Source organism: Euleptes europaea, chromosome 15 (genome assembly GCF_029931775.1).
Source record: "Euleptes europaea isolate rEulEur1 chromosome 15, rEulEur1.hap1, whole genome shotgun sequence".
Taxonomy (NCBI): Eukaryota; Metazoa; Chordata; class Lepidosauria; order Squamata; family Sphaerodactylidae; genus Euleptes; species Euleptes europaea.
In genome coordinates this window covers 37,555,720-37,627,808 of record NC_079326.1, presented here as the reverse complement: position 1 = coordinate 37,627,808, position 72,089 = coordinate 37,555,720, and the positions used below count along the sequence as shown (strand labels likewise).

Sequence of the window (72,089 nt, the reverse complement as noted above, 5' to 3'; positions counted from 1 at the left end):
CCACATTGAAGACATTCGATGGTGGGCAGGGGCAATGGGAGAATTAGGAGAGCCACCACATGTCAAAAGTGACCACTAGCATGCCAAAAGGTCATAGATGGATAATCCGTGGCAGGTAGGGTTGGCAGGAGACAGCATGTCACAGTGGCTGGTGAACTTGGGAACCGATGGAAAGTGAATTCTTAGTAATTGTTATGAAAACCCTGGGTCCCACCTAGAATACTTCGTTGTCTCACAGGTGGTACATGTACAATTGGTTGAGAGCCACCAGTGCAGGAGACTTTCTGCTTAGCAGGTATGTTATGCGGCAGTTGTTTTATGTGAAGGTTTGGGTCCTTTGCTCTGCAAGCAGAACTGCGCTGCATTGACAATGACTGCTTTTTTAAAAAAATAGATAAAATAACAAGAATACAAAAGGAAAACACGCCCCCCAGCAACCTCAGCAGAGAAAGGCAGCAACAACCATCCACTAACCCAATCCTGTCTCCAGTTTATAATCAGTGAGGTAGGGTGAAGGAGAAGGGTCTTATCACAACAATCTCTGAGAAGAAAAACCAGAATGAATAAGTCATACTGAGGTCTGTGTTTAGTTCTCCTCATTAAAAATATATACACAGCTACAGGGGAGGAGATCGGATGGAAGCCATAGCATGTGGAGAGGGGGAGAATCAAACTTTCCCCCACAAACCATTTCCCACCTCAAATCAACCCCCAAATTTGCCCCATGAATGTAAACATACAGGTATCCCGAACAGCTACTTTTAACTAAAAAAGAAAACAAAGGCCAAAACAAACTGCTGGGAGAACGGATGATGGATCTCAACTAGGTTCTTCCTATGCAGAGGGAGTCCAGGTCACCACAGCATCAAGTCTGAGGCCATACAATGCAATATAATGAGAACTGCTAAGCAAAACTATTCACACAACGAGTGACTATACTCATTAGAAAGAACAGGATTCCTGATTTATGTAACCTCCCTCCAATGTCTTCAAAGTTCTTTACACACATTATCTCATTAATATTTACAACAGTCTGGCATGGGAGACAGATGTTATTGTTCCCATATTACAGATGATAAAGGAGAGGCAGTGACTTTGTTAAGGCCACCTCGTGGACTCTGGGTAAAGGGACTGCCAGGACGCCTCTTTCACTCTTATCAGCTACGCTACACCAGTTTCGCGCTTAGCAAAGTATCAACTGGGTGGGTACTTACTTAGCCAGTGAAAGACAGAGAGATGCCAAGTTGTGCTTTAGACGACAGCTGCTGGTGTATGCCTAGTCAGAGAAGTTTGTTGGGAAGTCTTTCTTCATGCTTCCTTGGAAACGTCAAAAGATCACTTCTGCATATGGCAACCTTTTGACTCTCTAAATTGTTATCACGGTAAGTAAATTCTGACTCAAGGTATACATTACTTCTCATTTATGAGTCATACCGTTGATCACATCGATGATTACATAAATTAGGTGTATTAATTTTAGCTGCGAGTCAAACCTGTGTTTCCTGCTCTAGACAACACGTTCCAAAGGCGAAGGAAAAATTAAGTCTTGACAAAAATGAACGCTACTTCTGTGTCCTTCAGTTAGAATTAGGCAATGATTTTGAATGACATGTACCCACTTTTCAAATAATATGTTGGATCCAACCAGCGATTCTACTGGTGAAATGGGAGAAGGGAGTCCCTTTTTACTATCCAAAAGGTTAAGCTGGGGATCATGGGACCTGCATGGACAAAAGCCTGGCTTAGGGTTGCCAGGTCCCTCTTCACCACTGGCAGCAGGTTTTTGGGGAGAAGCCTGAGGAGGGCGGGGTTTGGGGTGGGGAGGGACTTCAATGCCATAAACTCCAATTGCCAAAGCAGCCATTTTTTCCAAGTGAACTGATCTCTATCAGATATAATAGCAGGAGATCTCCAGCTAGTACCTGGAGGTTGGCAACCCTACAGGGGCTGTATTGGGGGGACACCGGGTGAGATTGTGTAAAAAAGGATGGGATGCAACCCAATAAGAAAATTGCCATTAATTGAAACCCTTAGAATTTAGATTTCCTTTGGGCTGACCTTCCTGCACCTTTCATATTCATTTCCCATACATTCCAGGAATAGTCACAAAAACTGAATTTTGTGACTATCCAGGAAATGATATTAATTAGAAAAGTGTTAGGAGCCCCGTGGTGCAGAGTGTTAAGCTGCAGTACTGCAGTCAAAAGCTCAGCTCACGACCTGAGTTCGAGCCCAACGGAAGTTGGTTTCAGGTAGCCGGCTCAAGGTTGACTCAGCCTTCCATCCTTCCGAGGTCGGTGAAATGAGTACCCAGCTTGCTGGGGGTAAAGGGAAGATGACTGGGGAAGGCACTGGCAAACCACCCCGCAAACAAAGTCTGCCTAGAAAACGTCGGGATGTGACGTCACCCCATGGGTCAGGAATGACCCGGTGCTTGCACAGGGGACCTTTACCTTACCTTTACCTAGAAAAGTGTTAGTTTGTAATACTACTACATTGGTCTGTGGGTGGGGTGAAATAATTCTGTTCACGTTGTGCAGATTCGTCCCAGCAATGGTTTTATGTTCCCCCTCTTGCTTCAGAAGGCTTTTTGTACTGGGGAAAAGCGTTGCGGTTAGAAGAACAGATATGTGGGATCCAACCCAATGTTATCCATACAGTATCCCAAGAATTAGAATCACGGCTTGTTTACAGCAAGGCCCTGAGCTTTTCACAGCAGTGTAAAAAGCTGAGACTTAGCAGGTAACTTTCTTTCTTTCCATGATTTCATCTCTGCAATGGGGAAAGCTCTACCTGCTAAATGTCTACCTGTTGTCCAGCTGTTGAAACTGCAGAAATCCTGTCCTCAGAAGGTGGTAATTCTACATTCTGGGTCAAATTCTAGGAGGGTAGCTGTGTAAGCTGTTGTGGCAAAACAGAAAACAGAATACAGAGGCTCCTTAAAGACACACTATAAATAGACATTTAAGCACCACCTTATACCAGAAACTCCCTGACTGGGACATATATCTACACATCACCAGTTACCACCCAAAGCATACCACATGACCCACTAACTATAGCCAAACCCTATGACACAACTGCATTTCTTTCCCATAGTTGGATGGCAATTGACACCACACCTGAAGGATTCACATCAGGCTCTCTTTAAACTGTTGCACCCACCCAATGAAATGAAGTGATTCAGTGTAGCATATTTTTATCCCACGCTTCCTCCAAAGGAGCTCAGGGTGGCATACACTGTTATCCTTTGCTTCGATTTATCTTTACCACAACCACCCTGTGAGGTAGGTAAGGCTGAGAGAGTGTGATTGGCCCAAGGTCAACCAGCTAACTTAATGGCAAAGCAGGTATTCAGACATGGGCCCTCCTTTGGGAAAGTGGAATGGGGGAGTGTCGGAAGGAAGGGGAGTCAACCCAAGTGCTGAAACGCACAAGCAAGCACTCGCAATTGCAGAGATTATTTATTTAAAATCGGGACAAAACTGGGGTTGGAAAACCAGGGGAAGTTTCACAACGGAAGTGGGTTGGTCCCACAGGCAGTAGATGACCATGTGTTTAGACCAGGGGTGGGGAATGTCAGGCCCGGGGGCCGTTTAATGCTCGCAAAATCATTTGGTCTGGCCCTTCGTGGGTCCAGACAGATCTCTAGCTCAGAAGGATCTAAGACTGGTGATCCGCCCCCTCCCGTGGACAGGAATAGCCTCTATTCAAGGCGGATGTGAGTTTGTTTTGCCGAGAAAAGGAACCTTTTTTCCCCTTGCAGAAGAGTTGTTAGCCAAGGAGCTTCTAGGACTGCCCATAGTAGGCTGATTTTTAAGTTGATAATTTTGTACGGCCCGCAAATGATATTATAAATATCCAAATGGCCCTTGGCAGAAAAAAGGTTCCCCACCCCTGGTTTAGACAATGAAGATTTGCTACATTTGTGGGAGAATCGCAAGACAAAACAGCCAGGCGTTAACACTCTTTGTTTTCCAGCTGAGACTCCACGTCATGTTCCTGATCAAGCAGCTTCTAGACCATAAAAGCTTATGCTACAATCTGTTAGTCTTTCAGATGTTTGCACTCTGGGTTAGGCCCCTTTTTTGTGCATGTGGACATGTGACTGCAGTTTTTCCTAGAAAAATATGATGTAATTGTGCAATCAGCTGTGCTCAGATGTAATCTCTTGGTAAAAAATAGTGACAGAATAATCATCACCTGACATAACATTCCAGAGAACTGACAAAAGGGCGCACACTCTGATAGTAATTAATCATTATCTCTGCTTAATAATCATTCCCTTTCATTCTAACCAAATAGTGCCCCTTTTCCAAGGTTTTCACTTCCAGTCCAAAAAAATCACAGCCACTATGGCCAGCCCAGTTCTATTAGATGAGTCATCTAATAGAACTGGGCTGGCCATAGCAGCTGTGATTTTTTTGCCAACTACCAGTAGTACAGCACAAGTCCTTTTTTTCTTAACCTCCAGTTGGTGGCTGGAGATCTCCCGCTATTACAAACGATCTCCAGGCAATGGAGATAAGTTCACTTGGAGAAAATGGCCACTTGGGAAGGCGAACTCTATGGCATTATACCCCATTGAAGTCGCTCCCCTCCCCCAAACCCCACCCCACCCTCAGGCTCCACCCCCAAAATCTCCAGGTATTTCCCAACTCCAGTGGTGGTGTTGGGAGAGGGGAAGGACTTCAATGCCATAGAGTCCAATGGCCAAAACGGCCATTTTCTCTGGGGGAACTGATCTCTGTCGCCCGGAGATCAGTTGTAATAGCAGGAGATCTCCAGCCACCACCTGGAGGTTGGCAACCCTAGTAGGTTGGCAGGTGTGTAGGAAAGAGAAGGAGGCAGAAAAAAGGGAAGAGGCTATTGGGGCTCAGCCAGGGAGGGGGAAATGAGATGCTGCTCCCTCACATGTCCTTACAGGTTCCCACTTGTGAGGATATATAATCTTTGTCAATGAAACCAAGAGCAGAACCTGATTTACCACTTTTCCAAGAAGACCATTCAGGCCTCTATTTCTAGATGCTGACCATCTGGCAAAGAAAAGTAAGACACTTACATGTAGAGCTGGCAGATTGTGTCTCCCAGAACTGTTGAACTGCTCTTTGGATGGTATGATGCTGTGGGAGTAGATTGTTCATATCCTGTTTTGGAACCTAAGGGGTTCACTGGGCAACCTTAACGCTTCGAAAAAGGAAGTATGACAGAGAAATGCAATCTGCCAACTGTACATGCAAGCAGCTTATTTTTCCTTGCCTTATGGTCGACAGAGCAGCTCATACAAAATTACAATTGACAGAATATTAAAAACAACTAATAAAGCGAATATATCACAATGGCACAATTAACTGAAACACTACAGAAAGAAACTCAAAAACAAAATAGAGATAAATGGAAATCCTTCTACGAATATATTAAAACCAAAAAATGATAACAAAACCTTATAAGACACAGCAGATTCATAATGGAGATCGAATATAACCTATCAACAAGTTAATGTATTATTACAACCTATCAGGGGACGGTATTAGATATACCAACGTTGTATAACATTAATACACATATTTATCTTCTTTCTATATATATCTCTTTTCTTTTTTTAAATTTTATTCCCCGGCCCCTTTTTCCTTCTGTATCCCATTTTCTATTAAAAACCAATAAAAATATTTATTAAAAAAAAAACACAACTAATAAAAATGTACTCAGTGGCAATTAATAGGGTTGCCAACCTCCTGGTGGTGGCTGGAGAACTCCTGCTATTACAACTGATCTCCAGCCGATAGAGATCAGTTCCCCTGGAGAAAATGGCCGCTTTGGCAATTGGACTCTATGGCACTGAAGTCCCTCCCCTAAATACCTCCCACCGGTGGTGAAGAGGGGCCTGGCAACCCTCGCAATTAAGCAGCACATGGAGCTAAAAAGCCTGTTCAGTCAAAAAAGAGATTCAGTATATTAGTCCCACTTAACAACAAGCAGTCAGGGTTTTCAGCTGGTACCTAGGGTTGCCAACCTCCAGGTGAGGTCCAGCAATCTCACAGATATACAACTGATCTCCAGTCCCCTTGAAGCAAATAGCTTCTTTTAAGGGTGGATTTTATGGCATCATACCCCACAGAGGTCCCTCCCCTCCCCAAACCCTGCCTTCCCCAGGCTCTTCCCCCAAACCTCCAGAAATTTCCCATCCCAGAGTCGCCAGTCCTTCTGGTACCTCTGGGGGAATTGTCAGTCCACAACAAAGCACTCATGGCTTCTCCTGTTCTAGGTAAAGACAAGGTAGTCCCCTGTTCAAGCACCGGGTCATTACTGACCCATGGGTTGACGTCACATCACGATGTTTACTAGGTAGACTATGTTTGCAACCCAGCTCTACCCTCCATCTGTTCTCCTGTGGCTTTAGGCCTTCATAACAACTTGGGTAAAATGGCTAGGTATTTGGATAATCTAGAGGTACCTTCTCAACGCCGCATTTTTTTTATTAGCTAGGATTAACGCATTCCCATCTAGGATGCTCTCAGACCGATATCTTCAGATCCCCAGGCATGAACGATTATGCCCATGTGGCTTAAATTTGCTTGATATAATTAATCACATCCTCTTAGATTGCCCTCTTTATGTGACTCTGCGGGATAAACTGTTATTTACTTTGCTCCAGCCCATGAGATACAGGAATAATGAAGTTAAATGTAAATTTTTATTGAGTGATCAGGATCCTAAAATTATGGCTACTGTGGCTGAATTTCTTACAGGAGTTCTTAAAGAACAAGAAAAGTTTTATTAACCCGAATTGTGAATTATATGTATTGTCCTTTGGAGGTATATTGTTGTTTTATTTTTGTTCTCTGGCATGCCAATAAAGGTTAATGATGATGATGACTATGTTTGCAGGGTGGTTTGCCATTGCCTTCCCCAGTCGTCTAAACTTTATCACTAGCAAGTTGGGTACTCATTTTACTGACCTCGGAAGGCTGAGTCAACCTTGAGCCGGCTACCTGAAACCGACTTCGGTCGGGATTGAACTCAGGTCGTGAGCAGAGCTTTTGGTCGTTTATGCATGGGCACTTTCACTCACATTTGCCCCTGGTCTGTCTCAGTTGTTCCTTGGAGTTATGCATGAGTTTTCCCTCCATTAGAAATGACCTCGCTGCCAGGCCTTACAAATCCTGAGACTTCCCATTCTTCTGTTAACTCAATTCTTCCCTCTCCCCTGAACTCAGCCCGGGTGAAATCCCCATGCATAAGGCAAAGCACACACAAGCTTGGTTTGTGGCCCCAGCACCATGGGGGGGGGGGGGCGCCTGCCACCCTAAGGGGAAATCCCATACTCCGGTGAATGACCTGCAAGGTCCTATCCAAGAACGACTAGTACACCAAGCTGGAGTGAAAAAGGCCACAACTTTATTGATTACAGCGTTAGGCATTGGCAAGCATGAAGGGCAGGTTCCAGGGATCAGCCGACCCGTCTATCGGCTGATAGCACCCTGCGCCCAACCCACCTGCTGGGCGCAGCCTGAGATGGCAGTATGCCTGGCCCCACATGGACGGAAGCCAACTGTGTGGTCTACTGCCACTTGGGAGGAGGCCAAACCGCAGCCCCCGAGGCAGGCTTAACAAATCCTGGCCTCCCCCCCCCCCAAACTCCTTATTAGGGTCCCCAGAGTGGGAAGTGGGGCACACAGGCCGTCTTTCCCCCAAACTGGATCCGGCCCCATGCCCAAACCGCCAACCATCAGTTGTGACAGATAACCCAACCATACCCAGAAACCAAGGGGAGGGTGGGCGGGACAAGAGGTGTGGAGCGGAAGAATGGCCGAGACCAGGGGCGGGGCCACATTTTATCCCCCCCCGGCATGCTGGCTGGCACCGATCCCATTGGCGCCGGGCAGACCCCGTGACAGCCCGACAGGGCCCGCCAAGCCCGCCTGGGGGGCGGGGAGATGGCCGCGGGGGGTAGATGGGAGCAGGCAGCTGCCATTGTTCTTTCTGGCTGCTACACGTAGGGCCCTGGCCCGCCCCCCCCGAGGGGGCCAACCAGGACCCAGGGCCGCCCGAGCCACCGCCCCGCTGCTCCCAGAACTGCCGAGGCAGCCGCTAAGCCGGGACCCCCAGTCTCCTGCCCCCCTCCCCGTCCCCCCCCCAGCGGGTCCACAAACCCGGATCCCCTCCAGCTGGATCCGATGCTTCTCTCACAGCCAATTACAAAGCAGTGTGTAACGAGATGGGGATTCAAATGCTTCCTTGGAGCTCTTTCTGAGCAGAAGAAAGGCTTTTTAAAACCAAAGCTCGGATTTCTCCCCCCTTTCAGATTGCTCTGTTTTTTTGTTCTTAAAATGCTTTTTTATGCTGCAGTTGGGGTTGGGGGGGATTTTCTCTCACAGTAAGCTCTACAAAGTAAGTCCATTACAAAGCAGCATTTAAAGGAGTGGGGACTTGATTTGAGTTTGGAGACTGCTGCTGGTGCATAGATTCCCAACAGGGAAGTCTGGGTCCAGCGAGCAATGAACCTCAAGCAACCTTCGACTGCAGTACTGCAGCTTACCAGTCTACACCACAGGGCTCCTTTCTCCCATTGTAGTCCTGGGCATTTTTAAGGAAAATGCAACATCTCTTGGCTGCAGTTTGGCAACACTGCACGTTAACGTTGGGCTGGTATATATTGTCGTGAACCTAAAACTGCAATCCTAAGCAGGTTTTCTTGGATGTAAGACCCATTGGAACCTGAGTGTGTGACACACAACAAATGCTGTATTTCACCATTTGCTGCCCTCTGCTTAAAATACTGAATTTGGTTACTTACTGTACCTTTGAGCCAGTGTGATGTTGCGGTTAGTGGGACTAGGTGGGAAACCCAGATTCAAATCCCCATTTAGTTTACAAAGACCACTGGCTGACCTTGGGCCACACACACACACACACACAGCTTAACCCACCTCACAGGGACGTTGTGATGATAATTTGACGGAGGAGAGAATGGTGAACCATCAGTGCCCTGTTTTAAAATTGCTTCTGTTCTGGATTTGGGGGCTTGATAGTGTATTGAGTTTTTTGGGGGGGGGGGTATTTTTATTTGATATAAGCTGCCCAAAGAACATTTGGGCTGAGGGATCGGATAGAATTTGTTTAAAACAACCAACATGTAAATAAACATTTAAAGCATTTCAAAGTAACAATTAAGCCAGGGGGGGGGGGAAACTAAAAAATCCCTGCAATATCCTAATATTATCTTTGATAAATTGTACCTGAGGTTATTATTTCCTGAGGTTAATGAATTTATATTTGTTAATTATACACACAGTTTAGCCACAGATGTCTGTTTTTCTCCCCCAGACTTCTCAGCTGTGTTTTCCTCTCTTCACCCAACTGTCATTAACTGTCCCACCGGCTCTGGAACTCTGCTCTCCAATCATTTCATTTCATTTCATTTCATTAACCTTTATTGGCATGCCAAAAGACAGAGATAAAAAACAACAACAATATACCTCCAAAGGGCAATACATATAAGTTACAAGTCAGGTTAATAAAACTTTTCTTGTTCTTTAAGAACTCCTGTAAGAAATTCAGCCACGGTAGCCGTAATTTTAGGATCATGATCACTCAAAAGAAATTTGCATTTCACTTCATTACTCCTGTAACTCTGGTACTGGAGCAAAGTAAATAGCAGTTTATCCCGCAAAGTCACATAGAAGGGGCAATCTAAAAGGATGCGGTCAATTATATCCAACAAATTTAAACCGCACGTGCCTAGGCGTTCGTGTCTAGGGATCTGAAGGTATCGGCCTAAGAGCATCCTAGATGGGTATGCGTTAACCCTAGCTAATAGAAAAGCGCGGCGATGAGAAGGTATCTCTAGGTTATCTAGATACCTAGCCATTTTACCCGATCCATTATTAAGCCTAGGGCCGCCGGAGAACAGATGGGGGGAAGAGCTAGATTAAAATTCTGCAATTCTACATCAAGGAGACGTTGCTTGATTCTTTTAAAGATGTAAGATTCATTGGCCAGAGCAAGATTATCTAAATCAATTCCAATTTGGGCTCTCCAATCACGCTTTTAGTCTCACAAAGCCACAGGCTGTGGCTCAGTGGCAGAGCATGTGCTTTGCATGCAGATGGTCCCCTGTTCAATCCCAAGGGTTGCCAACCTCCAGGCGGTTTGACGTAATCTACACAAACCAAAACTTATGCTGTAAGGAACTAAGTTTAAACAACAATAGCAGCACACAGGCTCATAAGTATATCAACGTTTTGCTAACAATGGTTTAAACTGTACTATAAAGGAAACATGCAAAAGGTATGAGTACAATTTGCTCAGTTTCAAAAATACAAGTAGAAATAATAACGAGGAAGTGATGAGCTTCCTTTCAATTTCTATCATGAAGACATCCCCAGGTTACTTCACCAGGATTCCAAGGCAGAAGTTTCCTTGCACAGTCCAATTGTAATAGTAGAAAAGGGCAAGAGTCCAGAAGCACCTTAAAGACTAACAAAAATATTTTCTGGTAGGGTATGAGCTTTCGTGAGCCACAGCTCACTTCTTCAGATACCTACTGGACTCTTGCCCTTTTCTACTACTGCAGACAGACTAACACGGCTACCCACTGTGAATAGTCCAATTGTATGTAAGAAATAATGTCCAGTCATAAACAAAACGGCACCTCCAGATTGGTGTTCGTTTCGCAATAAAGCTTTCTTCATCAGTTGATCTTGTGTCTTGAGGTCCATTTGAGGTCCATTGATCGTAGGCATGGTAAGCTTACAACATGTAATTGCTGTACCAAATTATATTATGTATTATATAAGGCTAGAATATTTATGTTATTTTGCAGAGGTTTACATACCCATGAATGAATATTTATATTGCTGCATTTCGCAAAAAAAGACACAAGATCAACTGATGAAGCAAGCTTTATTGCGAAACGAACACCAATCTGTAGGTGCCGTTTTGTTTATGATTGGACATTATTTCTTACTTACAATTGGACTGTGCAAGGAAACTTCTGCCTTGGAATCCTGGTGAAGTAACCTGGGGATGTCTTCATGATAGAAATCGAAAGGAAGCTCATCACTTCCTTGTTATTATTTCTACTTGTATTTTTGAAACTGAGCAAATTGTACTCATACCTTTTGCATGTTTCCTTTATAGTACGGTTTAAACCATTGTTAGTAAAACGTTGATATACTTATGAGCCTGTGTGCTGCTATTGTTGTTTAAACCTCCAGGTGGTGGCTGGAGATCTCTTGCTATTACCACTGATCTGCAGGTGACAGAGATCAGTTCTCTTGGAGAAAATGGCCGCTTTAGAAGTTGGACTCTATGGCATTTTACCCTATTGAAGTCCCTTCCCTCCCCAAAACACACCCTCCTCAGGCTCCACCCCTAAAATCTCCAGGTATTTCCCAACCTGGAGCTGGCAACCCTAGCAATCTCTGGCATGTCCAATTAAAAGGATCAGGCAGTAAGAGATGGCATCTACTTGAGACCTTGGGAAGCCACTGCCAGAGTAGGCAGTAGGCTGATCTAGTAGAGTTGCCAGCTCTGGTTTGAGAAATACTTGGAAGTTTTGGGGGTGGAGCCTGAGGGTGTGAAATTTAGGGAGGGGAGGGACTTGAATGGGGAATAATGCCATAGAGTCCGCTTTCCAAAGCGGCCATTTTCTCCAGGTGAACTGATCTCTATCGCCTGGAGATCTGATGTAATAGCAGGAGATCTCCATCCACAGCCTGGAGATTGGCAACCCTATGATCTACGATTGCCAGCTCCAGATTGGGAAATACCTGGAGATTTTGGAGGCAGAGCCTTAGGAGGGCAGGGTTTGGAGAGGGGAGAGACTTCAATACCATAGAGTCCAATGGCCAAAGTGGCCATTTTCTTCAGGGGAACATCATGATCTCTGTCGCCTGGAGATCAGTTGTAATAGCAGGAGATCTGCAGCCACCACCTGGAGGTTGGCAACCCTAGGCTGATCTAAGCTAAGAGCAAGGAAGGAGGCTTTGCTGGATCAACTGGTTTGCAAGGCCTCAGCCCTTGCGTGCCAGACCTGGATCCAAATCTTATTTGCTCCTGTACTCCAAGTGATAGCCTGCACTGTAGGTTCCACTCTTAAGGAGACCAGTAGATAAGGAAACCTGAGACAAGAACAGGGAGCAAGATGGCACTGCATGACGCTCTAGGAATAAATAAAGATAACCACTTTACATTTTTGTGCAATTAAAAAAAATCAAAGCATATTTTTCACATACAATAAGGCATGAGTTGGAGGTTCAAATCCCTACTCATCCATGACTAGGTGACTTTAGGCCACCTATTCCCTTACACTCAATTTACATTACAGGGTGGTTGTGAGAAAGGAATGAGATGAGGAGACCTGTGGGCATGCCACCCTAACCTTTTTGGAGGAAGGGTCAAATGAAAATATTATAGGTATATAAGAATGGCATCAGAAGTAACTTGGAGGTGCAATTTGCCAACAAAAGAATGATCAGTTTGGGGTTTATGTTGATGGTTGAGACTGGGGGGCATAGTAGTATCTAGCCCTTTCCTACCCCAATTTATATTTGCCTTTATTCACTATAGTTCCATATCATACTGTTGTTTTACTGACACTGCTGCAGATGTGTCTGTCTTTCTTCTGTGTCTTTGGAGTCATGTCTCAGCCATACTTTTACCAGGCTCCTCTTCGCCACCAGCGGGAGGTTTTTGGGGCAGAGCCTGAGGAGGGCGGGGTTTAGGGAGGGGAAGGACTTCAATGCCATAGAGTCCAATTGCCAAAGCGGCTATTTTCTCCAGGGGAACTGATCCTTATCGGCTGGAGATCAGTTGTAATAGCAGGAGATCTCCAACTAGTACCTGGAGGTTGGCAACCCTGCTTAGCCAGGGTAAGGTTCTCCCAGCTTCTGCTGTGCAGTTGTACGAATATTTTAGTCAGGTTAAAATTCTACATCAAGTGTCAGTGAACTCTAGATAGAATCACCAGAAGGTTACTGACCTGTATGTCAATAGCCTAAGCCTACTTAGCTTAAATCCTGATAAAGGGGTTAATATGTTAAAAACGGCCAAATGTGGAAAATGGATGTACAAACTATTGGATAATTTCACTACACGGAATCCTTGCTGCTGTTTCTCCCATTTGTACTTCAGCTGGTGAGTAAAAAGAAATAATGACAAAAATTCTGCAGTTCAGCACTTTTTTTTTAAAGAATCGCAGATTTCAAAGTATATTGTGATTAGGTCTGAATGTTCTTCAGTACGACAGCCTACATTATGAATAGTATTAACCTGATCTTTCTAAGCCACCTGCTAGGTGAAGATCTGTTTTTATGGACTAAGGACTGCCACAGGGAACAAGTAATATTAGAAGTGGCACTTGAAAAATACCTGGTTGAAAGTGAATTTTATTCTAGATCTGCTGGTATTTATTTTTAGAGTATCCTTTCCTTTCCTTTTATTTCAAGCTCATCCAACCAAGGATCTTGAGCGCAACATACATAAGACAAAAACAAAATTTACAACATCAGAGTGATAAAATATTATAAACAATTTGGCTTTAAAATCTTGGAATTCATAAATTATTTTAAAATTACAAATATAAGAATAGATAAATAGCTTTATAGGGATAGCAATATAAACAGTACATTGATAATATTTCTGTTTAGCACATGATTTAACTTTATCTTTAAAGACAGGACTATTGCCAAATATTTGGTGACACCTCTAGTTGTTTCTGGGTCCGTGTCTCCCATCAGTAATGAAACCACCCAGGGGTCAAGAGGAAGATGATGCCTTGATACGATAGGAGCAATCCAGAGGGCCCTGGGTGCAGACCATTGATTACAAAGTAATAGAAGGTGATCTATCGTCTCGATTGCTCCTGATGCACAAGCACATGGCCTATCTGAGAATGGAGTTTTATCAAATCAGCCTCTTAGTTCAGCTGTCGGCAGAACATTCAATCGGCGAGCATAAAAGTTCACCTATGACTAGGAATTGTGAGAAACCTCATGTATTTTTAAAGTATCATAGTTGCTCTTTTGGGATTTAAAAAATGATACAACTTAGATGCAGTCTTGTGATTTAATTATTATTATTTAAATATTAGTGATTTCCTCTCTCAGAGACTTAAAAAACATGCTAAAGAGCAAAGGATATTTCTGTAAATTTCCCCCCAAGAGTGTATGTATGTATGTATGTATTAGGCTTGTATGCCACCCTTTTCCGACTTTCAGTACGGCTCAGAGCTGTTTATATCATACTAGTAAAATTAAAAACCCAACAATTTATAATTTAAAACCACAGTTTCTCTATTCACTTTATACAAAACAGTGGGAGCAAGATTCTTATGGACTCGTCAATACCAAGCTCATGTTGTAAGATTCCATCATTCCTGATTTTGCAGGAGAGCATAGGAAGCTACGAGCTGCTTGTGAAACTTTTTCAACAGAGTAGCAAAGAATATTTGCCACCGGGGTTACCACTCGGGCTAAATCCCGAGATGGCTCTTCTACCTGTAAGAGTTATACAGAAGGTAAAATTTCACCAGGTCTAGCTTCTCCCACCTTTACTGACATGAGTAAAACCTGCAATTCACCTCTGCAAGGTTTACTCTGAAGAAAGTCTCACTGATTTTGATGTTTTTTTCTCCCTTTTCCCTTCTAAGTGTGCCTGCAATTGCTTGCCTTTGCGGCTCCAAACTCATCTCAGGGACTGGATGTAGTGATTCATGATAACTCATTATACATTCTTTGATCGAGCCTAGGTCTCAGATGCTTCTACATGTTAAAGGGATAGACATATCATGACAGGCTCATCTAAGAGTCTGTGCCTACTTTTCTCACCTCTTTCAGAGTAAATAATAGTGTGTGGCCACTACAATTCTCAGAGTTCTAAAATCAGTTTTAAAAGTTGGCTGACTGTCCCTCTAGGACAGGGGTCCTCAAACTAAGGCCCGAGGGCCAGATCCAGCCCCCGGAGGGCTTTTGTCCGGCCCGGGGACCAAGGAAGCCAGTCCCCCCTTGCCCCCCTCCCCAGAGCTTTTCTGGGCTTCCTGGCTGTGTACGCACAACTGGAAGCCTCCCTCCCGCCCCAGTCGCCCCCTTCCCTGCTCCCTCTCCAGCCCAAAACCCCTTTCCTGGGCACACAAGGCATCTTGCTGCTTTGCGTGCCGCCCGGTCGCCCCCTTCCCCCTCTCCCTCCCAGGCCCAAAACCTCCTTTCCTGGGTGCGCGAGGCGTCTTGCTGCCTCGCACGCCGCCCAGTCGCCCCCTTCCTGTCCTGGCGTTCCTGTTTTGGCCACAGTTGGCAGCGTTCTCACGGCTCGGGGCTCTCTCTCCTCCTGGGGGTATCCTTGTGGCCTGGAGGTAATTGTAGGGGGCCCTTGGGGGGGGGGCTGGGCATATCTCCAGGGAGAAGAAAAAGACTTGTGGCCCTTTATGCACAGGAGGTTTTGCCTTGGATTTGCCACTCTCCAGATGCACATTTTCCCCATCCGAATTCTCAGAACTCAAAAGTAAATTCCCCCCCCCCACCCCAGGGGAGAGTTTGGAGAATTCGGATGGGGAAAATGTGCATCTGGAGAGCGGCAAATCCAAGGCAAACCCTTCCATGAATAAATGGCCTTGGTTATTACATGCCAACTTTCTCTACCACTAAAGGGAGACTCAAATTGCCTTACAATCCCCTTCCCATACCCTCCCTCAACAGACTCCCTGTGAGGCAGGTGGGGCTGAGAGAGCGCTAACAGAGCTGTAACTTGCCCAAGGTCAGCCAGCTGGCTTCGTGAGTAGGGGTGGGGAAACCAACCAGGTTCACCAGATTAGCCTCCGCTTCTCACGTGGAGGAGTGGGGAATCAAACCCGGTTCTCTAGAGTCCCCGCTCCCAACCACCACTCTTAACCACTACAGGGGGAATGACCGGGCTTGTAAGGAGGATGATTTTCCGGAGAGCCCCCTCGTGCCGCCGCCTCCTCCCCTGAAACAGTCCGGCCCACAACAGTGTTTGAGGGACAGTGAACTGGCCCCCTGTTTAAAAAGTTTGAGGACCCCTGCTCTAGGAGAAAGCCTGGGTAATTCCTTGAGGATCAGGAAACAAGGGGTAATTTGTACATATATTTCTTGCTTTCCTACCCAGCATGGCAGCCAAACAGGGCTCCCAGTGGAGCTGAAATTGAGGGCCAAGCTATTCATGATACGGCCGTCATCATTTATGTGTTTGCCCCATTCGCCAATGAAGCGAGGGATGAGGGGCCTTATTTGATACTCAAAAGAACACATCTGGCAAGAGGGGTACTGAACTCTCCCCATTCACCTCCCTGAAGCCAGACATGTTTCTCCTTTCTGAGACCCAGCACCAGGTGTGATCCAGGAATAGAAAACAGTACATTTTATGTGTATATATTTATTACAGAATGAGGAAGAAAACTCTGAGAGATTTCTATAATATACCCTTGACCGAAGAACTGCACACTCCTATCAGGGATGGTCTTGCAGCTTCGGGAGGGACGTGCATGGAGTGGAAAGGGAGGTAGGGGACACCCGCCTAGCCAGCCAGATCAGCCAAATCAACCCTGGCAATCAACCCTGTCCTCACATCCAGTTATATAATATAAACTACTATTCTGTGATCTGGGCTATGGGTGCCTTGTGCTTTGACTGACTCAGTTCGTTCAGTGCTCAAATGATGGAGGTAGAGGGTTAGAGAACCACTTAATGAAATCTCCAGACCCTGATCCCCCTCCATTTAGGGTTGCCAGGTCCCTCTTCCCTACCGGCGGGAGGTTTATGGGGCGCAGCCTGAGGAGGACGGGGTTGGGGGGGGGGACTTCAATGCCATAGAGCCCAATTGCCAAAGGGGCAAATCTGTTCTCCAGGTGAACAGATCTCGGCTGGAGATCAGTTGTAATAGCAGGAGATCTCCAGCTAGTACCTGGAGGTTGGCAGCCCTACCTCCATTGTATCCCCTTCCCATTGTTTCTCACATAAGCCATCAACCTTTCTCTCCTCCTACAGCATGCTGTACAAATAATATAGAATTCTGGGGTCACTGTGTGCCTGATTTTGAGGGCACATACACAACAATCAGACGAGAAATTGTACCAAGACCAGCTGCTTCCTACATTGATGTAAGATAACTGTATTCTCAGGAGCATTCTTTTTTTATTATTATTATTCCTGCCACCAACACCCCCCTCTAATTTCCTTTTCCTCTTATTATGCTGAGCAGTAGGCGTCCCAAAAGGGAACTATCCTCCCTCCAGTGCTGGGGTCATCCAACACAGACTTCCCACAGGGAAGGGATATGAACTGAGATATCAGGGTGGGTATTTCAGGATAGAAGCGATGCACAGTGAATTACTCCTTTCGCTAATCAAAGTCCGCTTGGCAGCAAAACCCCTTTGTCCGTCTGACGCCACTATGTTGACATTGTGTTGGGTGGGACTGCGGCTAAGTGGTACAGCGCCTGCTTTGCATGCAGAAGGTCCCAGGTTCAACCCTTGGCACAGATTCTAAAAAGGATCAGGTGGTGTGAAAGACCTCTACCTGAGATCCTGGAGAGTCACTGCCAGTCAGAACAGACAATACTGACCTTGATATATCTGTGGTCTAACTTGGTATAAAGGCTGCTTTCTGTATACGTACATCTACATAAGGCAGGGACCTTATCTTGGACAGCTGTATATGCACCTGGCATTTATTTCTGGTCTTTAGAATATCATGATCTACTTACCTGCTGTTGCTGGTGGAAGCTCTCCAGGTTCCCCTGGTCTTCCAGGACTGTTCATACTAGTGAATTAAGAGTTGGTGTATTACAAACAGTATAGCACAACCTTGGTGTAGGATTTTTACATTGCTGTTTCTGTGAATTTTTATGTACATGTCAGCAATTGTTTTCTAAGTAGGTTATTAGTAAACATATATTGAATAGTTGCTCTGCCTTTGAGCCCATGTGTTGTATCTTTAATTAACTTCCGTAGTACTGCAGCACAGGTTCTTTATTTTGTTGATAACCTCCAGGTATTAGCTGGAGATCTCCTGCTATTACAACTGATCTCCACCTGATAGAGATCAGTTCACCTGGAGAAAATGGCAGCTTTGGCAATTGGACTCTATGGCATTGAAGTCCCTCCCCTCCCCAAACCTCGCCCTCCTGAGGCTCCGCCCCAAAAACCTTCCTTTGATGGCAAAGAGGGACCTGGCAACCCTACATGGAAGCTTATTGGGTGACCTTGGGCCAGTCACACATTCTCAGTTTAGCCTATCTCATAGAGTTGTTATGAGGATAAAATGGAGGAGAGAACAGTGTAAGCCACTTTGGGTCACCATTGGGGGAAAAGGCGGGGTACAAATGAAGTACATAAATAAGTAAATAACCCGTTCTACACAAAGCAAGGAAACTAGCTAGGCTCCTAGGACACACGCTGCCCTTTCCATCCCACCACTAGGTAAAGTAGACGGAGGCCTTTGAATCTCACTCTGTCTCCCCAGTCTCTCCTGTTTATTTCTTTCCTAGAGTAAAAGAATGTGCACTGCTTTCCTTAGGGCCAAGGTTCCTTTGGATGGTGACTTTGCCTCAGACATAAGAGAAATATCAAAGCAGTTAGCAAGGCCTAGGGTTGCCAGGTCCCTCTTCATTACCGGCGGGAGGTTTTTGGGGCGGAGCCTAAGGGGACGGGGTTTGGGGGAGGGACTTCAATGCCACAGAGTCCAATTGCCAAAGTGGCCATTTTCTCCAGGTTAACTGATATCTATCGGTTGGAAATTAGTTGTAATAGCAGGAGATCTCCAGCTAGTACCTGGAGGTTGGCAACCCTAGCAAGGCCCTTTCCACTTGGCTGTAGTAATCTCTCAGGCAAGTGAGACTAGTTGACTTTTTGGCAATGGCAAGTGACTCTGACTAGAAGCATCTGACCAAGGAGTGCCTGGGGGAGAGAGGAACAGAGTCAGCCAGTTGGCTAAAGGAAGGTCCTATCTGGGGTCATAACATGGGTGGATTTGGATCGAGTCAAGAAAGCAAGGCAGAGAAAGAATCCAGACTGCTCTCCTCAGCCAAGTGTATAGTCACAGAGAAACATGGTGGAGAAAGTCAGATTGGGGTGTGTGAATAGAAGAAGTGGTGGGGGGCAAATTGTGCCCCTGGTACCTTCTAAAATATAGCTAAGAGGGCCATTACAATGGGGGGGGGGCTGGATTCCCTGTCCCCTATAACTTGAGCACTGAATTTATGTTAACTAAAGCTAGATACCAGACCCTGGAACAATTCTAATGCTCACAAGGTAAAAAGCTACTGGAACAAATCCTGTTTGGTAAAGGATTGCTTTATTGAAGTTCAGAGGGGCTAGGTAATGAGAAAGGAATAAGGGATGTCAGTTTTTAGCTTGCTAACAAACATTCTGTTCTTTGTAGACCAACATACAGACTTTTGAGTTTCAGAAGAGAGCTTACAGACAGGTCGTACAAGTAGAAAAGCTTATTTTGGGGCCAGGGATTATTTTGGGGGGAGGGAAGATGCTGAGGCAGGTGTGAGGGTTCAGGCTGAAACTGACCTCACCCTGTGGACCTTCAGAAGGGTTCAGCTCCAATTAGATCCTCAGCAGAGCGGTTAGCTACAGTGGCTGTCCCCATGCATGCACAACTACTTTTTCTTTTCTTTTTTCTACATCCTTGCATAGTGGTTGAGGTGCTTTATAGGATTGTCAGGTGGGTGGTTATCCACCCACCTACTCAAGAGCGGGGATCGCACGCCTGTGTGGCCGCATGCAATGCGATCACGTCATTTCCAGGTTTGCCCCTGGAAGGCGCCACATTACCACGGCTGCTTTAGCACTTAAACCCCCAAAATAGGGTTGCCAGGTCCCTCTGGGAGGTTTTTGTGGTGGAGCCTGAGGAGGGCTGGGTTTGGGGAGGGGAGGGACTTCAATGCCATAGAGTCCAGTTGCCAAAGCGGCCATTTTCTCCAGGTGAACCGATCTCTATCGGCTGGAGATCAGTTGTAATAGCAGGAGATCTCCAGCTGGTGCCTGGAGGTTGGCAACCCTACCCCAAAATGCCAGCATTTGGGGGGTGTTGAGTGCTAAAGTGGCCGTGGCAATGCAGCGCTTTTGGGGGTAAACCCAGAAGTGACATGATCAAATCATGCGCAGCCGCGCGTGTGCAGTTGCCCCAGCCCCGCCCCTTAAACCATCTTCCAATGGAGAGGGGGGACCTGGCAACTCTATTTACAAATAATATCATCATCATCATCATCATCAAATGGGGACAGGAAGCTCTAAGCATCCCCTGAGGGAGCATAGTGAAAAGCTTTCGTAACTCCCTCTTCAGGTACAAATAAAATAACATAACTATGTGGGAAACAGAGTACTTAGCAATACTTATTGCTAATCCAAAATCAACAGTAATGAAATACCAACTGTAGCTTTTAAGATCCCCAGAACACTTTTTCAAAGTAAATGTTCACTCAAGTAAATAAGGGTGGGGGCAGAACAAATATGTTTCGAGGCAGGGTGAGAAAATTCACGGGCTGCAGTTTATTTGCAATGGTCTTAGGGGAGGGGCTGTGGCTCAGTGACAGAGCATCTACTTGAAATGCAGAAGGTACCAGGTTCAATCCCCAGCATCTCCAGTGAAAAGGACGAAGTAGTAGGTGATGTGAAAGTCCTCTGCCTTGAAGAAACCTTGAAGAGCCACTGCCAGTATGAGCAGACAATACTGACTGTGATGAACCTAGGGCTGCCAGGTCCCTCTAGGGCTGCCAGGTCCCCCCTCTCCTCCGGCGTAGGCTATGGGGTGAGGTTGGGATTGCACGCACATGAGCCGCCTCGCGAGGGGCCTTATACCTCTTAGTTTGAGTGATATAAGCGTTTGAGTGATATAAGGCCCCTCTTGAGGCGGCTCTTCTGGTTGCAAACCGGAGGTGACGTGCGCGCGGTGTGTACACACACATTCACGCTTGCCCGCCGACCCTCAGGTGGTCGGCGGGCAGAGGGGTGAATTGCCGGGGGTTTGCCCGCCACCACCGGGCACCTGGCAACCTAGGTCCCTCTTCACTACCGGTGGGTGGTTTGGGGGGCAGAGCCTGAGGAGAGAGGGGTTTGGGGAGGGGAGGGACTTCAATGGCATAGAGTCCAGTTGCCAAAGCGGCCATTTTCTCCAGGTGAACTGATCTCTACCATCTGGAGGTTAGTTGTAATAGCAGGAGATCTCCAGCTAGTACCTGGAGGTTGGCAACCCTAGATGAACCAATGGTCAGATTCACTATGAGACAGCTTCATATGTTCATGTATCTTGAAATGGAATTAGGTTATGTGGATTTAAATAAATTAGACTGCCTTTGGTTCTAAAAGAAGTCAGGTTGCCCCAAAGTGCACTGGGAGAAAAAAGCAATGGCTCTTTTCCGTTTGAAATTATAAAAGTCGGCAGAGAGTTGTATCTGCCTGTAGAGCTAACTGCCTGGTCCCTTGTAAGAAAAAATGTGATCCTCTTTATATTGACAAAACTTAATTAATTAATGTAAAATACTTCTATGCCATTCTTTCCACCCAAATAGGATCCCCAAGTTAGTGAACATCAAACATTAACCGTTTCAACACTAAAACAGCATTTAAAATAAAGTATATATAAATAAACAACACAATAAAACATAAACACAGACACACATAACATAACTAGGGAGGAGGGCCAAAAACAGTTAGTAGAGAAATGACAAACAACATTAAAAATTCTTCATCCAGTGATACAAGGAGACAGACATTGTAGGCCAGAGACCAAGGGAAAGAGAAGCACTCCCTCAGCACCATGCTCTGAAAGCTACCTTTGAGGCAGGACTGAAACCACTGCAGAACAGTGCCTCCAACCCAGTCCCAACCCTAAAAGATGATCCAGGATACCATGATCAATGGGTTCAAAAACCCCTGAGAGGTCCAGGAGAATTACAGGGTCACACTCCCCTGTCCCATTTCCTGGTGCAGGCCATACACCAGGGTGACAAAGTCCATTTCAGCCCCATTACCAGGCCTGAAATCAAATCCGCGTTGTTCAGGAATCCTTGAAGTTGCCCGGCCACCATTCATTCAATCACCTTACTCAAGAATGGTATGTTTGAGACTGGGTGGTAGTTATTCAACTCTCCTGGGTCCAGAGAAGGTGTCTTTAGAGATAGATGCCCCGCTGCCTGCTTCAAGGCAGGGGCAACCATCCCCACTCTCAGGGAGGCGTTTATTGTCTCCTGGAACCAGTCTGTAGGCATCCTCCCTGCAGATTTAAGGAGCCAGGAGGGGTAAGGGTCATACAAACAGGTGGTAGGTCTCAAACGTCCAAGAATCCTGTCCATACCCTCAGATTGGACACACCACAAGGTATCCCTCACAGACTGGACAAATCGGCACCCTGGCTAATGTAGAGTTCAAGAGAGAACAGATGTGAGTCTTCTCAATAGATCAATATTTATGTGTGGAGCAGAATATTTCCCTAGTCTATCGAAGATGTTGTTTGATTCCACACACAAATATTGATCTACTGATTCAGTTTCATGCCTAATATCTCATATGTAGATGCAAGACTTCAAGAAAGCTTCACATTTCTAGCTTGCAGATTTCAAGAATCCCTCCAATTTCCAGCCTGACTGAAAATGTGCAATGTTTGTTTTTCATTAGAAGACTTCTATGAAACATGAGATAGTTGGAGATTTATAGTTTATAGTACATGCTTGACGTCATTTGTACCTAATCAGAATTTGTAGCTTGTGATAAATTGTTACTTGTAATGTGTTCAAGTTCTTTATTATTACAGTCCACGACCAGTATATAAATAAAGAAAACATTAATGACTTGTAATGTGTAGTACATTTATACTTCTGAGAAAGAGGAAAGCCGAAAATGTATTTGGTGTTCTGGTTTAATTTAGTATGTGACAAACTCCTGTTGGTTGCTCTTGATAAACTAGTTCAGTGATAAATATGTGTCATATTGATAGATCCTTTTATTTCTTATATACATTGGTTTAATGGCTATTTGGAATTGGAGAAACTATTTTTATCTTGTTGTGTTGCTTACTGTTTAATATATTTTATTGTTATTTGTTTACACGTTTTTGGAGTTTGCTCAACCCACCTTGTCAATGGGTACACAGCCTTACCTAATTTTACTTTTAAAGGTTTCTGTGACATGACAGTTTCAATCTAAGTAATGAGATGGGGGGTTTAGAAAAGCAACATTTCTTGTTTGTTTTCAATTCAGCAGTGGATGACATCCCCTTCAGCAAAAATGGAAGTGCCTCAAACTGCGCCCATTGGACCTCCCCAGTTCGGTCTCCCTGAGATTTGCCCTGGCTGAGGTGGATTTTGCAATGTCATTGTTCCCTAGGGTTGCCAACTTCCAGGTAGCAGCTGGAGATCTCCTGCTATTACAACTGATCTCCAGCCGATAGAGATCAGTTCCCCTGGAGAAAATGGCCGCTTTGCCAATTGGACTCTATGGCATTGAAGTCCCTCCCCTCCCCAAACCCCACCTTCCTCGGGCTCCGCCCCCAAAACCTCCTGATGGTGGCAAAGAGGGACCTGGCAATCCTACTGTTCCCTTTCTTGTGCCTCAGCCAGTAAATTTCAGAACTCGTCTGACAAAGATTTTTCTGTGGAGATCAACCAAATCCCAGAAATTTCCGCCAGTCTTCACTAATAAGGCCGTTTATGCATGGGAGGTTTTGCCTTGGATTTGCTGCTCTCTCGATGCACATTTTCCCCATCCAAATTCTGAAAACTCAAAAATAAGCCCCCATGTAGAGTGTTGAGAATTCGGATGGGGAAGATGTGCATCTATAGAGCAGCAAATCCAACGCAAACCTTTCTATGCATAAATGGCCTAACCAGATTTTGCAGGGTTCTCTTCCTGTTTCACCACAACTTTACCTCCTGATCCTTACCTCCTAAGGGGCCAGACAGATAAGTTTGCTTTTATTTGAACTGAGTTCACTGCATTTGTACAGTTAAAATTTGGGCTCTCTCCAATATGCTGGATAATCCACTTGGTTCAATGAATGGAAGAGTGTCTGGGCTGTATAATATTGTCACATACTGGAAAATTCACATTTATTTTTACTTTTCGCAGAAAATTAAAGAAGCAGATCATGCCTGAACCAGTTACTTTGTGCAGCATTAAGAAAATTGGAGAAGACAACTATGCTTTTGAGTCAGATGGATCACGTAAGATACTCTGCATTTTAATCACACTCGGCTTCATAAATATGACAGAGAGAACTTCTTAAATGCACATATCTTTGCCTCATTATAGGCTGATGTTTTGAGAAAGCGTGAGCTTTATTCCAAGCCTAAACCAACAACTCCAGTAAGTGGCTGGAAGAACTTGCTGAAGTTGCCATATAACACGTCGGCACAAAAAAAATTTAGTTTGTGCTTTCTTTCTTTTTTAAAAAAAAAATTATTATTATTTTTCTATACTTAGACAAAGTATTCAACAATCAATATAGGTAAACATCAGAGTATAAATTCTAATAAACAATTGTTGAAAATACATACATATATAGATAAAAAATAAAATATAAAGACTTCCCCTACACCTCCCTCAATCTTGCAATTTATTTGTAATCTCCTTTGTTTAAGATTCTAATCCTAATATTGTTACAAACGTTTATAAGATTTTTTTTGGTTTATTTAACATTACTCATAATCTAAGTATTTACTATTTCATTTATCTATATTCAAATAAAGAAAAATAAAAAAGAAAGAACAGAAATAAAAAGCACTATTTTATAATAAAAAACGGATTAAATAATAAGTATCATTTTAACTTCCTTTGAGAATGAATATCATTATGATTCCTCCATTTCTCCCACATATCTAATAAGTATCAGTTATGTTAATGCCATTAATTATTCTGTTTTTGTCAGAGCCAAGCCATTTAATCAGTCCTTTTTAATTAAATCCTGAGAAAGACTAAACCCCGTCTCTTTATCTTAAATTTCCAGCATCTTCCTCTTTTTCCCAGTAGCTTTAAACGTCAAAGGGCATCCATGGAAGTTGTTAGTGCAATTCCCTCTATGAAAATTGATGGGGGATAGTAAATCTGCAGCATGTTTTCTTCCATCCCTAAGGCGAGAAGAAAAATCCTGGTATTTCCAGCTTTTTGCCCTTTTAAATTCTCCCAGTTGACTTTAAAAAGTTCATCAGGTAACTCATACAAACAAAAGTCAAAGTCTCTTATGTTCATATCCATGGTTGTCAATTGGGTTGGTTCAATTTCTTCTTGCAGATGTATATCCTTTGGTAGTCCTTCATAGCTCTCCATCTCCTTTACAGAATTTAATTCTTCTTTTAATGGTTTGTTGTTTGGGGAGCTTCCTTCTCTTATCTCTGATCTCATTGTCATAATTCGGTCTTTTATATCCTTGAGATCTCCCGAAATTACATCCAGTTTCCGATAGACAAGTTCGTAGATATTGTTTGTCAGAGAGACTAGTCGATCCATGAATTTAGTCTCACTTTCCATGGTTGCTACTTCTGGTAGTTTGTTGAGGTTTAATTTGTAAAATACGGACAAGTATACGTTGTGAGTTGTAAAGTGGTGTTACGGGGACAGGATATAAGGTCGCACGCCTGCCGTTCCTTCCTTTTGCCTAGGAACAAGGGAAGTATTTGCCAGTTACACAGTGGGGCCACACATCCGGTCTCAAATCCCATAGTATTCTCGCGATGGCAGACGATAGCTGATGCTTCCGGATAAAACGTGGCTTGAAAATTTGTTTACTCAGAAAAGCCTCCTCCCGGAAGTGGGGGGGAATCTGCTTGTCCCTCCCCTTTACACTTCTGAGTTTCTGATTGGTGGCTATAACGTCATTCAAAAGGTCCCAGTTGTTATGTCTATCCACTGATCAATTTGATTAAGATCCTGCCGGCTTATCCAATGTTTTTAAATGTCAAAGAGTCATCCAAAACTCAGATGGGGAGATTCGGATTCTATAGATATTTTTTCCACTCCTTCAGAACTTCCAATTCCAGGTAAAACAAAAGAGTTCTTGTTACCTACTCAGATTTTAGAAAAGTAGGTATTCTTGCTTATGTATCGTTGCTTAGATGGTAATAGGTAGGGGAGAGCCGAGCCTAATTCCAGAGGGACGTTCGCGGCAATGGTTTCCCCTCAGGCCAGGCGGGACCTCATCCAGAATTCTGAAAGTCGTCCAATGGCTCTCTCAGCAAAACTGGGGGTCAAACCGCACTTCGTGGGCAGCAGGGGAAATCCTGTTTCCCAATCCACTATTTAGGATTGGGTAGGGGTCAGGATTACACCCCAGATTCGAACGAATCTTGGTTCCCTTGGGAGCCCCCAAGAGACGTGGTGCTCAGCTCAGCGTCCCTAACGGAAGTCCTAGTTTGTGCTTTCTCACAGGAAATGCATAGCAATTTGTTCATGTGCCACTGCAATTAAAAATAAAATAAATTGTGTAATACAAGAATCAGCCATGTCTGAAAAAAGTAACTGTCAGCATTGTTGAATGAATAGGGTTGCCAACCTCCAGATACTAGCTGGAGATCTCCCACAATTATAACTGATCTCCAGGCGACAGAGATCAGTCCACCTGGAGAAAATGGTCACTTTGGCAATTGGACTCTATGGCATTGAAGTCCGTCCCCTCCCCAAACCTCACCCTCCTCTGACTCCATCCAAAAAACCTCCCACTGGTGGCAAAGAGGGACCTGGCAACCCTAGAAATGATAGGGTGCTTCTGCACAGGGAAGGGTTGGTTAGGAAATGCTCCCCGCCACAGCAGCAGCAGCAGCAGCAGCAGCAGCAGCAAGCGGCATTTGAATGGGTAGACCGGCATCCATTTTCCTCGTTTCTTTGCCACTTGCTCTGCTGCACCCCTTTCCTAGCCCTGCTCCTTTCTGCTTGGCCTGTGCATTTGGAGATCTCCTGCTATTACAACAGATCTCCAGGCGACAGAGAAAATGGCCTCTTTGGCAATTGGACTATATGGATTTGAAGTCCCTCCCCTCCCCAAACCCTGCCCTTCTCAGGCCCCGCCCACAAAATATCCAGGTATTTAAGGTATTGGCTAGCATGGTGTAGTGGTTAAGAGCGGTGGTTTGGAGCGGTGGAGTATGATCTGGAGAACCGGGTTTGCTTCCCCACTCCTCCACATGAGTGGCTGAGATAATCTGGTGAACTGGATTTGTCTCCCCAATCCTACACATGAAGCCTGTGGCGTGACCTTGAGCTAGTCACAGCTCTCTTAGAGCTCTCTCAGCCCCACCTACCTCACAGCGTGTCTGTTGTGGGGATGGGAAGGGAAGGTGATTGCAAGCTGGTTTGAGTCTTGAGTGGTAGAGAAAGTCGGCATATAAAAACCAACTCTTCTTCTTTTTCTTGTTCTATCACATACAAAGCCCTTCATGGCCTTGGAGGCTTGTATCTGTGAGACCACCTCTCTCTCTATGCTCTACCTCCCGCCAATGGCGAAGAGGGACCTGGCAACCCTACTAGGCACCCATGCACAGCCTGCTTGGAAGACTCTGTTTATGAATACATGAATATATCTATTAATATAGACCTTAGTGGGAAAAGGACTGAAAGCAGCATAGATGGGCAAGGAGCAGTAGGTTTAAGATACACAGGGAGATCTGAATGACATGCACATATGGGACTGGATCCCATTTACGATTTATTTGTGTGGAATAGGTTTGCCAGGCATGGTCTGGCAACCAGTTGCAGATGGAGGGCAGGGACTTGGCGGGGGGCACTGGCAGTGACATGTTTCATCATAGAGCTTCCTAGAGAGGACTGATGTCACTTTCAGGTTTTCCTGGAAGTGATCATTCGCTGTCAGCTTGATGTCAATTTTTTGTTTATTTTTCTCCCACTGCTGCTCTGGGGAATGATTCTCCAAGTATTGCTTCTACATATGTATGATGTGCATTTACATCTGATTGCACGTAATTGAGAACTGATATATACTTGTTTTTACTGTTAACAAAAGGATGCATTTATATTTCTCAACAGGTAATGGCATCAGCAAGCCAGAGTAAGTAATGTAGACATTCACTGATTTACAGACTCAGTACTTGGCTGTATTTTTGGCAAATGTATTTTGTATTCTGTTAGCACTGATGAGTTTGTGATATTGAAAACCACAGCCATGTACTGCAATTTCCTAAACGATAATGTTATGCAACTGATGTCAGTGAAGCGAACATTCAGAACCCATCACAATAATTAACACAACAAAGAAAGAGAAAAATGCCACAATTTCAACCAACCCTTATTATTATTCAGGCGGCAGCTATTCACAAGCTCATGGTGGTGTTTGATTAACAATTCTATGTGCAGATTTTCCCCACGCTGGTGGCTTTCTCTCCAAAATATGAAATTGACTTTCAGCAAACCAGTTGATGTTGACTGTACGCAGAAAACTATTAAACAGGTTGCAAAGAAAACACACACACTTTTATAACAAAACTCAGGGAAACCAAATATGAGCTATAATATTTAAAACAGCCCACTCAAAGTAGAAAGTTGGCTACTTTACCCAGTAGGCTGTTGATGGGGATAATCTACAAGGTGGAAGCAGAGTTTTGAGGATCTATGCCCCATATGTTGGAAGAGAGAGCAGAGATCACTCATTGAAATTGAGTTCTGTAACATTTTTAATGGTTTGGTTTAAAATTGGCTGTCGCCAAATTTTGATTCAAAGCAAACACTGGAATAGAAATTAGACTTTAAATGGAGTCTCCTGTGGAGTCACCAACTGGGAGAGCATAGCACAGGGAACCTGCCGGCATCTTCAGCTGAGGCCCTCTTGATTCAGACGCCTGTAAGTTGAGACTAGACAGAGGTCGTTTATGCATGGGAGATTTACCTGAGGTTCGTTGCTCGCTGGACCTACGCTTACCTGTTGGGAATTTATGCTCCAGCAGTCTCAAAATCAAGTCCATGCCCCTTTAAATGCTGCTTTGTAATTGGCTTTCTTTGTAGTGGTTACTCTGTGAGAAAATCCGCACCCCCCAAACCCAACTGCTACATAAAAAAGAATTTTAACAACAAAAAACAAAGCAATCTGAAAGGAGGGGTGTGTGGGGAGAAATCCAAGCCTCAGTTTTAAAAAGCCTTTCTTCTGCTCAGAAAGAGCTCCGAGGAAGCAGGAAGTATTTGACTCCCCGCCTCTTTACATGCTGCTTTGTAATTGGCTGTGAGAGAAACCAAGCTTCCGTGTCCCGCACTTTATAGGCAGGATTGCTACCTATTCTACATTTCAAGGGAACTCCCCCTATATCCTTATTGCCGAAATAGGAGAAATGCACTTTTAACTGCAAAAGAAAACTTAAATTTACTACGCTATACGATCAGTTTATTTTCATAAAGTACCTGGTATATCATTTTCATATGCTGTCACAATGTGTTTGTTGTTTTGGATCCCTGCAGATGGCTGTCCTAACGTTACACCTCTTGTCTAGGCCAGGAGGGTTTTCTGTATACTGGGAGTGTGCACCAAGATTCATCTGCACTTGTACATTCCAGGCAAATATCAGGAGTGATGGGCAAGCTCTTGTTCAGAGAAGCCTTTGTATCAACTGATTTTCTTCACAGAATCATAGAATCTTAGAGTTGGAAGGGACCACCAGGGTCATCTAGTCCAACCCCCTACACAATGAAGGAAATTCTTAGTGAGAACCTCTCCCCAAGTTCCTGAGGAATTCTATGACTCCTTGGTACATAGTTGGATTTGAAAACTGCTGCTGTGGAGTACGATTCCAGCTACGTTCCTCTGTTGTAATGTCTTACCTTGGCTCAACTCTGTCCTGTACCCCTTTGTTGGACTTCTTGAAAATGCCCAACAATTCAAAACAATAATTCGGTGAATACCAGTCTGTTACATTTTATCCTGCCCTTCTGTTACATTTTATCCTGCTCACGGTAGGCTATGTGCTTTTCTCTCTGTACATTTTATTCCCCCTACCTTGACTCCCCCACCTCCAAGGTGTCCCAGTGAAGATCTGAACCAGTGCATCTCCAGTTTTGACATTCTAACCACTACACACACCCCTGCATAAAGAGTTTGGCTTGACATACTATAGCTCCAAGATAATACTTAGATTTGATGGATAAACCAAGTGTGACAGACAGTGTGGTGGACTAGGACAGTGTGGTGGACTAGGACCTTGCCAACATCAGTATATCCTTGGACTATCTCTTTGGTCTCATCTAACCTGTATCCTAGGATGAGGACAAAATGGGAAGGGGAAAGCCAAGTTTGCTGCCTTGAGGTCCTTAAAGGGAGGGCAGGTTAAAAATCAAGAGGCAATGCAGTCCACAGAATCAGACACAGTAAGAAAGATCACATAGGAATCTCTTGACTTTTACAGGTATTTCTATAATGAAAAGGAGAGTGCTTCAGTGGATAATGCAAAGGATGACAAGTAAGTCAGTCTTCTTGCTCACTGGTAGGAATGCTGAGATTTATTTGACAGGTGATTCCAAAGATACAAAATTATGATACCTCTGAAGGTACCTCTTTCTAACTAGTGCATCCTTCCAGACCTAGACACTTCATGCTTTGCAAACCCCTTTTCTTGTCCCTAACATACCCCCATTTTTCACTGGACACATCATCCTGCTGGATTAGGGTTGCCAACCTCCAGGTACTAGCTGGAGATCTCGTGCTATTACAACTGATCTCCAGCCGATAGAGATCAGTTCACCTAGAGAAACTGGCCGCTTTGGCAATTGGACTCTATGGCATTGAAGTCCCTTCTCTGCCCAAACCCCGCCCTCCTCAGGCCCTGCCCCAGAAATCTCCAGGTATTTCCCAATTTGGAACTGACAACCCTAGAGAGGAGACCAGGGCTGGTAGTGACTAGATTTAGTCCCATGAAGAAATCCCATCATCAGGGACAACTAGAGATAACCTATCTGAAACAGAAAACGAAACCTTATAATTCCGGGCATTTTGTTTTCTTCAAAGGGCATCAGACAAGAAAAAGGATGCTATTCGAATTGGCTTCTTCCAGCTGGTAATAAAATTATTGGTTTTTAGTATTACTCATACACTGTGTGACAATACAATCCCAGGGAGACTTCATTGGATTTAGAAGTGTTTAACGCTGCTTAGGAGCATAGTGAAAATAATTGCATCGAACCCTTCTGTGAATAACTGCATTGAACCCACTCTGTTCCTGTTACATATATATGTTCACCCATTTTCTGAACTATTGACCTATAGGTGTGTGCTGTTGTAACTCTATATTTACAAGAGTTATATTTACAAGAATTCTGGAGCCCTGTGTTATGTTTTAGGGGGCAGACATAAATAGTCCATTAATGCATCAATAAATAATGCAAAAAATTACTTGTGATCTCTCTGTATCTTCCCCTCCCCCCCCCATTAGTTTAAATTTGCTTCGCTATCCGAGATGATGATGATGGCTTTGGGTAGCATCTGTGCTATTCTTCACGGAGCAGCCCAGCCAGGCATGCTGCTTGTCTTTGGGGCCATGACGGACACATTTATACAATACGACATCGAGAAGCAAGAGCTGGGAGACCCAAACAAAACATGCGTGAATAACACTGTAGTGTGGATCAATGGTTCCTATCTGCAAAATGAAAGCGACACATCGATAAGCTGTGGGTAAGCGTGCGTATCGTTTTGTTTCTTCAGTGTCATTAAGTAGCATTGGCTGCCATCGCTTGCAAGGGAGCCGGCCCAGTTGGACTCTCAAGTCATTCTGTAGTCCTGCTTCCAGTTACTTTTTATTGTTGTACTGAACCAAATGGACATTGGATTTGCAATCTTTTATTTGCCACCAATTTGCCAAAGTGTCCATTTTCTCCAGGTGAACTGATCTATATAGGCTGGAGATCAGTTGTAGTAGCAGGAGATCTCCAGCTAGTACCGGGAGGATTCCACCCGTCAGAACAATTGACACAGCAAAGTATGCGCACAGAGCAGCAGCCAGACTAGCAGCACAATGCGTGATTGTACAGAACAACTAAATTAAATTGACTCAGAGTGTGGAAGAGCAGTCTTATTCCTAAGGAAAAATAAATGCTAACTGGCAAGCTGAAGAAAGTTTGAAACATGTAATCTGGGATTGACCACATGTCCTTGCCATCTCCAGCCCAGGAGGTTCCCTTCCCATATCTTGGACCATATGGGCAACTGCTGATTCGCACTGACTAATTTTCTCCAGCTTGGGAGATGTTTACTTTATAGGACGATGTCCTTGGTTTCATTTCTTAATGGACTTTTATTTTTACTGCATTTGCATGCAGAACTCGTTTCTACTATTTTGTAACGTTTGTATCAATCCTTTAGAACGTTTGTATCAATCTTGAGCTGTAACAATTTTGATGTCACAATACATTTAGGTTTAGTCAGATAGTCAGGCAATAGAATTTTTGTTGTGATTGATTGATTCTGTTTAAGAAAAATATAAAATTGAATACACAGTAAGTGGTTGATGTTATTGAATGAGCCTATGTGCTAACATATTTTTGATAGTACCGGGAGGTTGGCAACCCTACTAATAATAATTATATAATGAAGTGCCATCCCTCATGGTGACCCCTCCAGGGGTTTTCGAGGCAAGAGATGAGCAGAGGTTGTTAGCCATTTCCTGCCTCTGTGTAGCAATAGTCATCTTCCTTGGTGGTTCTTCTATCCAAATACTAACCCTGGCCAACCCTGCTTAGCTTCCAAGCTTTGGAAAGCTGACCCCAGACTTTCCAGAACTGGAGGTGTTGCTACTTTCTCATCTGCTGATAATTGCTTGCTTTCATAGACACATATCTTAATCCTCCTCTGCTCCAATCAGCTTATGCTCAGCTAGCTGTCAGCTTTAGCCAGCAGGGGTCAAAACTGAGATTCCATAGTCTCCCCTCTCTGACTTGCCCTGTCTTGCAGCAAATCCTGATTTTTTGACATTTGGAACTATAGCATGTACTCTCCCCACCACGATGCTTCGAAGTGTATTAAGGATCCCTTTGGTTTCTGAGGTTGCAATTCGTAAATTGGTAATTGCAGAAGACTCTAGTTCAGGGGTTTCAAACATAAGGCCCGAGGGCCGGATTCGGCCCCTTGAGAGCTCTTATGCGGCCCAGGAGTCATCTCAGACAGCCATCCCAACCATTCTCAATCTGGGCCGGCAAGGCTCAGCCCGGCCCAACCGAGTGACATTCATGTCATATCCGGCCCTTGTAACAATTGAGTTCTACACCTCTGCTCTAGTTTAAGGGCTAAAGACAATTGAACTAAATGTCAGGGCGATTTTTATGTACACAGAGCTCACCTAAATTGATTTTTTTTTTGGTTCTCTGAGACCTAATCCAGCTAAAGAGCAATTTAAATCAACAGTAGTGGAGTGGGTCCTTTGATCACAGTAGGTCTCAGTCAGGAATAATTTTATCTGGACTTGAGTCTACGTGAATGCTCCATGTATTACTGCCTGTTTTCTTAACTAGTAGCGTATCATTTGAAAGGGCTCTCTTCTGTTCCTTGGGGTAACTCATCACCTAAGCTCAACAAGGTGTATCGAACCAATAGATACATAGATGAGGAAGAGTAGCTACAGTGTGGAGCCAGCCCACATTTCAAGCCGTCCTTACTCACATTCCAATACTCAGTTTTAACCTTTAGGGGGATTGGGTCTGTCTGTCTTTTAATCCCTGAAGTCATAAGTGCTTAAACAGAATTGAATCACCATCTCATGAAGCTGTGAAACCCTTAACAACATGAGTTTCTGTTAACATCTGAAAACTGCAATTCTTTGCAGATGTTTTTATACAACTTGAAAAGTGCCATGAAGAAAGTTATTATTTTATTGTTATTATTTTCATTTATAGTCTGCCTTTCTCACTGGGACTCAAGGTGGATTACAAGTCCAATAGAACTATTTTAGCATTTTTATCCCACTTTCCCCCCCAGTGGGGACCTAACTGGCTTACAAAATGTGAAAGACAAATATACAATTTAAATCCACAAACAGGACAAAAACAAACTCAAAAAAGTGCTCCACACCACATCCCAGGCTAGTCCTGGATCTGCTGGCCCAGCTCACTTAGGGACTCAGGCTACAAGCAAAGGCCAGTTCGCATCTCTGTCCTATGGAAAATGTGTTGTATCTGATAGTCTCCCAGTTGTGTCCAGATATTACATTTCTGGTGCTCCTATCTTGTACACTGGAAGAATGTGGTACATGCAATCACCATTTTCTGTGTGCTGGGCAATGCACATACCTGCTACGTGAAACCCCGAATTTGTCTGCTCTGCAGCTGGAAAATGCGTGCATTGCCTATTTATGCACAAAATGGTGACCATGCATAGTGCTCTCTCCCAGTACACCAGACCGGAGCACCAGAAACATAATGGCTGAAAAAGGTGCGTATGTTTTCATTAATCCCCTCATCTTGTACTCTTCCATCTCCTCTAAATCCATACCGAAACATTTATGGAGTGAAAGAATAATATGGACATAGGTAAAGATAAGGATAAAGGGTTCCATTTGTTTTTGTGTTAAAAAATCATTGGTTTTCATTCCTGTTCCTAGACACAAGAGGATTCTTGGGAATTGGTAACAATGCTATTTAATGCTCTCTCTCTCTCTTTTTTAAATAGATTGCTGGATATTGAAAAGGAAATGACTTTGTTTGCCAGTTACTATGCAGGAATCGGCTGTGCAGTTCTTTTTCTTGGATATCTCCAAGTCAGTATTCCCTTACCCATATTATTTTCCATTACAGAAAAATAATGTAAATGATTGTTCATACATCATATAATCAGTACCCTAATACAATCCTTAATATGGAACCAGCACTTAACTATTGTTTCCTCACCATATCAGAGCCACTGGGTGGTCTGGGGGAATTAGAGGGACAACATTCCAGGGTTACTCTGGGAGCCCATTTGACTTGCTTTCAAATAATGTCTGGGTTGGATTTTGGTAATGGGTGGGAGACTGTACATTTGGTAATGGGTGGTTCTCTGTACACTGGACTCGTGATATAAACAAAGGTTCTTATGCAGGACAAGATACAACTAACTTGCAACAAGCAGATATAGAAGACCAGTTAGAAATATGGAAAGTCGGTACCATCTTCCTCTGCCTCTTAAATATCTGAGGTGCTACTTCTGCATGAACCTATATAGTAACAGGCTCTTGACTGGTTGAACCTATGAGAACCCTCCATAGAGCACTTGTTCATTCACTCTAGTCCACTTGTCTGTGGACATACAGTGATAACATGTCTCTTTTGGATGATGGAAACTGCAAATGTGGACTCTGCGATACGCTGCAAGTGAATACCACTAGTATAAGATATTTCCTTAGAATCAGAAGCCAGGTTTGTAGAAAGACCTGTCTGGTCTGTCCATGTCCCCAGTCTCCGGATTTATGTCTCCACAGATGGGGCAACACTGAGAATTAAATATATTGATGGGATATAATTCTATAAATGTCCTAGGTATATCTGCCAATGTAGTATAACTGAGGAAGATTCTTTAATCCATTTATAAAACAAGTGCAGAGGTATCATCATGGAAGACATAAAATCAATGGCAGATAGACTGGGAACTGGGATATATGATATTCAGCTGGTTCCACTGTCACTTTCAATTATACCTTTTAGCAGTTGATGGGAAGCTGTCCCCCCCTTTTAATTGTGTTTTTTCCCCACCCTTTCTCCCCCTCCCCACTGTTTTCTTTCAGATTTGCTTATGGGTAACAGCGGCTGCTCGACAGATACAGAAAATCAGAAAAGCCTATTTCAGGAAAGTAATGAGGATGGATATAGGCTGGTTTGATTGTACATCAGTGGGGGAACTCAATACACGAATTTCTGAGTGAGTAATCTGAAATATCAATTCCAGGCAGTGCATGCTGGCATACTTTGGTGGGGGAGAGACATAGCATGAAAAAAACAGTGTGCGTAAGGTAGAAGAAAAAACTACTGTTAACCAGAGGTTTTACCAGAGTTGGACTGGAATTTGACTGTATACAAGGCCAATCAGTCCACTAGGCAGCGAGTAAAATGCAGCTGTTGTCAAGACCAGTCTTGTAGCTAAGCAGGTGTAGACAGCAACTGTGAATAGATACCAAAGGAGAAAAAGATAGTGCTGCTGGCCGGCTTTTTGCCTTAAAACCATGACTTTGTTTCTGTATACAAAGGTCAAAAAGGCCACTATATGTCAATAAGAGGCTCTAGAGTTGGAGGGAAGGTCAGCCACAGCCCAGTGGGTAACAAGAGGGTGGAAACGCACAATGAATAAGATACTTGGATATTTTTCCTTTCCATTGGGCCATTTCCCACATAGGGAACACATACATGAGGTTGCCTAATACTGAGTCAGACTTTTGATCTATCAGGGTCATTGAGGTGAATTAGCCACCCAGGGTTGAACTTTCTCACCTGCTCAGCCCCAACCCCTAGCAGCTAACCTGTAAAAGGTGTTGGAACCTGTTTGTTTGTTTTTAATGACTGATAGACTTATTTGATTTTGTGTCATATTAGGATGTTTTATGTCTGTTAGCTACCTTGGGTATTCTTATAGGTGAGAAACAAACAAACAAACAAAGGCCAGTATTATCTACTGTTACTGGCAGTGGGTCTCCAAGGTCTCAGAGTGAAGAGAGCATTCCTTGAAGACAACCCAGAACCTGCAGTTTGTTCAGAATGCAGCAGCTTAATTATTGTAAGGGGCTAGCCAATGGGAACATTGGAGAGGAGGGACAGTGGCTCAGTGGTAGAGCACCTGCTTGGCACGCGGAAGGTCCCAGTTTCAATCCCCAGCATCTCCAGTTAAAGGGCCCAGTCAAGTAGGTGATGTGAAAGACCTCAGCCTGAGACCCTGGAGAGCTGCTGCCAGTCTGAGTAGACAATACTGACTTTGATGGACCAAGGGTCTGATTCAGTATAAGGCAGCTTCATGTGTTCATGTGTGAACATATTTCATCCATCTTAGAATAGCTGCATTGGATCACAGTTTGTTTCCAAGTCCAGTTCATGGTACTAGTTATGATCTTTACAGCCTAGGACCCACATATCTGATGGTCTGTCTCCTCCTATGTGTCCCCATGCGCCAACTATGCTTTTCAGCCTCCCCATTGAAGGTGGGCTACCTGGCATCAACCAGAGCACATGCCTTTCCTACTTTGTAGCTCCCACTTTATGGAATGGGCTCCCTGAGGAGGTGAGGGGAGCACCATCATTAGATAGCTTCAAGAGGTCCTTTTATTCACCATGAACTTTTAGTAGGGGTATAGACTGTAAGCATCTTTTGTGAGGAGGAGGGGATCTGGGTTTTTATCCTGGTAGCTTTAAATTGTAATGTTTTCACTATGACTTGTAAGCCACCTTGAGCCATGAGGAAAGGTGAAATATAAATATTTAAACAAACAAACAATTGTCTTTTGCGTGGCCTAGCACCTAATCCTTTTTTAACTGAAGATGCTGCGGGTTGATCTTGGTACCTTCTGCATGCAAAGCAGATGCCCAACCACTGAGCCACATCCCACACCAAGTGGCGATACCTGAGCAGCAAGATGAGTATCTGTACAAAAGCTTCCTCGTTGTAATCCCACTTACCAAACGGAATACTAAAACTTGGAAAGACAAATTTCCAAAAGTGTAGAGTGAACCAGTGTCTGAATATAGTGCAATCTCTGAACTGGTATCAGGTAAAAGCTTGGAGGGCGAAGATACACAGAACAAAACATCTGCCCTAGAAATCCAAGGGGCTATCATCACTTTGGTGTATCTTCTGCCTAGTAAAACGACTGACCACAGGCAAAGAAATACCTAGCTGAACAATTCTCCTCGTGGTTTCTCCAACTCAGAAAAGAACATCGAAACAAATGACCATTTTGAATGGTTATCAAGGCAAAATGTACCCACTTCTTCAACTTTTCTTGTTCTCCACAGTGACGTTAATAAAATAAACGATGCTGTTGCTGACCAAGTAGCGATCTTTATCCAGCGCTTCACCACCTTTGTTTGTGGATTCCTGTTAGGATTTGTCAGTGGCTGGAAGCTGACCTTGGTCATTATTGCCGTCAGTCCACTAATTGGGGTTGGAGCTGGAATAATTGGTCTGGTGAGGAATTGATGCTGTTCATTTCTATATGATTTTTAGTAGTAATGTAGAGAAGGAGAACTAGGGCCAAGTTTTTGAAGTTGGTGACCATGGGCTTTTATGCAGGGACATTTCCCCATGGTCACCCCCGCCGACTGCTTTGGGGCTTCCTTTTTGATTATGTATGCCTTTTCTGCCCATCAGAGGTTGCCTCGCTCTCCCCGTGTCTTTTGCCTACATTTTCCAGATTCTGGCTAAAACGGCATCTGGAAAACATGGGCAAAACACTCAGGGAGAGCTTGGTGACCTCTGATGGGTGGGAAAGGTATGCATAATCAAAAAGGAAGCCCTGAAGCAGTCTGACCATGGGGAAATGTCCCTGCATAAAAGGCCCATGACAGAAACTCAGAACAACTCCACAGAACTTTGCCAAATTGTTTACTACAGGTCACTGGTTAATACTGAATCTCAAGTGGTTTTTTTTCCTTCTTTTTTTTTACCCCACTGGAGCAAACTGAATACATATAGTCTGGTAGGGGGTCTGACAGCACATACAGTCCGCCTCAAACTGTTGTGTCAGTGATGCAGTAAAATAACTTTAGGCTCTGGATTTACAGGGTAATCCTATGCACAGTTACATCCTTCTAAATCCATTGAAGTCACTGGGCTTAGAATTATGTAACTCTGGTTAGGATGGCCACTGCTAGGGATCTTATGATGCTCCCATTTAGATGGGCATGTATATTTTGAATGCAAACCTACAGTCTGCTTGGGTGCCTCTTCTGTTAAGCCCATGAGCCGGGGTCCTGGGTCTCTGCCCCAAAGCACTGCCCTGAGCGTGCTACTATGTTATGTGAAAAGGGCTTATGTGCCCTGAGATCAGACAGAAACAGAAAAAATTGATTTTCTTTTGACAATGTGAAAATTGAAAGGTGATGGATATGTCACAGTACTGTGCAGAGCACAAATGACTACATAATCTAAGTGAATAAAAGCCAGTTAGTGTGGGTGTTGTAACAAACCCGCCCTGGGTCTGCATGTTCTCACATGCATGGCGCATGTTTGCCTGAATATAAAAGCATGTTCCTCTTCAGTGCCACCACCACAAGAATAGAAAACCCAGTCTATCACATAACCAGTGCCTTGGGGAACCCTGGTAAGGCTGCCTCTGAGTGAGTACAAAGGGCAGAGCATCCAATTACTTTAACACCCCCCATGCCTACATGACCTTAGCATGTAAGAATGGTGTTCAGCTCGAGTAAGATTTGAGTCACAGTTTGCCTTCTTAAACAGAAGAGAAGCTTTATTACTAGAGATTAAACTAGAGCACCTACATGGAAAATAGCTGTCAGGCCTAGCAGATACAGATATAAGTAAAGAAAAATGAAACATATCTGAATTACATTACAAGACATAAGAACACAAGAAAAGCCATGCTGGATCAGACCAAGTTCCATCCAGTCCAGCAGTCTGTTCACACAGTGGTCAATCAGGTGCCTCTAGGAAGCCCACAAACAAGACAACTGCAGTATCACCCTGCCTGTGTTCCACAGCACCTAATATAATAGGCATGCTCATCTGATACTGGAGAGAATAGGTAGAGTTACCTTAGATGAAGCTACATTAGATGAAGCAACAGATCCCCAAACTCCCTACTACCCCTTTGCAAAGGAGTTTGGGTCCCAGCATAGATCACAGCAACCAGGAAAAGTACTTGAACCCAGAACCAAGGAAAATTACACCTTTTAAACCTTCTGACAGCTTAGGTGAAAACCAGAGTTAAGAATCCTTCCCCTTGTGGGAGACACTCCAAGCTCTCCCAATCAAGTCCTTTGATACGTAACCCTCGTCTCCCTACCCCTGATTAGTTTTTTTTTTATCACTGGAATTCATCTCCTCCATTTGTATCTGAAGGCCCAGATGGGCTATCTCAAGCAGAACTCAGTTCCTGATATCTGGCTCTTCCTGGCTTGCATTTTATTGTACCTTCTCGTGTGAAAATAAACAATTGCCATGGTCCACATCCATAATAGCCATGACTAGGCATTGTCTTTATGGTGTCACAAGATTTTCTGCTGGTTTTGCTGCAGTACCCTAACGTGGGGGGGACCCCTCTAGAACTGGCCACTAGAAAAGGCAACCCTTCAACCTTTTCTGTTATCCTTGCCTTTAGATGTCCCCTTATAACTTGAAGCCCCCCCCCCTTGTTAAACAGCTGTTCCTGGAGCAGAGGACCTCAGTATTGGAATACAATGATGCTGTCCCAAAACACCCTTAAACTTCGCTATATCCCAACCAGAAACTGAATTTCTCTCATAGAAACAATTGAGCACAGAAGATTTTGAGTGGAATAATAGCAGTGCAATACTAAACATTGAAATCAATGGGCTTAGAAGAGTGTAACTGCTTAGGATTGCACTGTAAGTAAGCAACATATATACCTGCGCAAATTAAATGTTCCCTTTATAAACTTATGCTATCTGGTGTGAAAGGAAGGAGCTTGTTCTACTCAGTATAATAGCAAAAAAAAAGCCCCCGCCCTTATGTAACACTTCTTCTGATGGGTTTTTAGGCTGTGGCAAAGCTGACGGGTCGAGAATTAGAAGCTTACGCCAAAGCTGGTGCCATTGCTGACGAAGTCCTCTCGTCCATCCGAACCGTGGCTGCTTTTGGAGGGGAAAGAAAAGAAGCGGAAAGGTCGGTTCCGATATTAAGCGTGGGCCACCCGCCTAAAGCAAGCAAATAATACAAAGCTATTATATGTATGTCTTGTTGGTCTAGGTATAAAAGGCAGCAAGTATAACTAAATTGCAACAGCTGGAAATGAGCTTTAGTTGTATAGATAGCCTTTGGCCAGTTCTACCTTAAGGGAGGTCCCTAGTTTGCCTGCTGTCTCTTCTCGTACCACTAGTGGTCAGGACTGATCCAAAAGCCGTCCTTGTAATTTGTTGGCAGTCTACCCTTTCCCCTTGGAACATCCAGATAGTGGAGCGTTTCCAGGGCTGGAATGATCGCTGTCCACCGAGTCTGACTTTTTTAACCTCCCCCTTCCCACTGCCCACCTCCCACCTCCCAATACCCTCCCCCCAAATACTACTCCTAGGGCAGTATTTGGAGGGGGTGCATTTTCGGTTTTATAGCAGGAGGCAAGAAGGTTGTGCTCCACTAGGGTTGCCAACCCCCAGGTACTAGCTGGAGATTCCCTGCTATTACAGCTGACCTCCAGACAATAGAGGTCAGTTCACCTGGAGAAAATGGCCGCTTTGGCAATTGGACTCTATGGCATTGAAGTCCTTCCCCAAACCCCGCCCTCCCCAGGCCCCGCTCCCAAAACCTCGCGCCGGTGGCGAAGAGGGACCTGGCAACCCTATGCTCCACAGACAGAAATACTTCCATCCCCAGAAACTTTCCGCTGGACCCAATACAAGTTTTGTAGATACAATTGATCCTAGTTAAGCACAGTATGCCTTTTTTTAAAAAATGCCGTTCTCACTATGACGGGATTAGAACAGACCCGTTTTTAAATAAAAGGGTGTGCTGCCATCTCATCTTGTTTCAGTCTAAATCGAATGACGTGGGATATTCACTGCTGGCAGTGTAATGTTTTGTTACCATGGCAGCAAATTCGACACAAAGGTTTGTCTCTGCCATCTGAGTCTGTGTTATTCTGTCTCACTCTGTTCTTGCTAAGGTCTCCATGTCCTGGTTTTCTTAAGTGAAAAATTGTGCCTTTGTGTTTCAATTGCCCCGGCCTTTTTCTTAATTACCAACCCACACAAGGATGGAGCTTCTGCACCACTGCAGAAGGCTTCCTGATTCCCGTTACCAGTCACTTTCAGTAGAAACAAGAGCCAGCTTTACTTGCCAATTCCATAATTCTCTCTCAAGAATCCCCATGTTTTTTCAGCATACTGCAGCGCATTCATTGGGAACAGTCTGGCATCATGGGCAGAGGGACACAATTTCAGCTTTTGTTGGGTTGGGGGGAGGAATTCTGAAACGATGAAGTAGGTATGTATGGCAAATGGGTTCACATTATCTCTAGGGCAACAGTGGGATCAAATATAACAAGTGCCAATTAGGCACTGCATTTGAAGTACCATCAATTTTAGCACAGTCCCTAACTCTCCACCCATACCCGCTGCATTCTTGCAATAGGAACTGCATCAGCATGAGAGTCAATCAGGACTCAATGAGCTTGCAAAGTTCATTCAGAGCATGGAATATCAAGGGTTAAGCCACTGCGTTGGGAGAGTGCTCGTGCAACATATTCCTCTCCTGCACTGACATCGCCCCCAAACATTGGATCAGGTTGTTTTATTCCTTCCCTTTTATTATTCCTCAAATGCATATCTTCAATGTTCCTATTATTTTTCCCCTCTGCAGATATGACAAAAACCTCATTTTTGCCCAAAACTGGGGGATCAGAAAAGGAATAATCATGGGATTTTTCACTGGTTACGTTTGGTTTATTATTTTCATGTGTTATGCACTAGCCTTTTGGTATGGCTCAAAACTTGTCCTTGAGCAAGAGGAGTACTCTCCTGGCACGCTTTTACAGGTAATGGCTTTCTAATGTCCTTCCCCCCCCCCCCGTTTGTCTAGCCTCTGGGTGGTAGGGGGATCAACCATTAAGAGGATTCATGCTTCTGGCCTACTCACAGATTGGATGCACTGATTGTTACAAGTTATTCAATGGGCCTTTGTAATGCAGGTCAGAGGAATAAATCTTTTTGCTTAAAAATAGTGATTTTATCTGTGTTGATAGTATTTGTGTAGTTGTTAAGAGAGATTAAAAATAACAAGAAATGCTCTTGAAATAACTTTTTATCATGCCATACTTTAAACCATGGGTTGACAATTTTGAGGGCCCCAAATGCCTCCACCCCATACTAGCATCCACGTGTGATGATGTTGGTTTGCTGACAAACAAATGCATGGGGGAGACAAGGGCTATACTTGACTGGGAACAATTGGGAACAAGCCAAACGTCAGCAGTGCCAGGACCTCAGGCTAGGTTTCCCATTTGCCCGCTTATGGTGGGAGGCGTCCAGCCAGTTGCAGCCCTTGCCTGCCGATGCTTTGCCGATCAGTGGGTGGAAACTGGGGCCAAACAGTGATGTGTGTGCAATCATCTTGCAGAGAAAAATGTAAAAGAGAAATTAGGCGTTGGGTAGACCTGGATAGCCCAGGCTAGCCTGATCTTGTCAGATCTCAGAAGCTAAGCAGAGTCAGCCCTGGTTAGTATTTGGATGGGAGACCACCAAGGAATACCAGGGTTGCTGTGTGCAGAGGAAGGCACTGGCAAACCACCTCTGTCAGTCTCTTGCCACGAAAACCCCAAAAGAGATCGCCATAAGTCAGCTGCGACTTGACGGCACTTTACACACACACACTTACAGGTAGTTATGGCCATAGAGTTCCTGGCAATTCCTAGAGCGACCCATAAGTGACAAGGGAGAGCCAGCATGGTATAGTGGTTAAGAGCGGTGGTTTGGAGCAGTAGACTCTAATCTGGATTCCCCACTCCTCCACATTAGCAGCGGACGCTAATCTGGTGAACTGCTTTGGTTTCCCCACTCTTACACATGAGGCCAGCTGGGTGACCTTGGGGTAGTCACAGCTCTCTTAGAGCTCTCTCAGCCCCACCTACCTCACAGGGTCTCTGTTTTGGGGACGGGAAGGGAAGGTGATTGTAAGACAATTTGATGCTTCCTTAAGTGGTAGAGAAAGTCGGCGTATAAAACCAAATCTTCTTCTTCTCTAGCAATCACCAGAAACTCTATGACACAGCCTGGCAACTTTACCTCAGGCCCAGATGGGGGCTGCATGGTTCTGGCATTCAACAATGGGCTTAAGCCATGCATATCACGTTCTCCTGTATCACCCATCCCAGCACCTGTGCTTTAGATGCATGGTTGCCAGCATATCTTCAGCAAAGCCTGGGAGATTTTGAGGATGGTGACTGTGGAGGGTGAAAGTTAGGGAGGATATGATGTCAGGTCTGGGTTATGCTCTAGCAATTTCCACAGTCTCTGTGGTAAAGAACATAGAGACATGGTGAAATTCCTAGAGCATCACTATGGAGGCCATTTTCCAGCCATTTTTCTCCATCTCCTCAGGTTCTAGAGAGTAGGGGATTAGGTGAGTGACGGCAGGGGTTTACCAGCTGCAGGCAGACAAGTGGCAGGCCTGCTCAGCTGTTTGGTTGGGGAACCAGCCCGGTGTACTGAGGAAAACGGTTTGGTGTGCTGCTGTTCAGAATGCATAGCAGTGGTTGTCTACCCTGGCTTTGAACCACGCTATGAATCTTGCTTGTCCTTATCACTGTGAAATCTGAAATGGCTTCTCCATTTGTGACCATTCTGTACTTTTAATTGCTTTCTGTAAAAATGACTATTGGTCAATCGTTTTCCCATCTGTACCCTTCCTTACCATTTTTCATGAGGTCAAAGCATTTGCCTGCGTTCCAAAAATAGTCCCTGATGACTCCCACTGCTTTCAATTATGATTTAAATTTAGTGTCCCAGCATTTTCGAAAGAAAAGATGCAGGGGAAACGGAATTCCTTGTGCTTTTCAGGTTTTCTTTGGTGTTCTGATCGGTGCCTTAAATCTCGGCCAAGCTTCTCCGTGTCTGGAGGCCTTTGCAACTGGCCGTGGGGCTGCAACAAACATCTTTGAGACGATAGATAAAGTGAGTAATTGATGGCTTCAGCCTTGCTTTTTTGGAAGGGGGAGTTATTAATCAATTTACCGTATTTTAAGCTCCAGCCCACAGTTCAAAAGATAACTATTATGGTTATTAAGGGAGGGAAGGAGGGAAGCGATTGCAAAATTAAAGCACAGCAGCACCCTGCCAGTGAATTCATAAAGAATGCATTCATCCAAGTGATGCTTTTAAATTGTTTGCTGATGAATATTCACACTATCACCGATCCCTAATATTTCTCTATTAGGCCAGTCGTGCTATTTGCAATTGAATGGTTTCAGGAACCAAGCTGCCACGGTTTCTCCGGCACTCAAGTCTAAGGAATGAAATGAGGCCAGAGGCTCAGATAAGAATTTTAACACGCTGGGTAGAAACAGAACAGCCAGGTCAAAATGTTCAGCCCTTCTTCCCATGTCATGCCATCAACCATCAGTGAGCAGCATTTGTAAAAGCCTGCTGAACTTGTCTCCTTTTTAATCCTTACTGAACCGGAAGATTTTTTAATGGCAAGAGGTAAATAGAGAAGAAAAACTTGTATGCTGTCATGTACTTAATAGTCTCTTTAACCTGTCAATAGTGCTGTCCTAAGCAGAATGACACCCTTCTAAGATCACTGACTTCAATGTACTCAGAATCAAATTCAGAATCAGATTCACTAATACGGCATACACCAGTCGAACACTTATGTCATTTATACATGAAATAAAAGATTACATACATAGATTTTACAAAAACAGTATCTAGTTAAAATTCTTGAATAATATATAATAAACTAAAATTCACCAAATATTAAAAGATTTTATAGATTTAATCTAATTGCTATGACCCAACTTTAAGCGGCCGACTTTGTATGCAACTGCACAGAATTTAGCTACTTGCTTTACCATCTGGACATTTCCTTCCCAAAGGAGACTCTTCATTCTCCCTTCCTCTGAATTGACTGTGATTTGACTTAGCAGGGGAATGATTAGTTTACGATGAGCTTCCTCATAAAAAGAGCTCCTGAACAAAACATGCTCTATAGCAATGATGGCGAACCTTTTAGAGACCGAGTGCCCAAACTGCAACCCAAAACCCACGTATTTATCGCAAAGTACCAACACGGCAATTTAACCTGAATACTGACGTTTTAGTTTAGAAAGAACAACTCATACATTAACAACCCCACTTCATCCCATGCTAGTGGAGTTGCTCTGCACAGGAACGCGCAGCCGGACGGTATCCGGGGGGCGCGCCCCTCACCTTATAGAGCACGTAGTGCAGGTTACAGGTAAGGGGTGCATCGCTGGAAGTTGTGCAGGGTCTCCGCCGGCGGGTAGCGGAACTGGAAGACAGGCAGGCCTTGCTTGCAGCGCCGCAGGCAGGAGGCCCCGCTGCAGGACGCGCCCAAAGAGCTCCAGCTCATCCAGCCCCTCGTCCAACGCGGCGCCGAGGCCCAGCTCTCCAAAGGCCGGCTCCCCGAGCCAGGGCTCCCCCGGCGCTTTGCTGCCGCCGCTGGCTCACTTCTGGTGGCAGTGTGCCTCGCGGTTGCGTAGCAGGTGGTGGATGCGCAGGCTGGCCTCCAGGGCGCAGATGCTCTCCTTCCAGTCCTCGCCCTCGTATTGCTCCAGCGCGTAGGCATGCTGCAGTGGCAGCAGCTTGGCTGCCAGGAAGCCACGGAAGCTGTACTTCTTGTACTGCACGCCGGCCAGGGCAGCCAGCAGCAGCAGTAGCCCCCGGCTTCACCGTTCCATGCCCGCCCCACCACCGCCGCTGCCTGCTGCTGCTGCTGCTCCGGAGCTGCTCGGTTGCTCAGAGGACCATCGGGAGACTCCAGGAAGCAGGGGGGAAAGGAAGGTAGGAGGCAGGCCCGGGCGGATCCTGCAGGGTCTACGCGCGGCGGGCGGGCGAGGGGAGGGACCAAATGGCCAAAACACACGGGAGGTTTTTCCTTGGATTTGCAACTCTCTAGATGTGCTGGGGTGATGGCGCGTGTGCCCACAGAGAGGGCTCTGCGTGTCCCCTCTGGCACGCGTGCCATAGGTTCGCCACCACTGCTCTATAGACTCCAGTTCTCCAGACGTACAAAGGCGCATCCATTCCGTTCTCGGAAGCCTCTTAAATCTACCTTCTATAATCGCCAAAGGTAAAGCGGAGCATCTTGTTAATGTAAAGGCTCTCCTTTGTTTGGTCATCAATAAGAAAGATAGATAATCAGCTGGCGCTTGGATGTATCTGTTTCTGCAATGTACTCAATAGTGTCCTGTTAAAGAGACATCTGCCGTATGGACTAGGCCTGCTAATAATGGCCGCTCCAGCTCCCCACCTCTGCCGGCAACCTCAAGATGGGGCTTGGAGTTCTTTCGGAATTACAACTGGACTCCGGAGATCAGTTCCTCTGGAGAAAATGTCAACTTCAGAGGCCAGGCTCTATGGCAATAAATTGCAGCTGAGCTCCCTTCCTTCCCCAAATGCTACCCTCCCCCCACATCTCCAGGAACTCACCAAGCTGGAGTTGGCAACCTTATGCGCTGCTCTCTCCCTAAACTCTTGTGCCTCCCTAAACCCTATATGTGAGCAGAATCAGGCAGGCCATAGAGCAGACAGCTATTTAAGCAGCTCAAATCAGTTATTCAGTAAATAATAATCATCCTTAGCATTTGTATAGCAGGGCTCAGGCTTCCAATCCCTTTATGTAAATAATCTTTTTTTGTAATCCTTACAACCTAAAGTAAGTGAGTATTATTATCCCCATCACGGAGTTACCTTTTAGCTTATGGGGGGCCACCCAGACCTACTACAGGCGAGGAGCATCAATTCACCCATGGTCTCTTCCCAAGCTACCAGTAGGTAGATCTGGTTGTCAGTAGCATGGCAGGAGGTGAGGGGCTGTGGCTCAGTGGCAGAGCATCTGCTTGGCATGCAGAAGGTCCCAGGTTCAATCCCCGGTATCTCCAGTTAAAGGGACTAGGCAGGTAGGTAATGTGAAAGACCCTTGGAAAGCCTCTGCCGGTCTGAGTAGACAATACTGACTCTGATGGACCAAGGGTCTGATTCAGTATCAGGCAACTTCATGTGTGATGGCAGAATTGTAAAAATGTATTTAAAACATTATCTGTCACTTTTCCATTTTGCTCAACATGGTGATCCTGCATAGGTAGACACTGCTTGGTAGGTCTGCATGCTCCAGGGCTGTTTCAATGACCCAGTCTTCCTCTGATTCTCATATTGCAATGGTGGAAAGAGAAGGATTGTATAGAAACACCTGGCATACTTGTTGTTGAGACAAAATTGGTGCTGGGGATTTCACAGTTCATAGTTTATCTCTCAGTTGCTACACCACACCAACAGCCTCTAAAGAAAGCCTGGATGCTTTGTGTTGCTACACTTCCATTGGTGTAGCTAGACCTCTGTTGTCTTGCTACATCTCCACAGGCAAGTATGCTGGTACAAATCGGGCATCCACGCCATCACTTTGGACTCATGATTATGTTACCACTACATCTGCTGCAAAGCAAATTCCACAGCCAGACCAGGGAAAGGATAAGATGGTAACATGGAGTGCACTGCCTGTTTCATGTAGAAAAGGTTTTTCTCCTGAGAACACTACCAAGTAACATAACTTCATTCTACCTTAGGAACCCACCATCGATTGCATGTCAGAAAGTGGCTACAGCCTGGATAAAGTTAGAGGCGAAATTGAATTCCATAATGTGACGTTCTACTATCCATCCAGACCTGAAGTAAAGGTACGTGGTCATCCGTGCTGTTGTAGCATAATCCCCAGATGTTGCTCCCAGGACTAACAGTGGCATTTTCCAAATATTGTACCTCCCCTCTCTTTTTTTTTTTTTACATTTCCAGATTTTAGATAAACTCAGTATGGTTGTCAAGGCAGGGGAAACAACAGCTTTTGTTGGCCCTAGTGGAGCGGGGAAGAGTACGACCGTGCAGCTCATCCAACGATTCTATGACCCTAAGGAAGGCATGGTGAGAACCTGACCTAACCTTGTTGTAACAGCATTTTTATTTTAATCTGAAGATCCTTGAGGTGATTTCCATTCTCTGATTAATTCAGCTGGACCTTTATCACGTGTGCCAATTATACTTGTGGTCCAGGATCAGGGCGAGGAAGAGAGAGATAGTGGCATGCTTACATGGGAGAGAAGATTGAACCCTTCTGTTGCTAGTAATTTGCTGTGCATGTAGCCAAGAGCCAGCTCTGGATGGTGGGGGAAGAGAAGGGGAGGTAGTTCTGTTGTGTTGAATACAGATCCTCATTCACAATGCCAGCTGGACCTGCAAGGAGACAGATGTGGTCCCTTGTTTTCAAAGTATTACAGAAAGTACATACCGCTTTGGGGAGGTGCCTTAGTGGTAGAACATCTGCTTTGCTTGCAGAAGGTCTCAGTTAAATCTCCAGTTAAAAAAAAACCAAGTAGTACGTGATGCTTGAAACCCTGGAGAGCCGTTTCCAGTAAAAGTAGACAATACTGATCTTGATAGACCAGTGATTTCATTCAGTATCTTGCAGGTTTTTGTTCATGTGGTTGCTGACATTGTCAACACAATGTGCTGTTTATTATTTTCTTAAAATATTTATTTTAAGTTAAAATATTTATATATTGCTTTTCTCCCAATCAATAGGACTTTCTTCAAATGGGGGGGGGGGGCTGTTTTGTTACCAAATTAGATTTTTGCACTGTATCTGGATAAATATATTTTGAAACACAACTTTGTACGGGGATGGCCCTGGCAGGGACCGATGGCCAGGGCCCGGGCCTGGACTTACCCCGGACTTAGTCCACTACCCCTCAGTCTGCAAAGGGTAGGCAGTGAGAGTGTGAGAGACAATGGACAGCAGGGCACATATTTCACCTGCAGCCAGATGGTTCACTTAAAAAAGACTGCCCCATGATGGAGTGTGAGGTGGGGTGTGACTTAGCCATGCCAATGGCAGCACCACCTGCCGGACCACCCCCGCTCCTGGTGGTGGTACAAATAGCAGGTTGGCATCTAACAGCCTTACTAGGAAGCCGCTGGATCAACCCGTCCTCAGCTCTTCACGCCGCTCTCAGCGCTCACCAGGCCAGACTCCAGACCTTCTGCAGCCTCGGTGGGTCACAGGCTGCAGGGAGGGTACTGATTTAGAATTGGGATCTGAGATAGATAGATTCTCATATCACACTTCAAATTTAAGAGTGGAAGGCTCCTATGAATGATTCCTGTGCCCAGATGTGACAGCATCAGGGGATATCTGTTGCTCCATCCCAAACAGACACTAGTTCTATATTTCAGCTTCCTTTATTTTGCTGCTATAGCATGACTTTCAGTTCCTTCACTAAGGCTGGTACACACTCCTACTACATCCAGGAGCTTAAGGGCAGAACCTGGCAAAGGGCTAGGAGGGCCATCAAACCCAGGAAAGGGAGCTTGACCTTGCTTGAACCTTCTTCTTTCTCTCATCTGATTTCTTTGGGCTTTCTACTTTTCCATTAGTGTCTATCTTTATCCTAAGGTTGCCATCTCTGGGTTGGGAAATTCCTGAAGATTTCAGGGTGGAGCCTGGGGAGGGTGTGGTTTGTAGAGGGGAGTGACCTCAGTAGGACATAACGCCATACAGTCCCACCTTCTAAAGTAGCCATTTTCGCTAGGGGAACCGATCTCTCTAGTGTGGAGATCAGTTGTAATTCTGGGAGATCTCACCTGGAGGTTGGCAACTCTACTCCATCCACATTTAGGATGCTGTCTGGCCTGGCTCTGACAAGCATCTGTTGAGCCCCTTAATGGCAAGGCAAGTGAGTCCTTGGTCACAATAATGAGTGGCTGTAGAAACAGGAACCAGGCAGGGGACATCACTGCCTGCTTATGTCAGCTGCAGAAGGGTTGGTACTTGGTCAATAAGACGGGTGGTGATGGTGGCTGCGTAGCACAAGGAAACAGACTCTGAACATTCTCCAGCAGAAGATGAGGGCAGCCAGAAATCAAAGGCCTTGCTCACACCAGAATCTAAGACCGGTGAAACTAATTTCATGAGCCCTCTGGAAAGAGGCTGTAGATATTGGGAGGGTATTGTAAATTGCTTTGGAAACCAAATAGCATTTCCAAAGCAGTTTGTAATGTGGCATGGGTAGGATTAAAGAAAACAGGGGAAATCCATTGGATGAATACAGGCCTCTTCCATGAGCTCCAACCCACTTTCCATATGAATTTTGTGTGTAGCTGGATACGCTGATAGGCAGAACCACACCTTTGGGAAGCAGACCTAAGTTAGACCGTCCTGATGGCATCTGTTGAATTTTGGAGGTTAAAAGGGCCCGATCCTATGTGAAGCAACAGTAACCCAACAAACATGCTGTGACTGGTATTTCCCCTACAATTACTGTTGTTGTATAGGTTACGCTGGATGGACACAATATCCGCTCCCTTAATATCCAGTGGTTGCGTTCTTTGATTGGCATAGTCGAGCAGGAACCGGTCCTGTTTGCTACCACCATTGCAGAGAACATTCGATACGGTCGGGACGACGCAACTATGGATGACATCATCAGAGCTGCCAAAGAAGCCAATGCCTATAATTTTATCATGGATTTGCCCCTGGTAAAACACATTTCACAACATTATAAAATTTGGAAGTGACCACATGCCTCCTGCATGTTTTGCTTTACTTATGTACTCATTGGGTTGCCAACCCTGCGCTGGGAAATTCCTTGAGATATGGGGGTGGAGCCTGGGGACGGCAGGGTTTGGGAGGGACCTCAGCAGGGTATAATGCCATAGGTCATTTATGCATGGGAGTTTTACCTGAGGTTCGTTGCTGGCTGGACCCACACTTTCCAGTTGGGAATCTCTGCACCAGCAGTCTCTGAGCTCAAATCAAGTCCCGCCCCTTTAAATGCTGCTTTCTAATTGGCTTAATTCGCAGTGCTCACTGTGAGAGAAAATCCCCCCCCAAACCCAATTGCCACATAAAAAAGCATTTTAAGAACAAAAAACAAAGAATAGAACAATGTGAAAGAAGTGGGGAGAGAACCCCAACCCTCGGTTCTAAAAAAGCCTTCCTTTTGCTCAGAAAGAGCTCCGAGGAATCAGGAATCAGGAAGCATTTGAATCCCCACCTCTTTACATGATGCTTTGTAATTGGCTGTGAGAGAAACCAAGCTTCTGTGTCCAGTGCTTTGCCTTCTGCACAGAGATTTCAGCTGGGCTGAACTCAGGGGAGAGGGAAGAGTGGGGTTAACAGATGAATGGGAAGTCCTGGACATTGCAAGGGCTAGCAGCGAGGTCATTTCTAACGGACAGAAAACTCGTGCAGAACTCCAAGGAACAATAGATTCAGACAGGGGGCGAACGTGAGTCCAAGTACCCATGCATAAATGACCATAGAGTCCATCCTCCAAAGCTGTGATTTTCGCTCCCATCTGGATATCAGTTATAATTCCAGGAAATCTACAGGACCTTCCTGGAAGTTGGCAACCCTACTCAACAGGCAACATTCATGGCATGTTAAAAAGGCTAGGATCCTGAGAGTTTTATTTGCAGTTTCATCAAAAGGACAGGAAAAAAAGAGCAGGGTTTGGCCCCCCAGCTTACTAGCTGCAGTTCAGTGGTGTGTGCAGCTGCCATCTGCATGTACTTTAGATCTTTTCTGAACATTTCCCTCTCAATAGCTTCCTCCGTGGAATTCTCAAACTGCTTTTTAATTTCCTTTGCGTTTGAAGCAGATTGGGGTTCTTCTGAAGTGGGAATTCTGAAAAAGAAAGTGTGTAAGAGACAAGCATGCTTATGTGCCATTCTCCAGCTCCCTTAAGCTTCCGTTTCAGATGACTGGTAGAGAAGTTGAAAAGGCAATTTGTTTGTCTTTAGGACTGCAGAGAGGTAAACCTTCAGCAAATTATAATGGGTGCATGCTTTGAAGATGCGTCTTTGGATTACAGTCATTGTGGGTAGCTTTTTTGTCTGGGTAGTGAAGAGCGTATAAAGTGATGTGTAGGTTTGTGAGTTTACACACACACAAATGAAAAGTCAAAACCAAAGTCAGGTGGAAGATATATGTAGTTTTACAGCTGTCTAAATATCTGGGCTTTCAATACATCTCACATTTCATACTCAGATTTGAGCATTTTGAGAGTCATAGGTAAGTGGCGGAACAAGGGAGCAACACCTAGCATCTTAATCCAAAGAACCTTAGGTAGAAAGGCCAGGAAAGTTTGCTCAGGAGAGTCACTGTCTGTCAAGGTGGAAAAAATATTTTACTTGATTAAATGCACCATTGGCCTTATTTGGTCTAAAGCAGCACCATAATATCTTAAGACTTCCCAACCTTGTTGAGCCACCACCAGAAAATGGCTGAAATGGGGAGCAGTCACAAGCTGGAAAAATAAATGCACAACTCAGGACACAACAGTGCTTCCCTCTCTGAGAGCCAGCATGGTGTAGTGGTTAAGAACGGTGGTTTGGAGCAGTGGAATCTAATCTGGAGAACTGGGTTTGATTCCTCGCTCCTCCACATGAAGCCAGCTGGGTGACCTTGGGCTAGTCACAGTTCTCTTAGAGCTCTCTTGGCCCAACCTACCTCACAGGGTGTCCGTTGTGGGGAGGGGAAGGGAAGACGATTGTAAGCCGGTTTGATTCTGCCTTAAGTGGTAGAGAAAGTTGATATATAAAAACCAACTCTTCTTCTTCTTCTTCTTCCTTCTCTTCCCCCCTTTTTTCCTTCTACTCAGTTGGGGCCAAACACACCACACTCCAGAGAAAGAGTCAAATTAGAGTCTTGTATGAAGACAACAGGAAACATGATAGATGCTATGGGCCACACAGGCACCATGCTGGATATCATTTTCTTAAAGTCTTTTTTACGTTCTGAGGAAATGGTATAAAATCTGTAAACAACTCTTTTCATGTGTCCCATGAATCTAATGTGACTAGGAGAATTTGCTTTTTTCTCTCGCTGGGAAATCTGTGAATGATACCTGATTTAGTAGCACACTTCCCACTAGAGAGATGTGTGAGTTTTTCCTTCGTATCATAACTGGAAGCACACAGAGATGACGGTCGGATTATGTTGTAACAAGCAGTGTGAGCGTCATGCTAGGGGAGTAAGATACCTGCTTTCCTATTTCCGCCATTTTAGCAATTTGACACTCTTGTCGGAGAAGGTGGGGGCCAAATGAGTGGAGGCCAGAAGCAAAGGATCGCTATTGCTCGAGCCTTAGTCCGAAACCCCAAAATCCTGCTACTGGACATGGCTACTTCTGCACTGGACAATGAAAGTGAAGCTACAGTTCAAAAAGCTCTTCATAAGGTTTGTCATATTTCAGTGCTACTTCAGTAGGGTGCAGTTCATGGTCAGGAATCTTTTATAAACATTAACTAACCCTAAGGAGTGCGGGGGAGGGGGTTGGCTCTCCCTTGATGGAATTATTTAAGCAGAGGCTTTCAGGGATGCTCTAGGTTTGCATTTCCTGAGCAAGGGGAAGGTTTGGAGACCCTTCTATCTGTATGATTCCATGAAGATCTTTAACTATAAAGTCTTGAGGTCAGCCTTCTCACTAGTTTTTAAAATGATGATCCAGGATATAGAAGTTAATTAAACAGGATGGTGCTGCACATGCTCTGATGGACCAATGGTTTTCCTAGGTGCATGAAGTGTCCTCCCTTGCAATTTTCCCATTAGGAACAAAAAGCTCCATGTATGCATTGAAGCGCTGGTCTCATAAGGAATTCGCAAATTAGTGCACAGCAGTTTGAACCTTACATGTACCCATTGTCTATCAGATGTGCATATGGGAAGAAGGTGGTCAATGACTTCCCAAATATAGCTTTAAGATTACTATTTTAAAAATTGGGAAGAGACATAAAGGGACATAGCACCGTTATGAGTAAGACATCTGCTTTTTGTAACGGGGTGTTTGCAAACCTTTTAACTCATTTAAAAATGGGGAAAGAGAGCAATCATTTCGGTTTAGGGGAATATTCAGACTCCATACGTCAACAGCACTTTTAATCACTTTTTGCCTATCCTGTTTCTGTTGCTTTAGGCTCGCTTGGGACGCACTGCGATCTCAATAGCTCATCGACTGTCCACCATCAAAACGGCAGATGTCATCATTGGTTTTGAGCATGGGAGAGCCGTGGAAAGAGGGACGCACGAGGAGCTGTTAGAACGAAAAGGGGTTTATTTCACACTGGTGACTTTGCAAAGCCAGGGAGACAAGGCACTTGTTGAATCGTCTCTCCAAGGCATGCCCTTTATTTGGCATTTATTAAAAAAAAGATTTGCCATTTAAAAAAAAGTTCACAAACACATACTAAAATCACTTTTCCATATTAGAGCTTGATTCTCCCTTTCCTTTGATTCAATTTGCTATTAGTGTAATATACTGACACCCCACCCCCAGCCAGGTGTGTTCCAAATGAGCCTGTTGGCTTTCAAACTCTCCCAGTCCTAAACCTAATCACTGTTAGAAATGTCTTCAATCCATAACCCAATCCATAACCCAAGTAGTTCATAACTGCCAGTCAAGCAGACAGTTTAATCAGGTGAATCAGACAGTAAGGGATTTGTGAACAAAAAGGCTTGTAAATAAAACCGTTGTCTTAGAGAAATTTCTAATGGAAAATAACTGATTTGATTTTCTTACTTTCTCACAAGCTTCTGTGGTTTTTATTTTTACAGTATCTGAACCAGCACTTGAGAAAGTGCAGTCTTTCAGCAGGGGAAGCTATCAGGCCAGCTTGAGGTAAGCCTTTCGAAATGAAGGAGGAATGTGCAAATTTACCTGTGACCATTTCGTGCTTGTTCATGATAGCTTACCCAGTACGTGGAGTTGTTAGCCAAAATGCTCGGTTATGAATAATATGGGGAAATTAGCGTTCAATAACTGGCAGTGGGCATAACCGAGGGATCGTTAACCAACGTTTACGGGAGTCCAATCCGAGATTCAATAGGAAAGACGAAGGCAGTTTAAAGGTTTTTACTTAATTAACCAGATATGTTCCCAAGCACACAAACATCATATACACAACGTTCATATAGATTCTAAGAGGAAAAAAGGGAGGAGACGAGTGATGGTAGCCAATGTGGCCGGTCCCAGATGACGGGTGATACAATACCTGTCCTGAAGACGAGATGTCCTGAGTTCCGTGGACTAAAACACTGGGGTAAATGGGGCAGAGTGGGGGGGTTCCCAGGGAGGGAAAGAGTGGGGATGGGCTGCGCAAAGCCCAACTCACAGAGTAACGGCAAAGAAGCCAAGGGAAGACCTAAGGTAACATATGGATCTCGGGGACCCCAGGTATACTATTTTTTGAGAGGGGAGGAGACACAGACATCTTGTGAGGTAGGTGGGACTGAGAGTGTTCAGAGAGAACTGTGACTAGCCCAAGGTCACCCTGATGGCTTCATGTGTAGGAGTGCGGAAACAAGCCCTGTTCACCAGATTAGAGTCTGCCACTCATGTGTAGGAGTGAGGAATCAAACCTGGTTCTCCAGATTAGATTCCACTGCTCAAGTGGAGAAGTGAGGAAACAAACCAGTTTCTCCAGATTAGAGTTTATCACTCTTAACCACTACACCATGCTGGCTGCTTTACACACAAAAAAGCCAATGTTTAGAAAGTTTTGGACTGGGATCTGGGAGCCCCATGTTCTAACAGCAATCCCTTCCATCAGCATTAATGACCCATGTGTTCCAAGCCACTAAGTTGAAGGCCTTGAACAAAATTTCTGTTTTGCACTTGTAGATAAGGTGAAGTAGACAATCCTAGAAAAGGAGAAGTAGCCTGTTATGTCTTGAGAAGCCAAAGATCTAGGCTAGCATGGATCATGTTATTTAAATTCCTTTCAGTTAGCAAGTAATCAAGTTATGCCTGTAGGTGTAAATATGAAATGTTTTACTTTAATAAAACCTGCATGCAATGAAACATTTCACCTGGCATCTCTTGGGGTTTGACCTTTTTTTAAAAAAAATAAGAATGAACACACCATGGTGTGCTTTCCAGAGGGATATACGGTGACTATTTTTATTCAGTATTATCCAATATAAATTTGTCTTTATACATTGGACTTGAACAAAGAATTCTCCCCCAGTAAGTTGAAGCACTAGGCTACAAGCCAGTCAGGAAAGGGAACAACCTCTTAAGAGGAAGAATATCTAAAATTGTATGTATTCATTTCTGCTTTGTTCTGAAAAGAGAATTGTAAGCACTGCTTCACAAAAGCAGAAATAATCTTGCAGTTCACGCTGTTCAGAAATGAATGAGCCTTTTTATGGCCACAATGGTCTTGTTTGTATGCTTTATAAGTAGACTTCACCAAGACGTCGTTGATCTTTTCTCCTCTGTTGCCATTCAATCCATTATGAAAAGATATGAGAATGTCTAGGTTTTACTTAAGACTTTTGCGTTCATAAAAGACTCTCTCTAGGGAGCTGCATTGGAAGTGATGTTGTCCTTCTTGTGCTTTCAAGAAACAAGTGGGGGAGGAAGGGGGAAAATAGTATACTCCGGTATCTCTGCAACGGCTGAACCATCAGACATGAATCTGAAGCTTTGACTCGGAAAGCAAAGTTAGGGCCAAAATTATATTCAGCCGCTGATAAACCCATTGAACAGCTCATGAGAGAGGATTGCACATCCGGGCTTCTAGGTAATTATATATGTCAAAACCACAGCATGGGGGGTGGGGAACACCACAGTAATAGGAAATCAAAAATTGCAATATGTAAGACCCTATGAGAGAGCCGGTGTCGTGTAGTGGTTAAGGTGTTGGACTAGGATCTGGAAAACCAGATCCAGGTTCGAATCCCCACTCCACCATGGAAACTTGCTGGGTGACCTTGGGCCAGTCACACACTCTCAGCCTCGACCCTGGCAAGAATTTGAATGGGAGACCTCCAAGGGGCATGACACAGAGGCGGGCAATGACAAACCACCTCTGAAGATCTCTTGCCTTGAAAACCCCACCTTGCAGGCAAAAAAAGAAGGCCCTAAGAATACTTCCTTTTTTCCTCTTTCATAGAGCCTCCCTTCGACAGCGTTCCAGGTCTCAGTTGTCCAATTTAGTACCTGACCATCCAAGGTCAATTGCAGGAGACCATTCAGAGCCTATCTATAGCACAGCTGAGTATGAAGATGGCTCTAGCCTATTGAAAAAGGTTAGTCATGTTCTTTATTAAACAACATCTTTGTCATGTTTCCTGTTTTCAGGTCCTGATACGTTTCTCTATTTCATATGAAATAAAATCACACTGAAAGTGAAATCCTTCCTGGGGTCCATGTTATGCAATATAAAAAGCAGAATATTAATATACAAAATAAACGAACATGAAAGAAAATATTAGTCGTCAAGGAGAAACTGGAGAGAGAGGAGGGTGTTCTTATTATGCAGCAAGTTACTAAAAGGATAGACAGAGGAACAAAGACTGTTCTAGCACATTCAAATCTTTGAATTCATTTCATTAGGAATTCTATTATGAATTATTTTGACATGTTCAGTTGTTTTGCAAGGACCAGGAAACTGATTTCCTGAAATATTCAGCCAAAGACTAATTATATAGAACCAATGTGGGTATATATATATGGTGGTACTTTTACCTTGACCTGGATAGCCCCAGGCTAGCCTGATTTCATCAGATCTCAGAAGCTAAGCAAGGTTGGCCCTGGTTAGTATTTGGATGGGCAACCTCCAAGGAACACCAGAATCATGATGTGGAGGCAGGCAATTGGAAACCACCTCCGAACGTCTCTTGCCTTGTAAACCCTATGGGGTCACCATAAGTCAGCTGCAACTTGATGGCACCAAAAAAAATACTTTCCAAGTTTCATTCAGGCAATTAGAATGTATCACTGGATTAACTGATAGTAATGTTTAATGTGCTTTAATTTCTTTTTTTGAAGTAATCCAGTCCATTGCATGTCTGGATTACTTATTCCTTAACACTCCTTAAGAGAAACAAGAATATGCCAACTAATATTAATAGCATTAATTTCTCATGTTCAAAATCTTACAACAAAGGCTGTTACTGTATATTGCCATATTTGGAATGAGAAATGCCAGATGTTCAAGCTGGATTCAGAAAAGGAAATGGCCCTAGAGATCATATTGCAAATTTACATTGGTTACTGGAGCATACAGAGAGAATTTCAGAAGAAAACCATCTTGTGGTTCATAGATTACAGCAAAGCTTTTGACTGTGTGGATCATGAAAAGTTATGGTAGGTTTTAAAATAAATTGGTGTGCCACAGAATCTGATTGTTTGGATGTGCAGCCTGTATTCTGGACAAGAAGCTACTGTTAGGACAGAATATGGGGAAACAGAATGGTTTCCAACTGGAAAAGGTATCAGACGAGGATGTATTTAATCTCCCTATCTCTTCAATCTACATGCAGAATATATAAAGAAAACTGGATTAAATTTAGATGAAGACAGAGTGAAAATTAGCGGAAGGAACATTAACAATTTGAGATAAACAGATGAAACCACATTACTGGCAGAAAATAATAAAGACTTGAAACGACTACTGATAAAGGTCAAAGCAGAAAGTGCCAAAGCAGGATTAAAACTGAACATCAAGAAGGTGGAATGACTATTGAGGAACTACACAACTTTCACGCTCAATATGTCTTCTATTTTTAAAGGAATGTATTGATGAAGAGGAAGTAGAGCCAGCAAATGTTACCAGAATTTTGAAATACAATGCTCCAGAATGGCCTTACATGGTGCTTGGATCCTTAGGGGCAGCTGGCAACGGAGCAGTCAACCCTCTCTATGCTTTGCTGTTCAGTCAGATTATTGGAGTAAGTCACACTTATTGCACTGAGTATTATTAATGTTATACTGTACAGTATAGCCATACTGAAATAAATGGTACAACACCAATATGCTAATTTCATTTCTGATATTTTATCCTACTTCTTATGTTATCATATTTTTGCAGGTTCATGGGAATTCCTACAAGCTTTTACTTTGTATGCACACAAACCTTTCTTGCATAAGTAAAGGAAACATCTGGTGGTTCCAGAAGACCTTGTAGATAGGATTTCCAGCACTGCCTTGGCAAATGCCAGGAGATTTTAGGGCAGGGCCTTGGGCAGGGCCTGGGCAGGGTGGAGTTTGGGCAGGCACTAAGAAATTCTTCTGAATCAGTTTGAGTTTTCACTCAACTCACTTCTCCGACCATTTTTGGTTCAGCCTTGGTTTTTTTTTTCTTGCTCAATTTGCTAAATCATACTGAAAAGAAGATGCTGTGACTTAAGCTTTATGTTTATTACGTAAATAAACTGTGGATGTATCACAGGCTTGCTCACGGCATGAGTGATTACTATGTGTCTCAAATGATATAGCTAAAAGGTCATAAACTGCAAAGTGACAGCCTTGCAGGAAATGTATCAGTATATTGTGTGTGTGTGTGTGTGAAGTCTCATCAAGTCATCAAACTGTGCATTACTTACTATGTTTGTGCTGATGGCCAAGAGTCTTCTTGCCTCTTAAAGGCACAGGCTAGAACCCCTTAACGGCACAGCGCTTCACTCTCTGCATCAAACCCCGCCCTTTCCAGGCCACAGCAGTCCTCTATGGGACTTGCTCACAAGGAATACCATTCAAGCTCACAGCCTCTGCAGGCCTGGCAATGCCCTCTTGCCCCTGCAGAAAATAATTAAAATTCGCAGCCATTACAAACCCCGAAAAATAAATGTGCATAAAACCCCAGAGGTTTCTGACACCTAGGAGGGGGGAGATGGAACAGTCTTTCTCTTTGATTCTTAACTGCTGTAGTTTGAATTAGTCTTTAAAGAGCTCACCCAAACCAAAAACAAACGAGTACAGTGCACTTTATATAGCTGGTATCTCCCGGATACATAGCTTCCATGGATTTTTGCTTTCCTCTGCTTCAACTGGCCAGCCTCCACCTCATCAGTCTCTCCTGCATTCTTGTCTCCACCTCACAAGTTCTTCTATATATAATATGTGTCACTAGTTCCCTAGAGGACTTGGAAGCTGCCAGTTGTGTTCCAGAGGTTCGGCCGCATTATCACATGCTTGATGAATAATGCTTCCTTCCAGGGGTCTGGTCATGACAGTAACAGAATCCAGCTAGTGATAGAATTGATGGTTCCAATCATGTTAGCCTACCCACTTCCCAATCAGTCGATTTTGCAGGATTCACTATCAACCCTGGTCAATGCTAAATTGACTTTGGATATAAACAGTCACAGAGCATACACAAACTCAAGCTGTTTCTTATGCAAGCTAGCTCTGGAAGTCGCAGCTAGATTTATAACTTGGGAGCCATTGCTAAAAGAGGACTACTTCGGTTTGAATCATTCTGTTGCCAGCATGCCTATCTGCTGGTTGGCCAAAAACTTGTTAGAAAGACACAGGGGAAAGCGATAAAATTAATGAAGAAAAACAATGGTTCTTGGTTGAGCTCTCATTATCTGTTGGCTGCATTCCCCATTTTGTCAAAGACAACAGGCAGCTTGTTCTCCTCTCAAATGAATGTTTCAATTGTGGCAAACAAGAGCTATTTTCCCTTTGAGCCATGCTTACATCTGTTTGTACCTCTGATGTAGGTCATTATGCTCGTCTGAGAAATTTACCAGTTATATATTTGAGTATGTACCCTAGTACACATTTAATTTTGCATTTTGAGGTTGACTTTATAGTGGTGATGAGGAAGGCACTGGCAAACCACCCCGTAAACAAAGTCTGCCTAGTAAACGTCGGGATGTGACGTCACCCCGTGGGTCAGGAATGACCTGGTGCTCGCACAGGGGACCTTTACCTTTATAGTGGTGAAGAGACTGTTTTAATAAATGCTTTTTATGTTTTTAGAAGGTTATTCACTGCAGCTTTTGGTCATCCTCCAAAGGCTCAGTGGATTTCATACGTGTGTGTTTGTGTAAAACTTTCCAACAATTGATTATTGGTAGTTGCCCTTCTCTAAATACTCTATTATTCCCTTGCCCTCCTTTAAAGGTTACATTCAATATGATTTTGGCTGCAGTTGTTGACTAATAGGCTTTGACTAGCTTCGCATATTTCCTGATGTCTAGCTACTGGTTTTTATTTTTGCAATTGGATGGCTTCTGTTATTGCTTCTTCATCCCTGAATATCTAGAATTCACATAGGACCATGGGTGCAACCTGATATAAAGTTGCAAACTCAGGGTTGGGAAATTCCTGAATTTTTTTTTTATTATTATTACGTTTTCAACAACATAAAACACAATATACAGAATACATAACAAACATATTTAGTAACATAGTTTTACACATCCTAGACGAGATATATATTTATCTATATAAGTCTGAAGTGGATCAGCCTATTAAAAAAATTAAAACATATAATTGAAGGTATATAAACTTATTTCTAAGCAATTCTAGACAATAAAATAACCTAATTATAGATCGAAAAAGCATTTATTGGGTCTTGTGGTCAATACTAGCAGTATATGACATTACTATAGATATATTAAAATGATAAAGAATCACAAATGACTTCTATATTATAACTATCTATATTTATTACATGACTACCACACTGGGGCCATCTCTTCTGTAATAATTCATATTAAATGTTAATTTCTGTTTCACTTTGGAATATCTCCAAAGTACAATTTCCAGTTCTTTAAAAAGTCTTCTCTGGGACTTTCGTTCATGATATTTGTCAGCTTGGCCATCACTGCTTCAGGAAAATTCCTGGAAATTTGAGGGTCAGAGCCTGGGGAGGACAGAATTTGGGGAGGGAGGGAGCTTAGCAGGGACGTGGTGCCATAGAGTCTACCCTCCAAAGCTATGATTTTCTCCAGGGGAACTGATATCTGCTGTCTGGAGATCAGTTGTAAATTCCAGGAGAACTCCAAGCCCCCAACCGGAGGTTGGCAGCTCTAACCTGACACCATGCTCACCTCCTTGGACCCTCTGAAGTCAGCAGAACAAAGAGACAATGAACATCGGGTTCTGAAAGATCTCCCCTTTTTATGTTTTTATTTCCAGCCTGCTGAAGAGTTCTAAAAACTCAAAAGCTTGCATCCCTGTGTTTTGTTATGTTGATTGGTTTTGGCAAAGAGTATTACATGGCTTTTGTTTGGGGGTTGAAATATGAATGGACGTTGTTAGCTCCATTGGAATCAACAGACCCTCCTCCTTCTGGGGAGGGGCTGTGGGTTACTGGTAGAGCATCTGCTTGGCATGCAGAAGGTCCCAGGTTCAATCCCCAGTTTAAGGGACTAGGCAGGTAGGTGGTGTGAAAGACCCCTGCCTGAGACTTTGGAGAGCTGCTGCTGGTCTGAGTAGACAATACTGACTTTGATGGACCAAGGGTGTGATTCAGTATAAGGAAGCTTCACGTGTTCATGTGTTCTGCAGTGCAAACCTATTTTAAAGCAGCTCCAGGACCTATATTGCACTTCCACCACTAAGGACAACTTCTGTTTGTAACGCTCTACCCAGTTCTTGGATCAAAAAGCGGTAATGTGTTTGTAAAAGCAATAAGGGATTCTCTTTCACATCATTAACAATCAAATGCGACACAAAAGGTCTTTCCACATGGAAGGTTTTCCTGCGATTTGGGTGCCAACCTGCAGCTTCCCTCACCTGCCGAGCTTCCCCATTTCCTCCTTTTCCATTTGTTATCTTTCTGTGTTTTTCTCGTTGTTTCCCCAGGCTTTCTCAAACCACCTTTAATCTGACTTGAGAAAGCACAGAGAAATGACGAAGAAAAGCCATAAAAAGACAACAAATGGGAAATGAAGATGTGAGAAAGCTCTGCGAGAAACCACTGCAGGTCAGCACCCAAACTGTAAGAAGGCCTCCATGAGAAAAGACTCCAATATTCAAAGTATGCTTTCCATGGTCTGCTGTGAAAACTCCCTAATATGATGGCGGTTTTTTTCTCTTTCCCCTAAAGACTTTTTCTATTCCTGATGCAAAAGAACAGAGAACACAGATCGACAACATCTGCGTGCTTTTTGTCCTTATCGGAGTGGTATCATTTTTCACACAGTTCTTGCAGGTAATAATGACTGAATGTGCTCTTGTATGACTGAATGTGCTCTTTGCTGCACTGCTTTTCATTTTCACACTTATGACATGCTTCTTTACAGTTTCATGTTTATGCACTTTAGGCACCTGACATGGGCTCCAGACCATGAAACCTTACGCTACAATAACAGTGTAATCCCAAACAGTGACACCTTTGTCAATCCATTGACATTAATGGGATTAGAATAGGGTTGCCAACCTCCAGGTAGTATAGAAAGAGCTAATAGTATTGCGTGATAACAATGATATATTGAATATAACAACAAAGCCAAACAATAACATATAAAAAGCCAAACCGTATCAAATGGATATCCTGTATTGGAGTTGAAAAATAATAGAAATATGCATGGTTGCTATATTGATCCCTGAAGGGGATTTATTAAGAATCTTAGAGGAATTATTGAAGCTACAGAAGCTTACTGTATATAGAAATACGTACATGCTTGACACCATTAACTAAACGGGACTGAGGAAGAATTGAAACGATCGTCTCCCTTTCCACTTTTCTTCATTTGAAGACATCGACCTTGGATTGATTGTTACTGTACAAGGACTCAGACATTTTTCATGTGCAATTGTTTGGCTTTTTATGTGTTATTGTTTGGCTTTGTAGTACGTTGTTATATTCAATATATCATTGTTATCACGCAATACTATTAGCTCTTTCTGTACTTATTTTCTAACCCTAGGTATTGGTACAGAGGTGTTATTTTTGATTGCTAACCTCCAGGTAGTAGCTGGAGATCTCCCACTATTACAACTTATCTCCAGCTGACAGAGATCAATTCCCCTGGAGAAAATGGCTGCTTTGGCAATTGGACTCTATGGCATTGAAGTCCCTCCCCAGACCCGCCCTCCTCAGGCTCCACCTCATTAATCTCCAGGTATTTCCCAACCTGGAGCTGGCAATGCTAGATTAGAATGATGTAATTCTGTTTAGGATTTCACCGTAAATTTGTTAGTCTTCAGGGTGCCGTTTGTGTTTACGGCAACAAACCAATACGCCTTTACCACTTGCTAATGTAGTTTACCATTTTGTTTATTTAAAACATGCATTTCAGGGATATACATTTGCAAAGTCTGGGGAGCTGCTTACAAGACGATTGAGAAAAATCGGTTTCCAAGCTATGCTAGGACAAGAGATTGGCTGGTTTGATGACCACAAGAACAGCCCTGGAGCCTTGACTACAAGATTAGCAACAGATGCATCTCAGGTTCAAGGGGTAAGGTGTTTTATATGAGGATGGGTTTTTTAAAATCATGACGTCGATACAACTGTGACAAGATGGTTGTCTGAAGAGATACAGCACAGAATCAGGTTTATTAGCCAAATGAGCTTGGCTTGAACACATGAACACATGAAGTTTGTGTGATTCTACTGAATCAGACCCTTGGTCCATCAAAGTCAGTATTGTCTACTCCGACAAGCAGCGGCTCTCCAGGGTCTCAGGCAGGGGTCTTTTACATCACCTACTCGCCTAGTACCTTTAACTGGAGATGCCGGTGATTGAACCTGGGATCTTCTGCATGCCAAGCAGATGCTCTATCACTGAGCTATGGCTCTTTCCCTTAAAAGGAGCAGAGGGGGGCATTCTACAAGTAGCCGTTGTTGGGAAAGCTCATTTCTAGCAGGGAGACAATTTGCTTTCCTTTATGCGCCACATCTTGGACTGGGAAAGCTAGGAAAATAGAGAAACAGAGCTGTGAAGATGACCCAGTCACTCTCCATGTTACTGATGAGCACATTTTTACAAGTAGAGATATTTAATGATGTTTAGCTACCTAGGTGGGAAGAGTCAGGGAACTATGGCTATTCAGATTTCCTCAGAGTCCTCAGAACTACAAACAGCAGAGATATATCTAGAACGTTTTGCAGGGCAGATGGATGAGCCTTGGAATGGAGAATTTCCAAACTTATGAAGCTTTCTGAGCAACAGTCATATAGTTTTGAGGTAACAGTGTCCCAGTGCTTTTGTGATCTCTTTTTGTTTCTCTTATTTTGCAGGCAACCGGAACTCAGATAGGGATGATTGTGAGTTCTCTCACCAATATCGGTGTGGCCATTATCATTGCTTTTTACTATAGCTGGAAGCTCACGTTAGTCATCCTCTGCTTCTTGCCCTTCTTGGCCTTGTCTGGAGCCATGCAGTCAAAAATGTTGACAGGGTTTGCCTCCCAGGACAAGGAAGCGATGGAAATTACTGGCCGGGTAATGGCGTTTCTGAAACATCATATAAAATGAATGAGGATGGCGGGTGATAATTCAGCCAGACAGCTTTGTCATTAATTATGGCATTCGAGTCTGGGCAGAGCCACAAAGGTTGAAGTTTTCTTTTTTCAGTTTGTCAAGTAGCAAAAACGTCCTGGTGACTTTCCCAGTATGTAAAATCTCTGCTCCTTGGAAGGTGACTTCCTTCCTAGAATTTCAGACGGTGATGCCATTCTATAGATGGTATTAATCTTCTGTGTCAATCAGTTGGATTAAGCAGAGGGGAAAGTCATTATCCACAGTATCCACGGGATTGTCAAGTTACATGTGACATTGGAGTTCTGTATTTGGAAACACAACCTAACTGTTGATCCTTAGGAGGTGCCAGTGTGGGGGGAGATTTCAGTTTGGGTGATGGCACTAGCAAAAAGTTGTTTAACTCTTCCCTCTGTGCCATTTACCAATCAAAACCACCTACTAAAATGACACCCTGTGTAGGTAGCTGTCTATTTTTTGTTACTGGGACTTAAGGCATGTTTGATACTGGTATTTAAGGCACAGCTGTGCCATTAACATACCATTTCCCCAATCACAAACCGGCCTGGGGTACTATTTGTCTAGTTGGGGAGCTGCATATATAGCATATCAGTATATGCTCCAGGGGTGGAACAGGTCCAAATAACTAGAATCGTAGAGTTGGAAGAGACCACCAGGGTCATCTAGTCCTACCCCTTTCACAATGTAGGAAATTCACAACTACCTCCCCGCCAAACTCCCAGTGACCCCCTACTCCATGCCCATAAGATGGCCCAAAAAACCCCCCCTCCAGAATCCCTGGCCAATGAGGCCTGGAGGAAAATTGCTTCCTGTGGGCAGTAGAATCTTAGCTCCAGATTCTGGGCTGCTGTCATAGTTCTGAATCATATGTAGTACTCTGTAGTATGTGGTACTCTGTAGTACTGAACCATTTGTCCTAAAATATGGGGAGGTGACCCTTTAAGTACTGATGTCCTCTGAATTTTGGCTTACAGTAATTCTAAAGAATGCTTAGATTTACTGTAAATCTAAGAATACAGTAAATCTAAAAAATGTGGAGCTGTCACTAGGCGCTTTTGACTGACAGCCAGGAAAATCAGCCATTACAGTGAAGGTACACAAACCAGAAATCAGTGCTATTGGCAGAGATTGCAGCTTAGCATTCAAACACAAGTTCATTTCAGCTTCCTTTCCCCTCCCTAACAATATCACTTTATGTAGTTGAGATAACCATAATCTGAACATTCAAGACGATCACAAGCCCTTTGTATTCTATTCATACTGGGCAGGGAAAATGTTCATATAGTAGTTATTACACATGTGTCCTCCAATCATAGCAATTGTACTTTGGAGACTGTGCTAAAAGTTCTGTCTTAGAGAATAGCTCAATGAAAGCGTCAACCCAGCGTCCTGCAGCAGTGAAAAATGCAAACACTGTACTAGGGATTATTAGGGAAGGGGTTGAAAATAGACAGCCAATGTTGTAATGCCCCTGTGTAGATCCATGGTGCGGCCTCGTTTGGAATAACGTGTATGGTTCTGGTCATCGTATCCCTGAAGGGGGTACTACAGAAGAGAGGTACCAACTATAGAAGAGAGGTACCAAAATGATTAAGGGGTTGGAACACCTTTCCTATGAGAAAAAGCGAATGAGTCGGGCGCTTTTTAATGTAAAAAAAGAGGTCAAAGGGAATATACGTTAGAGGTTTATAAAGAGAACATTTTTGCCCTCTCCCAAAATACTAGAACTCGAAGACATCCAAAGAAGATGATGAGCAGTAGATTCAGGACAGGCAAAAGGAAATATTTCTTTACACAATGAGTGATTAAAATGTGGAATTCACTGCTAGAAGATGTAGTGATGGCCACAGGCACGTGTGTGTGTAAAGTTCCATCAAGTCACAGTTGACTCATGGCGATCCCAAAGGGCTTTCAAGGCAAGTGAGAAGCAGAGGTGGTTTGCCATTGCCTTCCTCTGCAGAGTCTTCCTTGGAGGTCTCCTTCCCAAGTACTGACCCTGCTTAGCTTCCGACATCTGATGAGATCGGGCTATACCATGCAGCCTTCCCTCCCTGGCCACAGGCATGGGCAGTCTTAAATGGGGATTAAACAGATTCATGGAGGAGAGCTTGATCAGTGGCTACTAGCCATGGTGACCAGTGCCAGGAAGCAACATCAGGGGAAAACCTCAACCTCTATGCACTTTTGCTGGCCCTTCAAAGTAACAAAGTAACTCTGCAAGACAGGATGCTGGACTAAATCGACTACCTGGTCTGATCCAGCAGGGCTCTTCTTATGTTCTTAAGGTACCAGCCCACTGAAAACTTTCCCAGAGGTTCACTCCAGAGAACATGTGACAGTTTTCTAATCTGTGGGATACCAAGGCATTCATAAGAACATAAAAAAAGCCCTGCTGGATCAGACCAAGGCCCATCAAGTCCAGCAGTCTGTTCACACAGTGGCCAACCAGGTGACTCTAGGAAGCCCACAAACAAGATGACTGCAGCAGCATCCTGCCTGTGTTCCACAGCACCTAATATAATAGGCATGCTCCTCTGATACTGGAGATAATAGGTATGCATCATGACTAGTATTCATTTTGACTAGTAGCTATGGATAGCCCTATCCTCCATGAGCATGTCCACTCCCCTCTTAAAGCCTTCCAAGTTGGCAGCCACCACCACATCCTGAGGCAGGAAGTTCCACAATTTAACTATGAGTTGTGTAAAGAAATACTTCCTCTTGTATGTTTTGAATCTCTCACCCTCCAGCTTCAGCAGATGACCCCACATTCTGGTATTATGAGAAAGGGAGAAAAGTTTCTCCCGGTCCGCTCTCTCCACACGATGCATAATTTTATAGAGCTCTATCATGTCTCCCCTTAACCTCCTTTTTTCTAAGCTAAACAGCTTTAAGCATTTCAACCACGCCTCATAGGGCAGTTGCTCTACCCCCTAAACATTTTGGTTTCTCTTTTCTGCACCTTCTCAAGCTCTGCAATATCCTTTTTTAGGTGTGGTGACCAGAACTGTACACGGTATTCCAAGTGTGGTATCACCCTAGATTTGAACAAGGGCAGTACGATAGCAGCAGTTTTATTCTCTTATTCATGATGAATAAGAGCCTGAGCGGGTATAAAACACTCCTAACCAATGCCACCACCTGCTTGAGCTCGCAAGGCATACTACCCTGTTTTGAAAAGTTTGTACTCCTGTTTAGATATCCAGCCCTCAGAACCTCTGTCTTGTCTGACTTACATATCATGGTTTGCCTGCATTGCATCCTTGCACTGCCTCCCTAGAATCAGATGGAAAGGAGAGATGGATGTATATACTTTACAGCTGATACCAACCACTTGAGAACTAGAGAAAGAACAAGAACAGAACAAGTTAAGGCTTGCACAGCCGTTTGTTTTCTCAGCTCCTGTGCGGCTGTAATGCTTATTTAGACAGCATGAACTTTATCCAGACATGAAAGACCACGACTGGCTTTCGGCAGCAAAGAATTTGCCTTGCCTATTAGGAAAAATGTGTCATACCATAAGTCATGGAAAAGGATTAATCATGTTTCTCAGAACAGGGAACCTAATGAATTTAATGGAGAACGCATATGCTAAGAAGGTTATTTTTACCTCGTCATTAATAACATCCTGTCTTCTGCTGAAATTTCTGCCTACGTTCTATGCAAGCACCATTTTGGGGCCCAACTGCCTATCCTTCATGTTGAAGATTCAGTGGCTCTGTTCATATGCCCAATAGATTCGTGGTTTAATTAAATTAACTATGGCTTACTTTGGTAGTCCAAAAGTAGGGCTCTCCACTCACTAGGGTTAGTTAGGGTACCATGAATGATAGCCAGAAATCATGGTTTGAAGTTAGGTTATTTATTTATTTATTTTGTGATTTATAACCCGCCCTCCCCGCCGAAGCCGGCTCAGAACGGGTAACACCACATAAAAAGCATTACTACATCGATATAAAAATCTAAATTTAAAATAATAAAATCCCAATTAAAACTTAAAACACAAAATTACCAAATTTCAAGTGGCGCCTAACCACACTCATATTGCTGGATATTTGCAGCAGGTTACCCCTCCGTTGACATTGATAATATAACAGGAAGGAGGGGTAATAGGGAGGCCAGCAGATGATATTTGCGGCTGTCCTCAGCCATAGGCCTGGGGGAATAGCTTTGTCTTGCAGGCCCTGCGGAACTCTTTAAGGTCCCGTAGGGCCCTGATGTCACCAGACAGAGCATCCCACCAGGCTGGCACCAGTGCCGAAAAGGCCCTGGCTCTCGTCGAGGACAGCCACACACTTTTAGGGCCCGGGACCACCAGTAAGTTATTATTGCCACCAGCTTGCCTTAACTATGATTGTACACGATGTATGAATGTGGACATCTTGAGCTGATCTTTGTTTGTTTCCCAGTGATGTGCTCACTATACTGGGATAGTGTCTGGAGCAAGTAGCTTTGAGAGAGATTGGGGTGGGGGAAGACTGAAGGCAACGAAACCTGCATTTAAACCACTGTGCGCCAGCAGAATCTTGAATTGATAAAGCAACCATACTTTCATGTTACGTCTGAAGTGAATCTGTGTTTCTGTGCTCGACTATGGGCTTGCAGATGTTAAGTCAGCCAAATGAAGGCTAGCTGAAACTGATTAGTATAGCATCTGCGCTAAGTTGTAGGCCAGGGGTCGCCAACGTTTGGTGGGCGCAACCCCAAAATGGCTGCCACAGAAGGTGAAGCCAGCCACACAGTGTCAAAGATAAAGGTTATGAGGTTATGCATAACTCCAGTAGTAACTCTTCACCATATTTCTGTTGACCAATCACCATATTTCTGTTGACCAATAACTCCAGTAGTAACTCTTCACCATATTTCTGTTGACCAATCAGAAGCCCTGCAGGGCAAAAGCCCCATCTGACCCCGCCCACTTTCTGAAAACACTTGAAGGACACCAGGACAGGTGTTGGCAGGTTAGGGTTGCTAGCTCTGGGTTGGGAAATACCTGGAGATTTTTGGGGTGGAGACTGAGGAGGGTGGGTTTTGGAGAGGGGAGGGACTTCAATGCCATAGAGTCCAATTGCCAAAGCGGCCATTTTCTCCAGGTGAAAGGATCTCTATCAGCTGGAGATCAGTTGTAATATCAGGAGATCTCCAGCTAGTACCAGGAGCTTGGCGACCCTATGGCAGGTACCATGGTGCCCACACACCCCATATTGGGGACACTTGCTGTAGGCGTTAATGAATAGAGCAGCTCACATCATAGGTGGTTCATCCCTTCCAAACTGATATCTAAACAGATTTTCTCCTGTTCTTGTGTTTTTAATTTTTGCTAGATTTCCAGTGAAGCCCTCTCGAATATCAGAACTGTTGCCGGGATTGGGAAGGAGAAGAAATTTATTGACGCTTTTGAGAAGCACCTGGAAGCCCCGTACAGAGCCGCAATTAAAAAAGCAAATGTTTATGGGATTTGTTTTGGCTTTGCTCAGTGTGTGGTGTTTATTGCCAATTCTGTCTCTTACCGGTTTGGAGGCTTTTTAGTGGACAAAGAAGGACTTCATTACAGCTATGTATTTAGGTAAGGGGGCATAGACATAAGAATGCCCTTCCAGGGCTGTAACTGGGGGGAGGGGTTGAGGAGGGCAGCCACCACCCCTGTGGCATGCAGAGAAGGTGGCAGTACAGCCTCTCCTACCAGATCTGCTCCTCCTGTAGGAGAGCCAGTTCTGCTACCCTCTCTGCATGTCACAGAGGCAGCGGCTAGGGTAGCCGATTCCGGGTTGAGAAATACCTGGAAATTTTGGGGGTAGAGCCTGAGGAGGACAGGGTTTGGGGAGAGGAGGGACTTCAATGCCATAGAGTCCAATTGCCAAAGCTGCCATTTTCTCCAGGTGAACTGATCTCTGTTGGCTGGAGATCAGTTGTAATAGCAGGAGTAATAGGAGGACAGTTCCAACGTCTTGTTTCCACCAGCAACAGATCTGTTAGAACGGCTTACTGGGTGAATTCACTTGCGTACAGATCTCACCATCTGTAGCTA

The 72,089-nt window shown here is 44.1% G+C and overlaps 1 protein-coding gene across 1 annotated transcript; it reads left to right on the top strand.

The window, feature by feature from the left end:
* Window positions 1–24,107: 24,107 nt before the first annotated feature.
* Window positions 24,108–71,631, top strand: ABCB11 (ATP binding cassette subfamily B member 11). The gene is made up of 23 exons (XM_056861099.1): window positions 24,108–24,183; window positions 27,995–28,016; window positions 30,355–30,408; window positions 30,954–31,002; window positions 31,378–31,619; window positions 34,605–34,692; window positions 35,695–35,828; window positions 37,907–38,078; window positions 40,630–40,754; window positions 42,444–42,618; window positions 44,639–44,752; window positions 48,385–48,495; window positions 48,611–48,736; window positions 51,143–51,346; window positions 53,880–54,050; window positions 54,787–54,988; window positions 55,425–55,488; window positions 57,767–57,902; window positions 59,388–59,546; window positions 63,662–63,766; window positions 64,857–65,018; window positions 65,801–66,004; window positions 71,386–71,631. The coding sequence occupies exons 1-23, from the start codon at window positions 24,108–24,110 to the stop codon at window positions 71,629–71,631; spliced, it is 3,141 nt and encodes a 1,046-aa protein (XP_056717077.1).
* Window positions 71,632–72,089: the final 458 nt, after the last annotated feature.

Excerpts from the sequence above, each read along its gene's own strand:
- ABCB11 (XM_056861099.1), top strand. The coding sequence starts at position 24,108 with ATGCCTGAACCAGTTACTTTGTGCAGCATTAAGAAAATTGGAGAAGAC. Across the intron at positions 24,184-27,994 it reads TTTTGAGTCAGATGGATCAC|GTAATGGCATCAGCAAGCCA; the intron begins GTAAGATACTCT and ends ATTTCTCAACAG. Across the intron at positions 59,547-63,661 it reads TGTTCAGTCAGATTATTGGA|ACTTTTTCTATTCCTGATGC; the intron begins GTAAGTCACACT and ends TTTCCCCTAAAG.